General features: G+C 36.9%; 1 protein-coding gene across 1 annotated transcript; it reads right to left on the bottom strand.

Moving 5' to 3' along the window:
- Window positions 1–30,942: 30,942 nt before the first annotated feature.
- SLITRK3 (SLIT and NTRK like family member 3) lies at window positions 30,943–37,730 on the bottom strand. The gene has a single exon (XM_006054378.3). The coding sequence runs from the start codon at window positions 36,935–36,937 to the stop codon at window positions 33,995–33,997; it is 2,943 nt and encodes a 980-aa protein (XP_006054440.1). The 5' UTR covers window positions 36,938–37,730; the 3' UTR covers window positions 30,943–33,994.
- Between the last annotated feature and the right edge of the window lie 34,359 nt (window positions 37,731–72,089).

Raw genomic sequence — 72,089 nt, 5'->3', positions numbered from 1 at the left:
AATATACTTTGTTAATAAACTTAAATATAAATGTATGGCCCCAGCTGATGCAGCAAAGGCAATAAAAATATTTTACTATGCATTCCATTAATCCAATTAATTTATCATTGCTTTGATAAGATGATTACTCTGCTTTATTTGACCTCAGTAGTAAGTTTTATAACTGACAATATTTTGTACTTAAGATTTTACTATTTTCCAGCAACACCTGTTATTTTACCTTACTCCACATGTAGCCTCAAAAAAATGGAAGGGTTCTTTGTTCTGACAGTTCTTTTTATACTACTTAGTCTCCACAGTCAATTATTCCTGAAACTTTCAACAAATACCTAGATGTAACAGTTGAAAGTCAAGTGCTTTTCTTCTCTCTTTTCTCTTTCCTTTTTTAGTTGCCCACGATTATCTAAAGTCCTACTTAAAAATTACATTCCGCAGGCAAAACAATAGAAACATTGAACATATCAGTGATGGTGAGGGACTCAGGAGGAAGGAATGAGAGGTGACTAAGTGACACACAGGACATTTTTCAGCAGTGAAACTATTCTATATGTAATAGTGGATGTGTTAGATTCCTGGACCTGCCTAACAAATTAACAGAAACTGGGCAGCTTAGAACGGTCCTGGAGGCTAGAACTCTGAAATCAAGGTATTGACATGATTAGTTCCTTTGGAGGGCTATGAGGGAGAATCAGTTTCATGACTCTTTCCTAGTTTCTGGTGGTTTGCTGGAAGATTTTGCATCCTTTGGCTTGTAATGCATCTCTATGATCCCTACCCCTCACCTTAATGTGGCATCTCCCTGTGTCCCTGTATCTAAGTTTACTCTTTTTATAAGGATGCTAGCTTTATTGGGTAAGGGCTCACCTCAGTGACCTTATTTTACGTATCATCTGTGTAAGGCTCTTTCTCAAATAAGATCACATTTCGAGGAACTAGGTGGGGGGGTAGAACTCAAACATGTATTTTGGGAGTGTGACGCAATTAAATGAATAATGGGTGGATATGATATTACACATTTTCAAAAACCCATGAAACTTTACAACACAGAGTGAGACATAAGTATGCAATTTTAAATAATAATTTAGGAAATCAGCAGGTCCTAGGGAAGAATGAACACTGTGACAAGGGAATCTAATTGAATTATAAATGTATAAAACAATCTCACGGAGGGGTCGTAGGGTGGAGTTACTGACCTAAGTAACTTGGAAATGAATGGAATCTGTAAAATTAAATGCAAAAGGATCTGCCCATAAACACTGTACTCTGGTTGATGATTTATTTTTTTCCACAGGAGTACAGATTAATTATCTGAAACTGCTGTACATGATTCTAGAATCCAATAAGTAAGTGCATGGTGGTTGATGGGAGCAAGGTTTATCACTATTGAAGTGGGAATTTACAAATTATCAAGAGGAAAGACACTAAGATTATTCATAGGGTAAGAGTAATCAGCATTCAGAAAACTAAGATCATGGCATCTGGTCCCATCACTTCATGGCAAATAGATGGAGAAACAGTGGAAATAGTGGCTGACTTTATTTTTCTGGGCTCCAAAATCACTGCAGATGGTGATTGCAGCCATGAAATTAAAAGACTCTTACTCCTTGGAAGAAATGTTATGAACAACTTAGCATATTAAAAAGCAGAGACATTACTTTGCCAACCAAGGTCCATCTAGTCAAGGCTATGGTTTTTCCAGTGGTCATGTAGGGATGTGAGAGTTGGACTATAAAGAAAGCTGAGCGCTGACAAATTGATGCTTTTGAACTGTGGTATTGGAGAAGAGTCTTGGACTTCCCTTGTTGGAGAGTCCCTTGGAGTGCAAGGAGATCCAACCAGTCCATCCTAAAAGAGATCAGTCCTGGGTGTTCATTGGAAGGACTGATTTTGAAGCTGAAACTTCAGTACTTTGGCCACCTGATGTGAAGAGCTGACTCATTGGAAAAGGCCCTGATGCTGGGAAAGATTGAGGGCAGGAGAAGAAGGGGACCACAGAGGATGAGATGGTTGGATGGTATCACCGACACAATGGACATGGATTTGGATGGACTCCGGGAGTTGGAGATGGACAGGGAAGCCTGGCGTGCTGCAGTTCATGGGGTCACAAAGAGTTGGACACAACTGAGCGACAGAACTAAACTGCAGAGTAATCAGAACTCATGTTTAACTGAGTTCACTGATGGTTAAATACAGAAATATTCATAGGTGTGCATCTATACATTAGTGTATAAAGATAGATTTATTTTCTTTATCATTTGAGAGGGCTTTAAAGTAAAGTCATCCCAGTAGCGATGAGCATGACTGGAACCTAGATCTTGGTTTATAATATCATTCACCACTAAAAGGAACCAAGGTTTCTTTTAGAAATGATTGTGAGAGGAAATAATTAAGATGAGCCTCAAGCAGGAGCATCTTAGAAAGTTAAGGAAGTGCTAAAATATCACATTAATGGGGACACAAATGTATCAAAGGGGCAAAGGAGTTAAGTGAAAGATTTGAAAATGTTAGTATTGGATTATAACCAGAAGTATAAAATAAATACATATGATTCCATACTGAAATGATTGACTAAGTTAACACATGGAGGAAAAAGATAAATCCCTCATGCAGAAGAATTTCAAACAAATTATACAGAAATTTGCCCTAAAGGACTATGCTGCACAAAGTGTACAGTATGGAAAGGAAGAAATAAACAGTAATTTTACAGTAGAGAAACCTTACAGTACTTCAGCCAAGGGATCAAGTTCAACATCAACAGTCATAAATCATGTTGATTGTGTGTACATTTGATAAACATGGCACTTTATCTTTGTGATCTTTTTATGTATAACCCATTAAAAATTGCATTTCACCTTGCAAATTCAATTTTTACTATTTCTGTAATTAATGAAAATAGTTGGAGTGCAAATACTGTTTAGAATATGTTATTGACTATACCTCCTCTCCAAATTCATGTCTTGAAAGCTCTAACCCCTCCTGTGGTGTATTTAGAGGTAGAGGCTTTGAGAGAAAATGACATTTAGATGAGGTCATGAGGAAGGGACTCTCTTGATAGGATTAGTGTACTTGAAAGCAGAGGAAAAGATAAAATAACAAGGATATGCTATTAATTCAATCATAACATATATCCTTGTTATTTGTGGGTTCTGTTAGTGAATTCACCTTCTTACTGAAATTTGTTTGTAACCTCAAGGTTAATACTTGAGGCAGTTTCTAGGGTAATTGCTGGACATGCTTAGAGCACCTTCAAATGTACATATATTCAGCTGAGGTCAAACATGGCAGCACACTGCCTAGATTCAGTTTTTGTTCAGAGATGACCAGGAGATGGAGAGAGTAAGGGGCAGTGCAGTATATTGCAAGATGCTCTAGATTTGGGGCCAGTTGGGTGAGATTTGTATATGGACTCTGGCATGTATTAATGGGGCAGCCTCAGGAAAATCACTTTCCTGAGTGATTTCTCAACATCATTTTCTTTTTTGCAAAATAAAATAGAATTTACCAGAATGAGTTGTTTTTAGGATTTAGTATTATACTCTATACGTGATATGTGTGTGCATTGCGTGCATGTAGGTATACATATATATGTATTTCTCCTAGAAGCTAAAGTTCAATATTTACTAACTCAGTGTTCCTCTAACCTTTATAGAAAATTACTACTGGGAATAACAAGAACACACCTTTTTTCAGTGTGTTAAATACCAGAAACTCTGCTAGGTACAAAGATGTGCACAGCCTCTGACTAGGAAGAAGTTACAGTAAAGTGGGAAAAGGTATTATTTTAATAGAAGAATTTTTTTTTTAGCTCATTTGAAGGAGATAGAATGCAGGCCCTATTTGGGACATCTGAAGTACAAGGACTATTTCACTTCTGATTTTTCCCACTGATTCCTTCCTAGAATTTAGATCTGAGTTTAGAGGCATATCAATAATTCCAATTTTATACTCAATTTTTTAAAACAATTCGCAATCCACTTCTCTCTAAAACCTTTGGAATGTGTCCTTTCTTCCTGTTTTATGTCTTCCAAAATTATTCACAGCACATGTTTAGTGAAGGTGTGCTTGTACCTTTACTAACCTCAGGCACTGACTATAAGAGTCCATTTCTTTGTGACTGGGTGTTTATGATGTTTACATTCTAACCTAGAATGTAACCTACCTCCTTCTAACCTAGAACACTTATGCTTCTGTTTTTAGGTATTAAATAATATAAATCATCTATTATACCATCAAAGTTAATTTTCCTGTTATTATTTTTAACCTCAGTGAATGCTTGAAAAGTTAGAGTCCGATTAGTGAGTTTAAATGGCTTTTAGTAAGTTTTAGTGCTAAAAATTTTTATAATGAATTGACAGTAATATGTCAATTTCTACTCCCTGAAATTGAAAGAAGTGCATTAAATTCAAATAACGTATTTTCAAGTTAAGTATTTACCCTGTTGCATTCCAACACAAATTTATGATGTGACGTATGTTTACAGACTATTAAACTATCATGAATACAGATTTAAATTTTACAAGTTGAAACAGAAAGCATGGTATAGGTTAGCTCCAATCTTTCTCTTATCATCCCAATCACTAACATTTAAGCATCAGTTTATGGAAATAACCTACAAAAAGCAATAACTACCCAATTCTAAAGTCCTGTCTCATCTCAGTTCTCCTTTGAGACTGTCAGTTATCTCATCCCATTCAGGCACTATTTTAAACACTCTCAGTTCTGATTTTCACTTTAATCCTGCTAATATAACATCTTTTGTATGGTCTGGGAAAGCTCTTCCTGTCTCTGGTCTAACAAAAGCTTACTGTCATATCCCAGCACCTTCTAAACCTTAGTGTCATCTGTCCAAATCTGTGGAATCCTACCAAGCTGAAAAAAAACAAAGTTCACATGTGTCTTACCTTATATGCCACCCTGAAAAAAAAAAGAAAAACACTTTATAATCATACATTCTCATAATTTTGTGGTGGTAAAAGTAACATGAATTTTACAGCCAATGGAGATAAATTGTCCCACCAAAGTGGAAATTTCCCAGGAATATTCAAGTCTGTAATGTCTTCAGTTCAGTCCTCAGTCATGTCCGACTCTTTGCAACCCCATGGACTGTAGCACGCCAGGCTTCCCGGTCCATCACCAACTCCTGAAGCTTGCTCAAACTCATGTCCATCGAGGCAGTGATGTCTTATCCCTATCTGTGTAAGCTCTGAAAGTTGCAAGCAAACATTGACAAAACAGCAAGAAAGAGATAGAGACAGAAAGGGACATCCGGACTGTTTTGTTTGTTTGTTTGTTTTTTACTTTTAGGAAAACTTTAGTCTGTTAAGACTGGCACATACAACCCTATATAGCCTGATAATCTATTTTTGGTCTGTTCTTCTGGACTTGCTTCTCATTCCTGAAGCCTGGCTCAAGCAGAAATTATTAAGTCATTGTTTAATGGAATGATACAAAATATGCATATTTCATATCAATCCTAGTCATTCTGTTCTAGTCCATTTGGGTTACTATAAAAATATTATAGACAAAGTGGCCTATAAAAAATGGAAGTTTATTTCTTACAGTTCTGAAGGCTGGGAAGTCCAAAATCATGGCACTGACAGATTCGTGTCTGGTAAGATACCATTTTCTAACTCTTAGACCATAGTCTTTTCTCTGAGTTCTCAAAAGGTAGAAAGAGCAAGGGAGCTCTCTGGATTCCCTTTCTGAGGACACAAATCCCATTCGTGAGGGTTCTACCCTTATAATCTAATCACTCTCCAAAGGCCCCATCACCTAATACCATCACATTGGGCATTAAGATTTAATATATATGAGTTTGGAAAGGGTAATAGCATTCAATCTGTATAGCACATTTGTAAAAACAAGAACAGCCCACCTAGTTGGGATATATTCTGAGGCTTAACATAGCAACCCCATCAATATGAACCCTCAAAATCCAGCCTTCTACAGGATGTACTACCCTTTTCTTGAGTACAAATCCAGAGTGAATCACTTTTATAAATTTTGCTCTCTTTAGTTATGCTAGAGAATAGTAGTTCATATACTTTTCATTTAGTTTAGGAATAAAAATGTGCTGATGTAAATTTTCTTTTTTATATCCAGATAGTCCACTTTAGCAGATTTCCTGCATCTATATTAGGCACTTGTATAAAAATAGAAGTTTCCCCTTTAAACACATGGATAACATACTAACATGTTTAGTGATGAAGTATTAAAGACAAGTACAAATAAATATATTTTCCCACTACCTTTTCTACCCTTTAGGAGAAATTTCTTAGTTGGAGGAGAACAGTATTCATCTCTCTGTGCTTTAAAATTATATATAAAATGATCATACCATGTGTATTTCAATCTTAAAACAAGTAAAACACATGTTTTCAAAGAATTCATGATTTCATTTCTCCCTTTCTAACCCATAACATAATATTTCATAAATGGCTAAGATGATAAAACACAGTTTTAAGAAGCCATAGTATTGAAGCTGTTTCCTACTAAGGCTGAATAATTAAGGTCAGTTTCTTAAAAATCTTGACTTTAAGAAAAAAAATTATTTTTGAAAGTTTAGGACATTCCATATCATGTAAAAGTTTATTTGTATAAAAAGGTTTTGTCATAACAGCATTCTGTATTTTTTTTCCTTCAATGAAACATTGATGAACATATATCTTAAGGGGTAGATTTTGCTCTCCCATGAACTTCTGAAATCCCATTTTAAATAATAAGACCAGAATTCTGTGAAACTGATTGCTGACTATGACCTTCTGAAAATGGTATTAACATTTTTTTTTTTAGAAAGGCAAGATCTTTACTTTTTGGTGTCTTACTAGAATGGGTAAAGGACCTCAGTATGTTTTGGTCTTTGCTTTCATACACAGGGTATCTGTCTCTTCTCCAGCATCTAATTTTGCCATAGATTTTTCTGGTAAAAGAGACTTTATTCTACTTAGTGTTTGTTTGGGGTAAATGGAATTACTTTCTATTATTCATTTGAAATAAATGTTTAAAGGCAAGTTACATTAAAAACAAATAAAATGAAACTTTGTAGAGGTTTCAGTGCAACCTATAATAAACTAAAACATTGAAATTAAAAACATAATGAGTCAGTATTTAAAAATGTTTTAAACACATATGTCTATATAAAGCTTGGAAGATAGAACCTCAGCTGATAAAATGTACCATAATGATTCACAAGTTTAAAAGTATTAAGCAAAATAAATGCTTTTGACAAAAAGGCAAATATATTAAGGTAATCCCTTAGGCAAATTTAGAGCAGAATAATTATGTGGAATTCAAATGTAGTTTGGATTTGGTACCAGTATTCTTACACATACAAACACCCATCAGTCAAACAGATTTCATTATTACCATTAACTACTGCTCAGAATATAGAAAGGTGCTCAGAAGTAAGAGAATTTTACTTCTCAAGGACTCTACATATAGTTTAAGGGATTATGTTTTGAACTTATAACATCTTGCTCAAAACACCTGAATAACTGGTAATGCTTAGACATGGTTTGGCATTTCTTTAAACAGTAAATTTGCTTCTAGGTCTGTTTAGTTTTGCTAAATTGAAATTCATGCTATATTCTAAGTCTTGGAGCTTGGTAAATGAGATCCCTTGGTAAATGAGGTAAATAATCTATTATTTGTAGCAGGTTTGGGAAGTGGGAAACTTTTATCAGACTTGTAGTGTCACTTTATGTGGTCAAGGCCATGTTCCTTACATCATTTTTATTTTGGCTATCCTTGGTTTATTCTTATTAGACAGTTGAATTTTCAGTCATATATACTCTTTTATTTCTCACACACACACACACACACATACACTTTCCTAACATACAGGCATGTTCTTTTATACTTTATCATTCTTACTTTTCAGTCCCATTATTGAGTCATCAGTAGGTGGTTTCAACCAAAAACTGAAAACCAATGTTTGGCTTACTTATACATGCTTCTCACCATGCTGACTTACTGCATTGCTTGTTGCTGTTCAGTCGCGAAGTTGTGTCTGACTCCTTGCGACCCCATGGACTACAGCGCATCAGGATTCCTTATCTTTCACTGTCTCCCAAAGTTCTCTCAAACTCATGTCCATTGAGTCAGTGATGCCATCCAGCCATCTCATTCATGTCCACTGTTACCCGCTTCTCCTTCTGCCCTCAATCTTTTCCAGCATCAGAGTCTTTGCCAATGAGTTGGCTCTTCATATGAGATGGCCAAAGTATTGGAACTTCAGCTTCAGCATCAGACCTTCCAATGAATATTCAGGGTTAATTTCCTTTAGGACTGACTGGTTTGATTTCCTTGCTGTTCAAGAGACTCTCAAGAGTTTTCTCCAACACCATAGTTCAAAGCATCAGCTATTCAGCGCTCAGCCTTCTTTATGGTACAACTCTAACATCCATACATGACTACTGGAAAAACCATAGCTTTAACTATATGGAACTTTGTCAGCAAAGTAATATCTCTGCTTTTTAATATGCTGTCTAGGTTTTTCACAACTTTTCTTCCAAGGAGCATGAATCTTTTAATTTCATGGCTGCAGTCACCATCTGCAGTGATTTTGGAGCACAAAAAAATAAAATCTCTCACTGTTTCCATTGTTTCTCCATCTATTTGCCATGAAGAGATGGGACCAGATACCATAATCTTAGTTTTTTAATGTTGAGTTTTAAGCCAACTTTTTCACTCTCCTCCTTTACTCTCATCAAGAGGCTCTTTAGTTACTCTGCTTTCTGCCATAAGGGTGGTGTCATCTGCATATCGGAGTTTAATGATATTTTTCCTGGAAATTTTGATTCCAGCTTGTATTCATCCAGCCCAGCATTTCTCATGATGTATTCTGCATATAAGTTAAATAAGTAGGGTGACAATATACAGCCTTGACGTACTCCCTTCCCAATTTTAAGCCAGTCTGTTGTTCCACATCCGGTTCTAACCGTTGCTTCTTGACCTTCATACAGGTTCTGCAGGAGACAGCTAAGGTGATCTGGTATTCCCATGTCTTTTAGAATTTTCCATAGTTTGTTGTGATCCAAACATTCAAAGGCTTTAGTGTAATCAATAAAGCAGAAGTCAATGTCTTTATGGAACTTTCTTGCTTTTTCTATGATCCAGTGAATGTTGGCAATTTGATCTGATTCCTCTGCTTTTCTAAATCTAGCTTTGCCTTTAACACTTGCTATTTCAAAGTATTTTAAAGAGCTCAAGATTTCTTCCTATTATCAAGCCATTATTCTGTGATTTACTTGTAAAATACTAACTTGATAACTTTCCTCTTATGATTTACTGTTTCTGTAGGTACTGGTATAGTTTGTCCCAAATGGTCGACCACCTACCTAAAATATATGTGTAAGAGCATGTGAACCGAACAATTCTCTTATTTTCTTCACAGTGTTCCTTCTCTTTCCTCTGATGCTGTGTCTATTTTTTTGAAATCTTCAATTTCTCTATTACATAAAAGAAAGAGAAAGTGAAGCTGCTCAGTTGTGTCTGATTCTGCGGCCCCATGGACTGTAGCCCACCAGGCTCCTCCATCTATGGAATTTTCCAGGCAAGAGTACTGGAGTGGGTTGCCATTTTCTTCTCCAGGGGATCTTCCTGACCCTGGGATCGAACCTGGATCTCCAGCATTGCAGGCTGATGCTTTTACCATCTGAGCCACCAGGGAAGCCCCTATTACATAAACATCCCATAAATATTGCTCAGAATTTTTCAAAGGAGGTCAGCATCATTTTTATTTGTTAAATTGTGTAATTATACACATTAGTAAGTCAAAAAACACATTACTTTTATTTGAGTGAGCTTTTGCATCTAGGCTTAATTTTAGTATGAGATAGTATTTCTGTTTAGACAGAAATTTAACTTTTCATGTCCCTAGATGACTTTGCTAATTGTCTTCTACTAAGTGTTATTAATTCAGTTATACCAAAAGGTTAAATAAATCTAACAAGTTAATCTCTGTACTTCATCTTTTCTCCTTCTTGTATAACTAAGTCCATCTGCCAAAAGAATTTGTCCTGGTCAAACAGCGAGAGGGCGAGCTCTTGTTTCATTTTAACCAGATAGTCTCTCTTATTAAATTGTAAATATATGATAGGAGCCCAGTCTCATTTATCTACAAATTTATCTTCCTTCACCCTCCCTTACCTCCTCCTGTGAATGGTTATTACAGTGTTCTGAAGATAGTAGGTTATTTTATTTAGGGACCATTACAAACATTATTTTGTCCTATGAACCATGCTAAATAGCAGTGTATACATAAATTCCCATCAAATTTTCACAAGTTGACACTATCATTATTATTATTATCATTTTATAAAATAAGAAACTAATGTTTAACAATGCAAAGTCACTTGTTGAAGGTCACATAGCTGTTAGTGGAGGTCTGGGACTCAGTACTAAGCATTCTAACTCTAGATCCCATCTCTTACTCAAGCACTCTGTGACTCTACCTCCTGCCTCCCTAGAGAGATTGACCAGTTTTTAACTGGTATACTTTTAGATTTCTTGTGATCCTATCCTGTGATACTGTATTTGTGTTGCTTCATTTATGTCCAGTCTTAAGTGTCGCTCAAGTGTGCTGTGCTTTAAATGCAGATGACCAAGCAGCCACAACATAGTACTTCTGTTATTCTGCTATGAAGAACAGTGTTTTTGACATACAAATTTCCCAGACCACTCTAGTTGTACTCAACCTCCTCTCATTTTTATTGCTTTCACTGTTGAATTCTTAGCTCCATATCCTACATTTGTAACAGTTTCTATTCTATATATTTGAAGTCCCTTCTAGACATTTAACTTCTTTTTTTTTTTTTTTTATTGGAACAGATTGTGCTTATGCCTTTGATTTAAGGTCCACTTCAGCTGTGAGTGAGGCTGCTTTCTTCAAAATCCTGTCTTCTTAGTCCTTCTCCCTTCTGTCCACCAGGGGAGAGGTATTTGGATTTGTGAGACTGAGTCATATTAATTCAATTATAAGGAATTATATATAAATTAAATATTAATATCTTTTATTTACAGTGAGAACTGTGTCACAGAAATCAAGATAATTCCATGTCTCACAGTGGCATTTCTTTCTGAAAAAAATAGCAACATAAGAAAAAATTGAAAAGAGAGTGTTGGTTGATGGGCATAGGATCAAGCAAGAATAGTAGCTGGATAATCTTAATGGATAATTCATTCTTATCCACAGCAGGACACTTAACCTTGGTGTTTCCTCAGGAGGCACCTACATTTCTGACACAGTGTCAGTGAGGTAGTGGTAAATTCTTATTCACTGACTTGTTTTAGTTAGTATTTGGTTTTAGTAGTTATTCCTCTAACTTGATTAGGTTTTTGTTTTCATTTATTCATGGACTAATTCATTTAAAGATATTTATTCAACACAGACTATGTGCTAAGCACTGAGTAAATCATGAAGACACCATATTAACAAGGCAGACATAGTTTCTGTCCTCACTGAACTTACAGTTTACTGATGGAGTCAGTTACTAAAGAAGTAAGTACAAGAAAATGATTTACAGCTGCCTTCATTACTCTGAATAAAAAGTGAGTGGTGTTGTGAGGTTGCGAAACAGAGGACCCAGTTTTCTGTGGGAAGTCAGAGGAGACTTTACTGTGGAAGAGATTTTTAAGGTAGGCTTCCCTTGTGGCTCAGCTGGTAAAGAATCTGCCTGCAGTGCGGGAGACCTGGGTTTGATCCCTGGGTTGGGAAGATCCCCTGGAGAAGGGAAAGGTACCGACTCCAGTATTCTGGCCTGGAGAATCCATGAACACAGTCTGTGGTGTGACAAAAAGTTGGACACGACTGAGCAACTTTCACTTTAGGATTTATAGCATGGACATGACAGAGAAGTAGAGGAAGAGACTTTTAGGCAGTGGGGACACAGAGCAAGGTCCCCAGGTGGGAAATAACTTGGGTATTTTAAGTAATTAACAGAGAGTAGATATACGGAAGCTTAGTGAATGAAGGAAAGAGTGATTAATAATGAAGGGCAGAGGTGAGGATTTGGGAAGTAGAGACCAAGCAGGGCATTCCTGAATGTGTTACAGATTTTGGACTTTCTAATAAGTTGTTGAAGGGTTTTTAAGCAAGGAAGAAATTAGTTAGGATTCCATTTTAAAATTATCAGTTTGACTGCTAGGGCTATCAAGTATTTATCTGGGTAGGGTCAAGAGTGAAAACTGTTAGAAATAATTAGCTATTGCTTAGTTTAGGAATAAATTATGATGGCTTAAAGAATGGTTTTCTAGTGGTAGATAAAAACAATTCCAGAAATATTGAGGATATAAAAATCAATAGGCTGTTTTTTCCCTGCCATGGATTCCTGAGACTACACTTAAATCATTCTGACCAAATATGATTATATAAGAAACTCACAACAGAAATAACTGCCTGAGTTATTCTGCAGATGGATAACATTTTTTATTATGAATGATTGCATTATGCTTATGATTTTTACTTTAAGAGCCTCTTTTTAAAGTTCTAAGGAGTAGAATATTGCTGACTCCTATAGATTTGTTGCAGAGATCAATAATTATTTATTGAAATGTGCATAATGGTGAGTGCAGTCATAGGAATCTAAAAGATTTTGGAAAAACCTGACCTGATTCCCAACTGTACAACCACTATAACTTCAGCCATTCTTTCATAGCACTGTGAGTCCTTTTCTACCGTTCACAGAAGGCTGCATGGAAACAATGATTATGAATCAGTTCAGAGATAAAGATGGCAAGACAACCAAATTCAGGGAGCTGGAGTTTATTTCCATAAAATATGCTAAAATGAATATTTTAAAACATGATGATATGAGATTCTTTTTTTTTTCCCTTGCAAAAGGAGTGTAATGATTTCAGATGCAGTTGTTTGAACAAGTCAGCATTTTTCTAAATCTATTTACTTAGAACACTTTAATAATATACAGTAGTTTGAATAATTATAACTGTATCATTAAGTGACTTACATCTCAGGACTTATAAGCGTCAAGTCATGGTTAATCTTTTCCTTCAGATAATTTACAGACTTTGCATTTTATACACTTAATAGTTGTTTCAAGATAATACAAACTGAGACAAAAATGAGCTGTGAACAAGGAGCTAGTGCTGTGTTCTTTAAATTTCAAAAGGTTCTTGCCAAGGGCTGACCTTTGTGTTGGTCATTAGATTACATATCAAGGTATCAAAAAATATCAAATAGTAATTAACTCCTTCTTAATTCCTATACTGTTTTATCTATAGCAGTAGTTTTTAAACCTTTAAATAATTTTGCATGTATAGATGACATCTCCAAAAACTAGTCTGTCATTTCCTTGAGATAATACAGTTTTGTATTCATAGTGACTTGCCTTTCAGCAAATGTTCAGTAGCCCTCTGCAAAATAAGGATCTATATATCCTTGTCAGTACCTCACATACTTCTTGATAAGTAACTTTGCATCATTCCTAGGACACCTGAAAGTCACATTTTTAAACATCATTTAAGAAGCATCATGTTGTATCATTTTAGTCATAAAATCCCTGCCACTGTTGCCTGTTTTATGGCAGGTTTAAAATTTAAACTGATATAATTAAATTCTTCACTCAAAACAAGATACAAATGGGGTGAGGGAGAAGGATTACTGGTTCAGAAACTGGACTAAGTGAAACTGAGAAAGGTCAGGCACCAGTATCACAGACAGCAATGTTAAAGTCATTCAGAATTAAGCCTTTAAAAATGACATCTCTTACTTTAAGAAAGAAGCCTATAGAATATCATTCAGAGAACTTTCAAAGATATTTTTAAATAGTACACACGGTATTGAAGGCTCATCTCCTATTTTTATTCTAACAATACTTAAATTATGAAAACAGGTTCTCCGCTCAGCACTATGGTGGCTGTGTCTGCATAGGAAAAGCAAAGGAGAGAGTTGAGACCATTATTCCTGAAACACCAGTAAGATTAAATAACCCTTTGGATGAGGAAGAAGTGGGAATGTTTTTAAACATTCACACTCCCATCCTTCATGTATGTATGTGAAGTCAATCTTTATTGGCATTTTATCTATCCCCATGGGCTGCATTAAAGGACTAAATCAACTAATGGGATTCATGGCCTGGATTCTACCATGCTAACTCTAAGTAAAATATTCATTTTCTTAATAACATTCCCTTGTTTGTGAATGCTTTAAACCTTATTATTCTCTACTGTTTAGCACGTATGTGTGCTCAGAGAATAAAATATAAGCAGATAGAAAAGTACAAACATAAGCTATAAACAGAAGGATAAACAGAGCAGAAGGATAAGTAGAAGGATAAGTGAAGTTCAGCTCCAGTCCTTTCTGTACTGTTCACACTGAAGAATCTGAGTCTCAGGACCTATGTCAACACAATTAAATAATTCTAGGGAATGTGTCTGATGCCCAATAATACCAGCACAGGAGAAATATGACTAGAGTTTGAAAGATTATTAGTAGTTAAGAAGCAATCTTTGCTCCTTTGCTTTATATTCTACCAACTTACATGTACCCACCTTCCATCTAATGAATGGTAGAATAACTCTTAATTGTTTAGTATGTATACAACTCATTTCCTGTTTTCACATTCAGTAGTACTTTGAGGCTACCCTTTTGTCCCTCTTTAGTGTTCAAGTCACATGTATAATGAACCTGCCACAAGATTAAATATAACATACAATTCCAATCAGACTACCTTATGATTAGCATGGAGTCTAGATACATGATGATACTTTTAAAATCAGGTAGTCAGCAAATTCTGGGTATTTTGGTTATGCACAGCACAAAGGAAGTATCCTATAGCATCATGAAGACATGCTGCTCTTTCTTACCCTGGAGATGACTAATTTCTTGGCTCAGCCAGAATTTATTTCTTGGCACTGGATAAAACTTATGCCAGGATTTAAAATATTTTACCTTCCTTCAGAGAAGATTAAGAACAATCCCTCATTTTTGGCACGTTAGTCTTCTCACTCTCTGACTTTAGAATGGTTTCAGATGGACAGAGGAAAGGAACATGATAATTGAACATTTCCAGCAGCCCTGGGCCTTTTCCAATGTAGGAATCTACTAAATATTTCTATCAAAAGCAGATGTGACTCCTTTGGCTAAATTCACCATTCTCATCCTCAAAATATCCTTTCTTACTGCTCTAAAAAGCACTATATGATTAGTGATGGACTGAATACAGGAAATCATGTTCCTTACAAGGATTTTTTTTTCACTTTGAATTCCATTATTACATTGATGTAGTAGTTTTCCCACTGAGAAGTATATTGATATTAAAAAATTATATACTCTCCCCTATGAAATGAAAGTGTTAGTCACTCAGTCATATCTGACTCTTTGCAACCCCATGGACTGTAGCCCACCAGGCTCCTCTATTCATGGGATTTCCCAGGCAAAGAAGACTGGAGTGAGTTGCCACTTCCTTCTCCAGGGGATCTTCCTGACCCTGGGATCGGGTCTCCTGCACTGTAGGTGGATTCTTTACCATCTGAGGCACCATAAATTCCAAACTCCTTAGTATGCATTTAAGCCCTTCTTAGTATGACCCCAGTCTGCCTTAACAGTTTCATCTTTATTCCTTTCAACTCACCAAAACTCTTCAGTTGTCATAACACTTTGTTCCCTTTTATACCCCTGTGGCTTTGTTCAAGTCGTGCAGTTACTCTCAACCTGGGATTTTACAGTGGAGCCCTTGTATTATAGGGTCCTTAATTAGGGAATGTTAATATGCATATCCTTCTGTGGCCCCGAACAAGGCCTGGCATTTTGAGATTACACTTACCTTGGATAGGAATCTGAATACACTCTACAGACAAAAGTATAGAACCAAACAGGAATGTGTCTAACTGGCATCTGATAGACAATTTCTTTGCAATCTGAAGCAATATCAAAATTACTTTCTGATGACAATAATGATGATAATGATGATAGTGGTGATCATCATCATAATTGTGTAGTGGCCATCATTTATTGGACACATACTGTGGAACAGCCATTGATCTAAAAGTTTTATGTACATTATTCTTAATATATCTTAACAAGTCTAACATGAAACTCATGATTTTCATTCTAGACATGTTTTCAATCCCACCTTCCCTCTAGTCACCTGTCTCAGTAAAAGTCACCACCATCTACTCAGTTCTTCTAGCCAGAGGTATAAAACATCTTTGATTCTTTCCTTTGCTCATGATTTATATCTATTAGTAACTTCACCTATTGTTTCTATCTTCAGCATATATTTCACATCTACTTCCTTCAATCTTCACTGCTACCACCAAGTCTAGGCTGGTATGTGGAAGAAAATAAAATTTAAAAAGTAAAAGTAAAAGCAATGCTATTAAATTCAATATGATATCCTGAGTTTGATCTTAGATCAGGAAAAAAAAAAGACACTTATGAGAAAAAAACTGTTGAAATATAAAGTTGTAGTTGAACTAATAATGGTGTACCAATTTTTAATTTTGACAATCGCATCATCAGTATGTGAGATATTCTTAGGGGAGCCTGATTGAATGATACACATGAAACTCTCTTTACTATTTTTGCAGCTTTTCTGTACATCTTAAATTATTGCAAAGAAAAATTCTTTTATAAACCCTACTTTCTTAGCTGCTATCTAGTCCCCTTCAGTCCATTCTTCACAGTTGCTAGAGTGATCTTCTTATAATATAAATTTGACCATGTAACTTAGTTTAAGCATCTCAGAAAGATTAAAACAACCTGCCCAAGATTATATTGGTATTAATGGCTGAACAGGGAGTCTCATCCAGATCTGACAGAATTCACTGTATCTTAAGCATTTTACTCCTGGGTTCTCTATGTGAATCATGAATTCAACATCTATCAGAAAGAAATCAGTGTCTCCCAGCTTTGCATATGTCCTACTCATGGTATAATTCAGTCTGATTCAAAATCCTAAGAAATCCTCATCAATACCAACTAAACTGCTAGGTAAGAGATGTAAAATAGGTGTGTGTGTGGTGGGGGGGGGGGGGGGGGGGGGTTTAATGTTTTTCAGCTACAATGCAGTGTCTGAGATTTTTATCAAGGTATGAGAAAAGTCTTCCTGCAAGGTTATTACAGTAGTCACAATTGCCTTCACAATGATGCCTTACAGGGATGGACATTCAAAAGGATACACTATCAAATGGGTCATTAGCAGAGGTTCCACATCCTGAATACTGAGCTTCATTCTCCCCTTCCTTACAAAGCAGTACCTGAATCATGAAGACATCCTTTGTAGTTTAGGCCCATCCCACGTTCTTGAGTTTAATGGGGAACTAAAATTATGTTTAAAAAAAAGACAAGGATTTTCAATCTGTATTATTATAGGCTACTCAGCTCAGTATTAGGTCAAAGACCCCTAATATCCCAAGTTCCATTTTCACAGGGGGAAGGCATTTAGCAATGAGACCTATTATCTCTGGTTATCTACATGATCCTCATTAACCTTAGCTTTCTGTTGACCCATAGTAGCTTTAGTGCAGAAACTTGGACAAAGGATGAGATTCCAAGCTACAGTAGTCTTTTCTTGTCCAGTCATCACTTCAGTTGTTAATAGCAGAAGGCAGAGGAAAGCTATGACAAATCTAGACAGTGTGTTGAAAAGCAGAGACATTACTCTGCCAACCAAAGTTTGTATAGTCAAGGCTATGGTCATCTCAGTGGTCACATATGGTCATGAGAGCTGTACCATAAAGAAGGCAGAGTGCCAAAAAAATTGATGCCTTCAAACTGTGATGCTGGAGAAGATTCTTGAGAGTCCCTTGGACAAAAAGGAGATCAAACCAGTCGATCTTGAGGAAAATAAACCCTGAATACCCCTTGGAAGGACTGATGCTAAAGGTGAAACTCCAGTATTTTGGTTATCTGATGTGAACAGCTGACTCATTGGAAAAGTCCCTGATGCTGGGAAAGATCAAGGGCAGAAGAAGAGAATGTCAGAGGATGAGATGGCTGGATGGCATCACTGATGCAATGGACATGAACTTAGGCAAACTTCAGGAGATTGTAAGGGACAGGGAGGCCTGGCATGCTGCAGTCCATGGGGTCGCAAAGAGTTGGACACAACTGAGTGACAGGACAACAACAACAAAGAGCCCTAATATCCCAGGTTCGGTTTTCATGAGGTGGAAGATATTTAGCCCTGAGACCTATTATCTCTGTTTATCTGTGGGATCCTCATTAGACTAGCTTTCTGTTGAACCATAGTAACTTTAGTGGAGAAACTTGGACAAAAGGATGATATCACAAACTACAGGTTTCTTTGCTTCTAGTTGTCACTTCAGTTGTTAATTGTAGAAAGCAGAGGAAATATTAATGCCTATAATACTCATTTAACAAAGATTCATAGTTGTTGGGATTTGTGTTTTTATATTTTTCATTTGTTTTGACATTTTCATCTTTTAAGATAAAAGCATAATCCATAATATTACAAAAATAATAATGACTCAGAGTAGAATCTACATACCGCAGTGATATATTGGAAATCCTCAGCTCTTTAAAACAAATCTGATCATATTGCAATTTCATAACTATAAGCAATCAAAAAATACATTTTATTAGGAGATGCAAAAGGCCTTTTATGTTTCTTAGATTTCAGCATGCTGTAAAGCTCCAGTGAGATATATAGTTTATGACCATTTTCAAGGCATGGAAAAGTTTTCCCTGTGAGTTATTCATTATTACCATATCTGCCCTCCATACAACATCATGTTTTTACATAAGCTGGTTATTCAGAAAAATTCAGGTTGATATGCTTACTAACTTTTACACTGGGTCAAGATTTGATTCTCAATTTGAGTCTTATGTTCATAGCTTTTATAAGTTGTATGTTAACTTTTTTACCTATTTTTGTAGCATTTTTATTAATGGAAATAGTAATAAAAGTATGTGGAATATAGGTACCTATAGCTATATATTTGAAGATTTTACTTTAAAATCCCAATATAGTAGTCTTTAATATCATATTTTTATATTTTAATTTTATATAAGCTTACTTTACATTTGAAGAATTCATTATCTCTACATCCCTGATTCTGTTTAATAAGCAAGATACTCTTATGTTACATCTTCTAAAACACAGTGTACTATATATCATTTATTTGCTTTGACAACCATTTGAAATTCTGCAATTCTTTTGCACAATAACTTCTAAGATATGTGAATTAATTATACTCTAGATGTATTAAAATATACAAATGTACAATTTAGGATCATTTTTTTTTATAATAGAATTAGAATTGAAACACAGTATATTTCAATAACCCCATAAAATGCCAACAGGAATATGCAGTTTTAATGCAAAGTCAAGCATTCAAGACAGTTAAGGCGTAGCACCACAGTAGCAAGCTTCCTGATACCCAAAAAAGAATTCTGAATTTACATAAGCTGAAGATAAATGAAATAAATATCTGCAAATTATAAAAGTATGTCATTGTATTTGCGTTACATGTTTATTTTTGGTCTAATTTTACCATCAACTAAACTTTCCTTGATTGCCCTATTATTTCCTTTGGTAGGATAGAAAAGAGTGTGATCATAGTAGCATTTCAAAGTTCAAACATGAGTACAATGAAAGATCAGAAAGATAAATTCAAGAAACAATTCCACCTGCCATTGCATCAAAACAATAAAATACCTAGGAATAAACCTACTTAAGGAGACAAAAGTCCTGTACTCAGAAAACTGTAAGAAGCCTGTGAAGGAAAGAAAAGACAAAACCATATGGAAAGATATACCATGTTTGTGGATTGGAACAATCAGTATTGTCAAATGACTATACTACCTAAGGCAATCTACAGATTCAGTGCAATCCCTATGAAATTACCAATGACATTTTTCACAGAAGTGGAACAAAAAATTCTCAAAATTTGTAGAGACACAAAAACCTCAAATAGCCAAAGCAATCTTGAGAAAGGAAAACAGGGCTGGAGGAATCAGGCTCCCTGACTCCAGATTATATACAAAGCTGCAGTCATCAAAATAGTATGGTACTGGCATGAAAATGAAAATATAGATCAATGGAACAGGATAGAAAATCCAGAAATAAGCCCATGCACATATGGTTATGACAAAAGAGGCTAGACTACATAATATTGGAAAGACAGTCTCTTCAACAAATGGTGCTGGGAAAACTGGACAGCTACATGTGAAAAAATGAAATTAGATCATTCTTTAACTCCATACACAAAAAACAAGCTCAAATGGATTAAAGACCTAACTGTGACCCAGACACTGTAAAACTCCTAGAGGAAATCACAGCAATATTTATTTTGATTCACTTCCCAGAATAATGGAAATAAAACCAAAAATAAAGAAATGGGACCTGAATAAAGTAAAAGCTTTTACATAGCAAAGGAAACAATAACAAAATGGAAAAGCAATCCATAGGTTGGGAGAAAATACTTGCTAATGATGTAACTGATTAAGGATTAGTCTCCAAAGATGCTTAGCAACACCAAAGAAACAACCCACTCAAAAAATGGGCAGAAGACTTAAAGTAGACACTTCTCCAAAGAAGACATACAGATGACCAATAGGTACATTAAAAATGTTCAGCATCGCTGATTATTAGAGAAATGCACACCAAAACTACAATGAGGTATCACCTCACACCAGCCAGACTGGCTGTCATCAAAAAACCCCCAAAGGGTAAATGTCGGAGAGGGTGTGGCGAGAAGGAAAGCTCCCTACATTGTTGGTGGGAATGTAAATTGTAAATTGGTACAGCTGCTATGGAGACCAGTATGGAGGTTCCTTAAAAAAATAAAAATAGAGCTACCAAATGACCCTTTGTATATTCAGAGAAAAACGTTATCTGATAGGATACATGTATCCCAATGCCACTGCAGCACTGTTTATCATAGCCAAGACATGGAAGCAACCTAAATGTCCATTGACAGAGGAATGGATAAAAAAGAAGTGGTATATATACACAATGGAATATGACTCAGCCATTAAAAAAAATGAAATAATGCCATTTTCAGCAACATGGATGGACCTAGAGAGTGTCATCCTTAGTGAAGTAAGCCATACAGAGAAGGGAAAATATTGTAGGACATCTCTTAATTGTGGAATCTAAAAAGAAATGATCCACATGAACTTAGTTACAAAACAGAAACAGACTTACAGACTTAAGAGAAAGAGTTTATGGTTGCTGGGGGAAAGGACGTGGGGAAGGGATAGCTAGGAAGTTTGGGATGAATATGTGCACACTGCTATACTTAAAATGGACAACCAAAAGTGCTATATAGCTATATAGCTCAATGTTATGTGGCAACCTGGATGGCAGGGGATTTTGTGAGAGAATGGATACATGTGTATGTATGACTGAGTCCCTTCTTTGTTCACTTGAAACTATCACAACATTGTTTGTTAATCAGCTATATACCCCAATACAAAATAAAAACTTAAAAAAATAAATAACAAGAAAGATTCAAATGTTAGTAAAAACATAAATGACTTTTTTTCTCTTTTTAAAGTCTGGCATTACCTAAGTGAAAATGTGGTTAGCTATGCATTAATATTTGACTCTTATAAGATAGAAATATATTTTATATATTATTCATATGATGAGCCATGCACTTCTTCACTCATCAGCTAAATTTACCTCACCATTATCCACAACAGGATCAGAGACTGAAATATATGAATAGAGATAGTCATCATCTGTCACTAAGTGTGAAAGTTTGTAGTGATATATTTGGATGGTATAGAAAAATTAAAAATTTAAATTGCACATCTCTTTAAAGGAAGGTTGTGCATAAAATTCGTGTATATATGCCCTACTTTATTTACCACTCTTGGCTGGATTAATATTTCAATAAAATTTTCAGTAAAGCAGTAAAACTATCAGTTAAATAATGATGACAATGAAGACGTCAACAAAGCCTATTAAATTATTGCTCTTATTTATAAACATTTAAACAACTGAGCACAAGCTTCACTAATGCAACATCTGCACACTACTGGGTAAATTCCTTTGCTTTGGGTGCTGTTGAGGAAGATAAAACTAAGTTTTGTAGATCCTCTCTCTCCCTCCTTCCCTCTTTTCCTTCCTTCCTCCTTCTCATCTTTCCTGTCTTTCTTTTCACTATTTTCTCCCAGAGACAAACTCACACTATTCAGTTTCTTCAGTCTTATTTCCTTTAGGTCAGTGTGTATATTACTAGTACAGAAATGAAAGAAAAGTATAAGAGGTTATTAATTTCACATACTGTTATAGTTCTTACCACCTCTTCCATACTCCAGCCCCCTCTCTCTTTTCAGCTTTGCCCTGGGTTACATACCAAAAGGCTATAAACTTTTTGCAAGAATTCATAGGCCTTACATATTTTAAAACTCTGTTCATGTATTTAGTCAACAAATAGTTACATACTGTCTATTGTTATGAAGGCTGTGTATTTGAAATAATGGGGGAAAATCATAGTATTGTAGCTATTCTAGAAACAAGATAAGATCCATAAAGCTCAGAAATTTGATCAGAATGCATTTTCCATAGCTATGCAAAATATGGTCCTAGACAAGAGCTACAGAAGACTTGAAGAGACTGTGTATTCTCAAGTGCTTATAATATAATGGATAAGTCAATAATTCTTGGTTTAGACAGGCAAAGTGACTGAAGGACACTTAGGGTAAAATATTCCAACATATTTTATCTAAATCAGCATAGCATAAATTGCATACATGAGTATTTGAGAGAATTTCAAAATTTTGTTGTATCAGTAAAGGTCTACTGGATGATGGAAATTTGAAACTAAACTTAGATGTCCATGAGAGATGTGTATTTTCAGAAAATAAAAGGATAACCATGGTGATTTGTACAAACATGGAAATTAGCAAATTGCAAACACTGAAAGATAAAGCATTTACTTGGATGCAACTAAAGATACTTGCTGAGAACAGTAGTTCCCTAAGTTCAGGTTGATGAGTGAATATATCAGAACTACCTTAGGAGCTTTTTCCACCAACAACACACTATCTTCTCTCTTGTTTCATTTTCTGTGTGCAATATATATTTGTTTATTACCTTTTTGTGATGCCTCTTGTAGTGGAAATAAGTGTGGAACTCTGCATGTTGCAGTTAGTATAGGCAGAGAGTAGTTTGCAGAGAAATTTCACAGAATTGACATCTCTACCTGCCCTTCTTTAGACACAGTGATTTATAGAAATGCTAATTTAATTTTGAAATGGGGTAGAAGTAGTGCATTTATCATCTCAAAATGGGGTAGCCATGTTTAAGTTAATGAGAAGAGAAGTGATTTATTGTCAAACTTAAGCCTGGTTTGTTTAACAAAGAAAACATTAGTAACCAGACTTTATGTATTATTCAGCATTCTACAGTATATTTTAACCCTGTTTTAAACCTTAATTTAAATCTTCTTAAAATTTCATCTGTGTGCAGTGATGAATTATGTAAATTTATTTGATAAAGTTATTAGTAAATAAAATCCATATATGTGTGTATATATTTATATGTACAAATCAGTCATTCAGTCGTGTCCAACTCTTTGCGACCCCATGAATCGCAGCACGCCAGGCCTCCCTGTCCATCACCAACTCCAGGAGTTCACTGAGACTCACGTCCATCAAGTCAGTGATGCCATCCAGCCATCTCATCCTCTGTCGTCCCCTTCTCCCCTTGCCCCCAATCCCTCCCAGCATCAGAGTCTTTTCCAATGAGTTAACTCTTCGCGTGAGGTGGCCAAAGTACTGGAGTTTCAGCTTTAGCATCATTCCTTATATATATCAAAGTTATTTAAGCAGTACTCAGATATCAGTTATCTACATTTATAAAGAGATAAGAGTTTATGATCCAAATTAAGGAGTAATTTCAGTATGACTTGATAAAATTAAATTAAAAATACCAATAGAGAAGAACAATATTATAGCTAATGAAAACTGTTTAAATTACATATTTAAACAAGAATAATCATAGATCTAGGATATATTGCATGACAAATTGCAAACATCTGTTGGATCATAGAAAAAGCAAGAGAATTCCAGAAAAACATCTATTTATCCTTCATTGATTATGCTAAAACCTCTGTGTGCATCACAACAAACTGTAGAAAATTTCTTAAAGAGACCAAGTTACCTGCCTCCTGCAAAACCTGTATGCAGGCCAAGATTTAAATTGCCAACATCTGTTGGATCATACAAAAAGCAAGAGAGTTACAGAAAAACATCTACTTCTGGTTTATTGACTATGCCAAAGCCTTTGACTGTGTGGATCACAACAAACTGTGGAAAATTCTTTAAGAGATGGGAATACCAGACCACCTTACCTGCCTCTTGAGAAATCTGTATGCAGGTCAGGAAGCAACAGTTAGAACTGGACATGGAACAACAGACTGGTTCCAAATCGAGAAAGGAGTATGTCAAGGCTATATATTGTCACCCTGCTTATTTAACTTATATCCAGAATACATCATGCGAAATGGTGGACTGGATGAAGCACAAACTGGAATCAAGATTGCTGGGAGAAATATCAAATAACTTCATATATGCAGATGATACCACCATTATGGGAGAAAGTGAAAAGGAACTAAAGAGCTTCTTAATGAAAGGAAAGAGCAGAGTGAAAAAGCTGGCTTAAAACTCAACATTCAAAAAAAATGAAGATCCTGGCATCTGGTCCAATCACTTCATGGCAAATGGATGGGGGAACAATGGACACAGTGACAGATTTTATTTTCTTGGGCTCCAAAATCACTGCAGGTGGTGACTGCAGCCATGAAATTAAAAGATGCTTGCTCCTTGGAATAAAAGCTATGCCAAATGTAGACAGCATAGTAAAAAGCAAATAGTTTGCCAACAAAGTTCCATATAGTCAAAGCTATGGTTTTTCCAGTAGTCATGTATGGATGTGAGATGTGGACCAAAGAAGGCTGAGTGCCAAAGAATTGATGCTTTAACTGTGGTGCTGGAGAAATCTCTTGAGAGTCCATTGGCCTGCAAGAAGATCAATCTAGTCAATTCTAAAAGAAATCAATTGTGAATATTCATTGGAAGGACTGATGCTGAAGCTGAAGCTCCAATACTTTAGCCGACTGATGCAAAGAGCCAACTCATTAGAAAAGATCCTGGTGCTGGGAAAGATTGAAGGCAGGAGGAGAAGGGGACAACAAAGGATAAGGTGGTTGGATGGCATGACCAACTCAATGGACATGAGTTTGAGTAAGCTCTTGGAGATGGTGAAGGACAGAGAAGCCTCGCGTGTGGTAATCCATGGGGTCACAAAGATTCAGACATGACTGAGCGACTGAACAAGAACAATAATGAAAACTGTTTTAAAGTCATAGATCTAGGATATATTATATGACAAATCACAGTAAATTTTTAATAATTATTTTCCTTAAATATTCATAACTGGTTTATGTTCCTTAAATAAACTCTGATATGGGGCAAAGGAAAAAAGTATATTAACACAGCCCTCAAATTAACTGTGTTGTAATGATTTATGTATTATTTGGAAAAACCACTAATTAAAAGAGAGGACTTCATTTTACACATCAATAACATGAATTAAGTTAATTGTCTTAGTTTGCATCATTACCTTCCTTTATCCTTATAATTTTTTTGCATTAAAATTTATTTTTTATGCTCCCTGACATCATACACAAAAATAAATTCAAAATGGATTAGAAACCTAAACGGAAGTTTATATACTATGAAACTCTTGTGCCTGCTAAGTCGCTTTCAGTCATGTTTGACTCTTTGCAACTCCCTCGACTGTAGCTCTGCATGCTCCTCTGTCCATGTGATTCTCCAGGCAAGAATACTGGAGTGGGTTGCCATGCCTTCCTTCAGGAGATCTTTCTAACCCAGGGATGGAACCCATGTCTCTTATGTCTACTGCATTGGCAGACAGGTTCTTTACTGCTAGAGCCAAGAGGAAAAAACAGGCAGAACACTCTTTGACATAAATTGCAGCAGTATCTTTTTTGATCCACCTCCTAGAGTAAAAAAAAAAATTAAAAACATAATAACCAAATAAGACCTAATTAATCTTAAATGTTTTTGCACAGTAAAGAAAACCATAAACAAAAGAGAAAACATTTACCAAAATGAAAGAAAATACTTGCAAATGAAGCAACCCACAAGGGATCAATATCTGAAATATACAAACAGCTCATGTAGCTCAGTATCAAAAAAAAAAAAAAAAAGCAATAAAAAAATGGACAGAAGATCTAATATTTCTCCAAAGACATACAGATGGTTTTAAAAAGCACATGAACAGATGCTCAATGTCACTAAGTATTAGAGAAATACAAATTAAGACTACAATGTGGTATCACCTCACACCAGTGAGACTGTCCATTATCAAAAAATTTACAAACAATAAATGCTGGAAAGGGTGTGAAGAAAAGGAACTCTCCTACCATGTGGTTGGGAATGTAAATTGGTACAGCCATTATGGAGAACAGTCTGGAGATTCCTTAAACAACTAAAAATAGAACTCTCATATGATGGAGCAATCCCACTCCTGAGTATATATCCAGAGAAAATTATAATTTGGAAAGATACATGCACCCCAATGTTCATTACAGAACTATTTACAATAGTGAAGGCATGGAAGCAACCTTAATGTCCATCGACAGATGAATGGATAAAGAAAATGTGGTGCATATATTCATTGAAATATTACTCAGCAATAAAAAAAAGAGCAAAGTAATGCCATTTGCAGCAACATGTATGGACCTAGAGATTGTCCAACTGAGTGAGATTAAGTCAGATACAAGAAGACATATATCATACAGTATCACTTACACATGGAATCTTAAAAAAGGGTACAAATGAACTTATTTACAAAACAGAAATTGAGTTACAGATTTAAAAATCAAAATTATGGTGTAAGGAAGGGAGGGATAAATTGGGAGACTGAGATTGATATATACACACAAAATATTTACTTTTAATTATGATTGGTTTAATTATTGTTAAGGGTTAATTTCATGTGAATGACTATGTCAAATAATGGAGATTGAAATGGCTTAGAATCATGTTGGAAGATACAGTGAACCAACTGTATCTTGTATAGATTTAACTCTTCCAAAGGTAGAACATCAAAAAATTATTATGAAAGTCTAGTTCAAACTTTCTCCACTAAGCCTTTATCAGATGGTCTTCAAAAAGAGAAAGCATATTTATTTTTTTCTCTTCTCTTTCATTGTCCTTCATGTTGAGGAAGTTTTACTAAAGGAAAAAGGAGAGGTCATGGACTTAATTATTCCACAAACAGATTATTTTTACCCATTAATATTTTCTTTGCCCACCTTCCTCTTATTACCTGCTGGAAATATAAAGCATCTAATAAATTGTTAATTAGAAATAAAGGACTAGATTTCACTTTTGAATACAAATTTTGTGAAGAAGAGCATAAGTAAGCAAAAAAAAAAAAAAAAAAAAAATCCCAGTTCAATTCAGTACATATAAGATGACCAATTTTAGGTAGATTTTAGAGTTGTTGGCTTTTTTTCCCTGCAAATTACTGTATATGGTTAATAGTTTACATATTGACAGACTTGTTTTATTATAAAGCTAGTTATGAAAGGCAAAAAAAGAGACATTTTAAGATAAATTGCCATAATTCTGGTGGGGAAAGAAACCTTTAGAATTCTAATGAACAATGTAACAGCTAAATGGAAAGTTTAAATTGCAAATAAGGGAAATCTGCTGAAAATGTGTGGATTCCAGTAGGAAGAGTGGGTCTTAATACAGGTATTTTACATTATTGTTTTAATTTTGATTAAACCAATATTTTGAATGCATGGCAAAGACAAAGGCATTTTAGAGTAGGAAAATCAGGGCATTGAGATTTTAAAGATAAGGTCCACATTTTTAAAGCATTTGGAGGTTCTCTCTTGATCTTTAGAAGTGGTTCTGAGTTTATTATTTTAGGTTCTGACTTTTTTCACTGGACTTAAAAATGATTTCACAGTGAAATGAGATATGTTGAATTATTTTCTCAGCTTCAGGTGCAAGATAAGTGACTTGAACATTTTGTTATCGGGTGAGGGGTTTCTCATCATTCCCTCATTTTGCCTTAGCACCTAATTTGAGCTCAGTGATTGTGCCCTTAGTCACAAGAATATCTTGGTACTGAGTCAAAAACAGAGGTAGAAGCAGAACTGTCAGGAATAGTGAAAGGAATAAGATCAGGAGCCAGAAGAGAACTTTCCATTCCTTCACATAATCAGATGACATCCTTGTTTCAGCATCCTTTTTCAGAGCTAACTTTGCCACCTCAGGTTAGGCAAGATATGCTCTTGTTTTAAATTCTACCAAAAATCATTATGTAGTATTTCATCATGCAAATAAACTCTAAACCCCAAAAGTTCCCAGTAAAGTAGGTCAAAAGCACAAAAACCCTGCATTCAGATATAATACGATATCAGTAACATGGTACTTTTCCTCTTCACGAGAATGGTCTGCTAATTCCTCTTCAAGAGAATGGTCTGCTAATTATTACAATTGAATTAAAATCAAGTACTCAGGTTTGTTTTTAATTGGTTATTAGCACATTCTTTTCGATGAAACTTTTTTGATACAATTGAATACACTGTAAATTCTACCAGTTCACTATACTCATAAACATGTGGATGAACTGATACACTAAAGAAATATTTAATTATGTATGCTGGGCCTTTTTATACTGGGTGTTAATGAATAAAGCCTTCTTTTTACTAGTGTTCATCTATGTTTTAATGTTTGAAGGTATTGGGTCACCCATAAATTTATGATAAAGTCTTCCTGGCTATATATCTTTGAAGTTCATCACAAGTATCAGTTTCTATTAAAATTTTAAAGTCATATGAAAAATTATCTATATCTATGCAATACAGAAGAAACAATACATATTCTCAAAAAATGTATATTATTTTCAGAAGCAAATAGTATCAGAATTAAAGAGGATAGTCAAGCCATTACCTCTTCACAACTAGCAGACCTGGTGTACCCCTGCCTTCTTGATTGAAAAATCTTTGCCTTCAATTTATATTTTGTAAAAGCATACTAGAAATGATCACCTCTGCTTATTATTATTACTAGTATTATATATTATATATCAAGGATATTATTTTAAAAAGTAAAATAGGATGCTGAATGTCTTAAATAAGTCCTTTACTTATATTTACCTTTAAGATTTCATTTTTCTATATATCTAAATAAATTACAAAGATCTTATCAAATTAATAAAGCTGCTGAAATTGTTTTTACCTGTAAAATTTATTTTGGAAATATAAAAATGAAAGAAGCACTTGCTTTTCATTTGACTTGTGTTGCATATTTATAAGAGATTAGTTTCTTTTCCGTGAGGACTTGACTTAAATCACAGTTTGACTGAGATTTGTCCCCTATGACTTAAATAATAAAATGAAACAAATTGGAAGATAAAAGACTTTTAAATTCAAAGATACTAATTACAGAGTTACTTTTTACATGTGAATATTCCCAGAGTGAAGACTCATAATTTCATCCAGCTTTACTTGGATGGTAGCTAAACAGAAGCAAGGAAAATAAATGCATAAAACTGAAATTATTATACATGAAAGAAAAAGATCCATAATTTACATGTATGTATAATCCATATATATAAACTCTATACATGTATATACAATGTATATACATATATAATAGTACTATATTTATATACACACACACGACTGCCCAATTAAACATGTGTTATTGCTCCTATTTAAAAAGGCATATAGTATATTTGTTAAGCAGAATACTTATATAATAAAATTCGTGATAGTTATTTATGTTCTGTTTACCTGAATTTTCACAGTTGAGAATTTTGAGCTAAATATGTTAGAAATGCCTAAGCTCAAACTTCCCTGGAGATCTAGTGGTTAAGACTGCAGGGGGTACAGGTTCCATCCCTGGTCAGGGAAGTTCCACATGCCACATGGTGCGGCAAAAAGGAAAAAAAGAAAAAAAAAAAAAAATGTCTAAGCTCAAATTCAACTTGCACAAGTCACTTAAGATGAAGTCTTCTTTTAGTCATTTCCTCTCATATTATCTTAACTCATTACAGTCATATGTCTTACGTTTTGTGGAGCATCGTGTTAATGATTCCTTTGTCATAGCCATTTTACAAAAAAATACAACATTTATTGGCTTAGACAACATAATTGCAAAAGGTTAGGACTGTGTGAGCAATGAATTTATACTAAATGGATCAAAATAATGTGTTACAGTAGTCAAAGTTATGTTCTGTGATTGCATTATCAAGTTTCATAATTCTAAACACAAGTATTCTTTGTAGATAGCAAGAATTTAAAACTAGGATTCCTAGATGAGGGGGGAAAAAAAAAAACTTTTCAAGCTCAGTAAGCTTTTTCCTTGTGATCTCTCTCTCTAAACTTTTATTTAAAATATGGTGTTCATTATCCTTATATTTTTTAGTATTTTGCAATTAGATGAAATAATACTTTTTAAATTAAAACCTAAAAGTAGTCACATAATAATACTGTATAGAAAAATAATGTGTTAAAACTAGCAGTGAGTCAAACTAACATTTCACTTTCGAGTATTTTCTACTCACCATCTCATAGTTAAAGGGATAAAACAATACATGTTATTATTGTCAAGTATTGTTATTCTAATTTGTACTAAAACAGCAAAGAATATAAGAAGATATGAGTCAGATCTGGGACTGCTTCAGTCTAACTGACCATCACTATGAAGTGAATTAATAGTCTATCTTTTAAAAAAAATTATCATTTTACTGCAGCAAAAACATAGAACAAATCTTAATCATAGGACCTATGTTAATGCCCATGGTACTTGAAGAAAACGTATCTGGTATCATAAATTGAAGCTAACTTAACTATTTTTAATGCACAGCTAAAATAAGTGGCCTTGCCCAGGGGATAGAAAACTCCATGGAAGCAAAATATTATCTCTTTAGATACAAAATTTCATCCTCATATAAATTTATTTTCATTAAATAAATTTATTCCTAATTCAAGGATAAAATTCATACCTATGTAAGAAGAGACAGTCTTACTTTCTGTATTTAATGAATAAAATATAAACATTACAATTATCAAGTTATAATTTGATATGGTTTATGGATACTTTTCAAATGTTGAAAGATCTGGTTTTACTAGGGATTGTACTATAGTCTGATTTGTATAATATGTCATGTTATGATTGTATGCATAGTTGTTAAGGAAATGATAATAATGTTAGAAGTATCTTGCTTTGCACTTTGAGTTTTATTATGCACATGCTTTCTGCTAATCATCAAAACATTTGATTAGGAGGAATAGGAACATGATAAATACCTAGTCTAAAGGGACTTCATAAATCTGATAGTAAGCCACTTAAAGGTTAATACTAACTTTCTGTGCCTTAAAAAATAAAATCGTCAGGTAAAGGATGAAGAGATGATTAGAAAGAGCAAGGAAGGTGAGATAACTTTGAAAAAGGTAACTTCTGGGAAAATGAAAAGAAAAGAAGAAAGAAAGAACAACAGCTATGTAATACTGGATCTGATCCTCTTGCAAAAGAGCTGTATTTCAATATTGTATATAGAGAAATAGTGAATTATGCCCATGGGCTTTTCTTCATCTGAACTAATTCCAAAATATACTTCAAATAATGGAGGAGGAAAGTTTTAGATATAAGGTACCAAATACAAGGTAGTCCTGAAAAGTTGCGTTTTACATCGATATACTTGTGTTTTTTATTTTATGCATATCTATGTTATTACTCATATATAATTAATCAAGAAATACAAATATGTTATTCTAGACATTCATGGGGCTTTTTTAAGTACCGTGCCTTAGTTTTGTATCAGTTAAGGAGCTTTAGAAGCTACTAGTCTTCTTTTTTATGGAAAAAAAATGTGATGTAAGGCATCAGGGCCTGCAGTGAATTACATTCAAAGCATAATGATAATTCCTACTAAGGGCAACTGGAGGAAACAAGCAGAGAACGCTGGTCTCACTGCACAGCTCTGCAACTACAGGGTCTATGAATCTCTGGAGCTCTGCTGTCCTCTACTGGCCTGATGAGATAAATGCCTGTCTCAAAGCTCTGGTTTCTTTGTATTAGTTCAGTTTCCTTCACAAACAAGATACTGGCACCTTAAAAATACGATTTTCTTTGGTTTCGCTCACATGTAAATGGATAATAACTCAAATTATTGTCAGATTAATTTTGCAACATCATTTTGGTGTCATACAGAAAGATAAACTCATTCAGCATCCTGTCTTAGTTCAAGCATGTTTAGGGTTGGTTGCAGTAAGTGGTTGGTAAAAGCAAGAGCTAAAATATAACAATGACAGCTTTCAGAAATAACAGAATGCTGACGGTCAAATTGGCTCCCAGGCCTTATACTTTGATTGGTTGGTGTGTGTGTGTAAGTAATTTTAGTGTATATTTTTGAAAAACTATAGCATTCCTTTAAGCCTTTAACTATCATACGATTCATGGATTCTTGATCAGTGTCTCCTAATTAATCCTGTACTTCTTAGCAATATATTTACAGTTTCTCCCAACTGCATCCTGCCTAGGAAAAATGATACATCATTGGAGTACTAAGTTTGAAACTCATAATTCAAGAGAAAGAAGTGAACTATATATTGATAAATCATATTTTTTTATGTCCCATTTTTATCCTAGTGTGTGGAATGGGTGTCGTGAGTTACAAGATTTATTAACATCACAGTGCATCAAACTTGTTAATAAACTAGCTTTCTGTGTAAGAAGTAAAAGAAAGATTTAAAAAAATGGGAGCACAAAAGGCATGGCATAGCTGGAGTTTAAAGTTCAAGCTTTGTATCCTCTATATATAATGTATTATGTTTTTCAAAAACTTTTTATTAGGAAAGCTATACCAGACGCATAATCACTATACAATGATTAAACATTACCTTTACAATTTATAATCACTGAAATTACAGAATAAATATATGCACATTTCTTTTGAATCTTTGTGTGTGAGAGAGAAAACATTAAAAGTGCTTCCTACAAAGCTGTTAGTGATATATACCCAGTTGCTTTTTTATGTTTTTTTATATATTATATATATATAAGAAAGTGCAGATGTTCTCCAAAAAATCTTGGCATCGGGCTGAAGTGTCACAAAGAAGGTGCTCATCCCTAGGTGAGTGCCTCCAGCTGTTAAACCACCAGGCCTCCACTTCAGTAGGCTCCAGCCTAGAAGATGACTTTTCCAGGGTGGTAGGAAAGATGTTTTGAGCTGTACACTAGAGGAGAAAGGAAGGTGAAGCTATGGAGAGGATAGGAATGGATCAAACCCGAACTAATTAGATTGGGTTGAATGGACGAGGGGTGTGTGTGTGTGTGTGTGTGTGTACCTACACCAGAAGGAAGGAACTGCAGGTTTAGGGACCTAACTATGTGCAGGGATTTGTGATGTGCATGTGGGTATGTGTGTGACAGAAAAAACGAGTGGGTGAGAACATTCCAGCAAAGCCCGCCCCCTCCCTCCCCGTCTTGCAGTTTCCAGGCATGCAGCAAACTGCATTGTTAATACATGTACAGAATCTGTGCCATGATGGGAAGAGGAACGAAAACCACAAATGGCAATCTGTTTTCCCCCCTCCCTGTCAAAACAAAACTACAACTAAAAAAAAAAAAAGTTACTGAAAATAAAAAGACACATTGAATTTTACTTAATTAGGATCAATACAATGATCCCCAATATACCTTATACATGGCACAGTCAAAGTCTCAAGTTTCAGTATAAAAAAATAATGATAACATTTGCTGGCAAAAGTCTGCGAAGGCACTTCATTGATTAATGATCTGTGTATGGCCCTTCCTCCAAATCACATCTGAGTGGGGAGAGCATACATCTGTATTTTCTAGTTATCATGCGGTTTCCGTTCTTTTCAGGGCAGGGAAGTTTGTGAGGATGGAGTTATTGGGACAAGTGTAAAGGGAGCAAGGGATATATTTCTTTTATTTTTCTTTTCTTTTGAAAAAAAGCACTAATGTATTTTTCTTTTTCTGTTAGAACCTATATGTTGTCTTCTCCAGGACTTCGAGGTAATCCGGCTTGGTTTGAAGTTTGGCCCTTAACTCGAGGTAATCACTTTTTTGGGTTTGGTGGTCTGTGAAGCCCTTTCCAGCCGAGAAGAGAAGGGTTTCTTTGAGCCTGGCGTCCTGCTGTAAGTCTGGGTATTGCATGCCAGGAGGATGGACATGCAGTTCCTTTAATTTGGGCACTGTGCCGTAGAGACAGTCCACAAACCCCACCGTACAGGGGGCTGGTTGTGGCCTTTCTCGGTCTAGTAGCATACTGCTGCCACCACAACCTCCCCCTGGAGGAAAGAGCACCACCCCGCCATTCTTCTCGTGGTGGCGGAACCCAACCAAGTCTCCCCCAGTTCCCGCAACTACCCCGGAAACCCCACCAACTGCTGAGTGGTGAGGGTGAGGGTGATGATGATTCATGGTCACTATGGTATTGAGCTGGGAGCTGGACACTGCCAGCGCCCACTCCTTTTCTTTTTCTAGCAAGGTCCGGTAGTTGCTGTGGTTCTCCTTGGGTGTCTCAGCAAACTGCTCACTTCCTAGGAGAACCTCCCCCATTCCCGGAGGTTGTGTCACAGGAGCCCCACGTTCTGCACCCCCTGCCTCTGGCCCTGATGAAACAACCACCTCCTCCTCCTCACGAGGCTTGTAGATGGGGTTGTTGCACATCTGAGTAACGGGATGAGGAATGTACTCGTATACATGACCCACAGGAGGGGCCTTCTCTGGGGAGGAAATAGTTGGTCGGCCCCCACCTCCATTTCCACCTCCACCACCTCCACCATCCTCAAAAAGTCGATGGCATTGCATCTGGATGCCAGTGAGGTCCACGCCTTCCTGCCTCTTGCTTCTAAAGGGCAGCTTCTTCCGGCGCCGTCGGAGGACATAGGCAAAGAGGCCTGCAGCAACAAAGACTGCTGAAAAAAACAGAACCAGCAGGCTGAGAATCAACACAGAAAGTGGCACAGGGCCCCCAGGGGGAGAGAACTCATAAGGTGATGCACTCGTCGGCCCCCCAGCAAGGTGAGCATCTCCAGGCTGAGCTGGGGATGCTCCAGCTGGTGCGATGTGTAGCATCTCTGGGCAGAGAACTTCCAGTTCAATAGTGCGCACGTCACGGTGGGTGAGGTTCTCAGGGCTCCTGCATAGGACATCACCCACCACACTGACTGAGCTGATGGTTTCAATCCACTGTTTGAAGGGAACCAGGTCACAGGTACAGTCCCAAGGATTCTCGTTGAGGTCTATCTGGACAATGGCATTCAAGTGTTCTAGGACACCAGCCACAGGAAGATAGAGGAAGTAGTTCTTTCTCAAGTTGAGCCGAGCCAGGGATGTGCCTGCAAAGGCATCTGTTGGCAGGGTCCTCAGCAAGTTATTGTTGAGGAATAGCAGCTTCAAGTTGGGCATGAGGCTGAAGGCTGCAGGCTGGATTTCCCGGATGACGTTGAACTCAAAGTACAAGTAGTGCAAACTCTGTAGGCCTCGAAACATGCCTGGAGTCAGCTTCTCGATATCGTTGCCATTGAGAAAGAGGCTCTTTAGGTTAGGCAGGTTGATGAAGGCCCCATCCTGGACATAAGAAATACGATTGTTCCCCAGATGTAAGAGATCCAAGGAAGAGAAATTCCAAAAATCAGAACGGTATATTTTCTGAATCAGATTGCTACTCAGGTACAATTTCTTGGCATTCAGAGGCCTTGGAAGAAGTTCAGAAATGTTATTAAATCCTCGCTCTTTGCAGTTGACAGTCAAACCAAGGTCATTGATATGCAAATTACAGGTACACCCAGTAGGGCATATAATGGGAATGGGTGGTCTGGTCTGATAAGGAGCAATGGGAGGTTGGTTTGGACCAGGGTATAAAGCTTGAGATGTGGACGGTGGCCTTGGTGTTCGAGGCTGTTTGGTGGGTTTGGGCTGTTTATTTGAGGACTTGTATTCAACAGAAGAAGCAGTAAAATGGACAGAGGACAGCATTGAGGAAGGCTTAGTTGGCCATGCATTCTCCTTGTTTGATGACAAGTGGGGAATCCCCAAACTAGCCTCCACCTCAGAGTCAGACAACAAGGGACAGAGTTCTGTTTTCCTGATTTCTCGCAGGTCCTTTCCATGAAAATGGAAAGGAGTCTCACAGGTGATATCTCCCACCAGGGCAGTGTAAGGAATGCGTTCCAGCCAACTCTTCAGTTGCACGATTTCACATGTACAGTTCCAGGGATTTTCTTCCAGCTGGAGCTCCATCAGGCTTCTGCCAATGTGGTCTAGCATTCCTCGGTAAAAAAGAACTTTTAACCTGTTTCCACGCAGGTCCAAGTGGGTTAAGGAGACAGCCTTAAATAAATTTGTTGGAAGCATGGGAATGAGATTATCATTTAAAATCAGAACTCTCAATTTACTTAGATTCCGAAATGCCCCACTCTCAATACGTTTAATTACATTGTAGTCTGCCTGAAGATATTCCAGACTTTCCAAGCCAAGGAAGGTGTCATTTCTGAAGACGTCTAGCTTGTTCTCGTGAAGATACAGTCTCTTTAAAATCTTAAGACCGTTGAAAGCTCCTGTTTGAATGTCCTGCAATGCATTGTTCCCAAGGTTAATGGACACAGCATTATTCAAATGAAGAAAACTGTTGGTGTACAATTTCCTCATTGAATTTCTCTGCAGATACAGTTTAAAAGGTCTTGACCAGAACTCAGTAATCTGACTAATATTTGTAAATCCTTTGCTGTCACAATGTATATGAAAGAGGCTTTCTTTAACTTCACAGTAGCATGGATCAAAACAGGGCTCATCTATTTCCTCTGAGTCCTCTATCAGGGGAATCGGGGTAGTCCATCCTAAAGCAATTGTGCTTAGAAGAATTATCCACAACATCCTCCCTCTGTGAAGCATCTCAGCTATAGAAGGTTTCATCATTCGCGGTTGATTACAAAACTGCAACAGAAATAAAGATGCAGATTTTTAGCTTTTCATCATATACACTACTCTAATTGACTCCTATATGTGGACCTTTTTAAGAGTGATATAAAAACTTAAGTAATTGTTGAACTGACACTCAAAATGACCTATCAACATGCTTAATATGTCCTATATCTTAAAATTAGGAGACTGAAGTATTGTGCCATGTGATGACATTTTCCTGAATCAAGCCATATCTGGTGAAGGGCGTATCATTAAATCAAAAGCATCCTTTGTTGTCTCTTGTAGCAAGCAAGGAAACTGGCACACAGTGATTCCTCTTAGGGATAGGCAGATTCAGTAATAATGGCAATTATTTGGCTATTACACTTGTTTGCCTGTTAAAACTCACATTGTTATCAGAGGTGCCTATTATGGATCTGATTGAAACTCTGATAGAAGAAAATGTTCTTTAAACTATGGGTTTCTGTTCATAAAAAGATATGGCATGCCCCAAAGTTATTAGATTAAAGAGTATGATAGATTATGAGCCCTTGGACCAACATCAGATGTTAAGCTGTGTAAGATGATTGGTATCTCAGGAAAACCCAAGATTTCTCTTAAGAAATGAGCACAATATGCTTAATTTTAGTGCATGCCCAGTAACTCACTGTACTCCAACCCCTTTTGCCCAAGCACAGATTATTAACATCTCTAATTAAATGATTTCTACATATGTGTATCATTTGGCTGTTTAAATCCTTTAGGTGTGATTAGCCTTTCTAAAGAACAAGCCCATGCAGTTGTCAGAGCTAAAGATAGTGACAGCTAAAGGGTGCTGAGCCTAGGAGTGTCTGTATTAAAACACTTGCAGAGCTTAGTTTGGAATGTATATCTGTTCCTTCATGATCAACTGAGGAATCCTGCAAAAAGATGGAATGGCAGGTGGTTTGTAGAGGAGGTTTGGGTAAAGGCAAGAAATAGTGGAAACCTGGATTCTTACCTCCTGATAAATGATCACATGAAATACATTTCAGAAAGATATTGCTCTTTTCCAATGAGATGGAACAAATACAGTGCACTAATCTAATAATTCGGAGCTTTCCTCCATGGCTCTCTTGGAGCCTAATATCCATATATGAAAATGCATATATAAATAAATAATAATAATGCAGTTATATTAGATTGCCCTTCTAAGTCACTGAAATATCAATCAAAATTGAATTGTTTTTGATCAATAAAAATAAACCGGAGTTTTTAGTATGTCTTTTCTTTCCACACAGATGCATCCATTAAGGAAATATTTTGTCAACCTAACTTAAAACACAATGATATAACTTATAGGGAGAGTGAAAAGAATAAATCTCCACATTCAGCTTGCATATGATGTACACAACTGTACGGAGAGGAGAACCCTTAAGAAAGCAAAGAGAAATTTGCCTCAGGCATGCAGTACTCAATTTTTGGAAACAATTAAATGAAAAAAGAAGGCAGATGAGGCTACACTGCAGTATAAGTCTTCCTTGTACCCCTTTTAAAATATTAAAACCTACTTAAGTTCTTTCTTTTTCACCATTCTTTTTTTTTTTTTTCTATGTTTTTCCTTGTTTTTGAGGTCCCTGATATTTAGACAAGAAAATCTCCATATGGCTTTGACTTACCTATTTTGCAGGATTTTTATTTTTTTAAGCATTGATCATCGGGGGAGGGGGGAAGGAAAAAAAAAAAGAAGAAGAAGCTTGAGTTTAAGGATTCTTTCTTTCCCTCCCCCTTCCTTCCTTTTGCTGAAGCTGAAGCAAAGGGGGATAGTGGGGGGTTGGGGAAGAGACCACAGGAAAAAAAAAAAAATAAAAGCAAGCTTGAGACGTGCTGGGAATGCAAGGGGCCTTTCAATGGGTTTCTTTAGAATGCAGAACTGCCGCTTGGCACACTCAATAGAGGAGAGAGAAGGGGCTGCTGCAGGCTTCCAGCTTCGCTGCCGCCGCCGCCGCCGCTGCCGCCGCCGTAGCGGCTCTCCCTGGGTACCGGCAGCACATCATTGGGCACTTGGAGGAAGGGCGGGAGGAAGGCAGGGAGGAGGGCAGGCTCAATCACAGTGCAGAATCGCGGACTTCTCTTGCGCTGGCTTTTTTTTTTTTTTTTTTTTTTTTTAATATGTGCTGTAACCCTGGATCCGGCTTTCCACGTCACGAAAATGAGCCCCGAGAAGGGGAACGCGCTTACCATGGGGTCGGGCGCGAGCACTAGGAAGCCGTGACTATACAGTTGTGTGGGTGTGAGTGTGTGTGTGTTTAAGGGGAGAGAAAAGAAGTGGAGGGGTCAAGATGACAAACTGTCAAAATTTTTTTAAAAAGGAAGACGAGATCAACCAAAGGGAAACATTCCTTTGGTCGGGACGGGGGAAGGGGTAGTTGGCTTTTTTTTTTTTTTTTTTTTTTGATTTCTTAATTTAACTCTGAAGGAAACCATTGCCTGACTAGTTTGCTCCTCTAGTTTCCAAATCTCCGCTCTCTAGTGTAGACAGTTTGAAAAGTAAGACTGTTCTTTAGAATTATCGTTTTCACAGCCCACACTTACTCTCAAAGACGGGGATAAAGGGAAATTCAGGTCTCCAAAGCAGAAGAGCTGAATATAGCTGATTCTGCTTGGGTGTCCTGAGTAAGAGCTCAGGCAGCCTGAGCGACTTGGACCGAGTTTCTCCTGCATTTTGCTTCGATTTCTTTGCACCAGGAATCCTTTTGTTGTGCAGCAGTTCGGAGCCTTCGATTTCCCCTGGATTCAACAGCTCTGGCTGCTTCCACCTTCTAAAAACCAGAGACAAGCCAGTGCTCTGGAAGGATACGCAGACCACTTGGGTAACAATGACACATTTCACTTCTTCCACCAGGAAAGACCTCGCAGGGATAGGGGGCAGCATTTCAGGGTTTAGATTCTTTTCTTTTTTTTCCTTTCATTTCTTTGCCCCGCCCCTCCCCCCCAACCCCCTCATATTTCTCCGTGGTATTTTCGGGAAGAGGATGGTAGAGAGTCCTGAGGGTGGGGTTGATTGAGGGAAGACATTTCAGTGAAGAGGAGCCACCAGATTAGAGCTCACAAGGATTCTCTAAGAAGAGTTTTTAAAGCCTCATCTGATGGTTTTACAGCCCTACCTGCTGGGACGAAAATGCACCTTAGTAGGGAAACTGGAGAGAGGCAAGTGTGCAGCAAAGGAGTCTAGTTAGCGACAACTGTGCCTCGGGGATGTCGCCCTCGCCCCCACAACACACATGAATCCTGTCATCATCTCACGGGGAAGGGAAAGGCTTTGTGGTGGCTAAAGAACTGGACTTGCCCAAGGGCTCAAAGTTAGCTAGCCCGTAGAGGTGAGTTTTTCTTAAAGCACTTTTTCACGAGACCAAATGTATATGTCATTACCATTCTAAATATATATAAATAATCTAACAGAAAAAAAAACGTTACTTAAAAATCAGTCATAGGATATTTGCATATTTTGCATTAGAAGTGACCGCACCTGTGTCCGACACTCCACAGTGGCTGTCAGAGACTAAGTAAGCAGGAGGGCAGGATTCTCTTAACGTTCCCCAACCTTAACATTCCAGACCCACCCTATCTATCGGTCTCAGCCAAGAAGCTGAGCTCAGAACAGAGCAATCCCGTGTCTTTCACCAGCTGCCTCCCGCCCCAGCCCCCAACACCACCTTCTGTACCCAACGTGCAGAGATGGTGACTATTTCAGGAATCTTATCGGAACCCAAGATGCGATGGAATCGATGGGTAACCGGGAGGCTTCCCTGCGCTCCAGTGACAGTAAATGGCCCTCTCTGCAATCATTCTCTGTTCTGTCTTGAACTACAACCACCACCACCACCCCCCACCCCCACCCCCACATCCCGCTCCAAGTTCTTGATCTGGGACATGTCCTAAAGGGCATTTCACCATTTTCCTTCCCTTTTTCTCGATGCAGGGTATCTAAGCGATAGGAAGAGCTCCAAAAGTTAGGAGATGAAGGGCCCTGGAGTCCGGATTTCGACCGCTTCCTGCTGCGAGCGCCCAGCATCATTTGTTTGTCCACAGGGAGGACAAGAAGCCCTTTCTCCCCACAGTGCCCCCTCCCACCTCCCCCTCCCCTTTGCTCGATCTCCGAGCCACTAATCTCTCCATATCTAAGATTAAATATTCCAATATGGAAGCAAAATGATCTTCCCTAGAACAAATAATTAAAATGCTGCATCATTCATTTTCTGAAAAGCCCTGATCCATCCAGAGGTCCTTTTCTAATCTGTCGCCAGGCGAAACGCACAATGGGTCTGTTTAGAAATGGAAAATGATTAAAAAGCTCAAGCCATTTTCCTTCTATCCTTTACAACACGAGCGATCCGCTGGGGGAGGGGCCCTTCGCTCTGCCACCTGGCCTATTTGTTGGAGTTACTTACGATTTACACCCCCAAGAAAAGGGGTCCGAGGATATTTTAGTCTCCAGTACCACTCTTTCTATCATCGTCCTTACAGCTAAATGATCCGGTTCAAAGATATAACCCTCTAGCACCTGTGAGCGTACAGAAGCCACCGCGGCCAAACTATATGCTCTACAAAGAACATCCTTACACGCGAAAACACTGGTTTCAATTAGGCAAAGTAGGAAAGGATGGCGGCGAGTACCTATCAGTGCAGAGCGCTCTCGATCTCCGAGGTTTACTCCAAGAGGCTTCCCAGCGAGAGGTGCAAACTCTCTGGGAGGCAGAATTATATCCATCATGCCGTAGCCTGCAGTTTCTCCTCCCCAGGCCGCCAACTTTCAGAAAGGCCACCAAATCACGCTTGTAATCCTTTCAAGTGTTTCCACCTTTGAGACTCGCAGGGAAATGGTCGCTGCATACCAATGGGAGAGCCGGGCGCACACCTAGCGCGGCAATGCCGGTGACAGACACTCAGGACCACAGCTCTATATACCCTCGATGGCAGGCAGGCAGCGTGAGTGTCCCAGGACTGAGCTCTTTGATTTCAGATCTCGGTGATCTCGATTCAGCTGTGAGCTCCACGGTCCCCGAGAACCCTGGCTCGGTCTCCGGGTTTTTCTCTCTAGCTTCCTGAAAGGTTGTCACTCAAAGCGCAATCCCTTCCCGAGGCCTCCTTCCCTAAAGGGAGCTGGGATTAGACCTTGCCTTCTCCCGGTGTCTTTGCTCTTGACCCTTTGGGTAGGTGGAAGTGGGGGTGGGTGCTGTGTAGATGAGAGAAGAAGAGGTGGGGTGGAGTGGGAAGCAGGCTGGAAGGGGGTGTCCAGATCCCAGATCCCAGCATTGGCCAGACAGCGAAGGTGGGGGCGGGGGGAGGAGGAGAGAAAAAGAGAGACGGGATACAAATACAACAGTATGGCTGTACACTCCAAATTCGACTTGAATTTGGGGGATCTCGGGTAAAACACCAAGGTGAAGCGATCCGGTTGGCAGAAAGTGAGCCCCCTGACAGCTCACCATTCAAGCGTCCTCACTTCTGGAGCAGGAGAGGGTGGGGGGCGGGGAAGGGGACCGCGGAATGCTTCAGGCCAAGGAGACGCTCTCGGCGGCAGCCTCATTTAAGACTGACCTGCTTTAAAAGTGCCACTTTAATGGCCTAGGAAATAACTAAAATCGGATTACACGTTACTTACCAACGTCTGCACCCAAACTGGGAGCGCCAGGTCGGGTGTTAGGAGACAATATACCGAACGCCAGGCTGGAACCCGAATACAAATCCATCAGCCGCCCCCAAATCGCTCATGGAGGGAGCGGCGCTCGGGAGCCCCCAGATCAGCCCATCACCGGAGCCTCCGCCAGCTTGTCCCCCCAGCACCCCCGGCCCCTCCTCCGCTCCAACTGTGTAAATCAGCCGCCGCAGTCCTCTCGCCGCGCATCGCAGGCAAATCCCTGCTTAGGAAGCAAGGAAGCAAGTGATATTCATATTCTCTCTCTCTCTCTCCTCTTTTGATCGGTCACAATCTGGCAGCTCTACAAAGAAAAACCCTGTAAATTTGACTAACAAGAAGTTAGCATTCTGTATCTCTGGATTGATTTTAACTTTTATTTGCAAATGAGAGATGGCTGTTTGGAAAATTACAGCCCAGGCCTGAGGGGGTGGGGGTGATCAAATTAAGCGCGTCTGACCTGTCTCGGTGGGCGGTATCGCTAAACGCCTCCTAGAAGCAGTTTTCAAGTTATTTGCAGTAGACCTCCACCTTCATGATACATAAGTGACAATTTGAGAGTACGTGTTTTTTCTCATCTGTTTACACCTGCTAAAAAGGAAGAAAATAAGATTGTAGACTGAAGGAAGGTGGGGGAATTTAATGGAGATATGCTGGATAGAGACAAATTAAGGACACTTGAACAATTGTTGCACCTATGTGAAAGTATTATTGCAACATTATATACCCACTGAAGGCGACCATTACCCCCACTGCAGTCATACTAACGCAGTCACTTAATGCTCCATTCAATCTGCAGTGTAAACCAACGCACTTCTTCTTAATAGATCCCGTTCATCAGAGACTTGTGTTGGTAGAGAGGACAGTCTTCCACTAGCTACCAAACTGAATAGGACAGAGTCTGCAGAATCATCTCTGTATCTCTTACCATTCCTTCATGAAGTGAATGCAATAAATTGTCCAAGACAAGAGAAGTTGTGTAGCTATTACAATTGTAGATGTAACATGAACTCACCCTATTTTCAAAAGCTTTCAAAGGAACTCTAACTCAACCCTTGCTAAGAGACAGTGCTTTTATATATGAAAATCTCTGAGGAGCAGGTCTCAAGATACGATTTTAGCCTTTATTTAATGGATTCTATTTTCTGTGTTATATCATTGTTACTCTTTATTATATGCACATGAGAAGTCTAGTGTCCATATTACCTTCATTAAAAAATGACAAGGATGGAACTGGTTATATTGAAAAACTAGAGGCCTGTGAATTTTTTTTGATCAAATATATGCCAAAGTCAGTATACTAACTGTATCAGTTATGTATAAAGTGTGAATACATATTGTTTTTTTTTTTTTTAAATGATTGCAGTGTTCCAATTTGTTCTCCAAAATACCGTTTCCTTTAAAACTCTTTAGATTAACAAGATATCTATAGGAACCAAGAAAGTGATAAAAGAGTACCATGATATCAAAACTTATTCCTGTAAATGTAGCTTTGCATATCTACTGGCATGAATTCCAAACGTTTCCTCAGTATTTTCTTAGGTAATAAATACTTCCATATGAATTTTACATAAGTGAAAACATGAATACGAAAAGAACATTTATCTCAGGTTTCACAATCATTAAGTCTTTAAGTTCAGTTTTGAAGAGCTATATCCAGGAAAGGTTGCAAAAAAGATCCATGCCTATAACAAATCAGTCTGATTTAGAGGAAACCAAGCTTCATCAGTAAGCTGATGAGTCATAGACATGTTTCTGGCCTTTTCAGGTGGTTGCTCAATTTGAGGAGAATCACTCCTGAGTACACCATATTCTATGTGGGCAGGTGTGAAATCACATACACACCCCTGAGCTTTAGGACTGGAGGATATTAGAGTAACCCTGAAAGCCGTCAGGCAACATCATTTCTAAAACAGCTGAATCTCTTTAACTTTTGAAAAAAAATTTTTTCATTTTATTTGATTTGCAAAGTTATTTGTTGATGAGAGGACCCTGAACATGTTAATACTGAGCAGATTTTGGTATGGCTTGATGGTACTGGGGAGCTACATAAGACTGAATAGAGAAGGCAGACTGTTAGTGTTGAGTACTTCCAACACAAATATTTCAGGCTATAAAAATGTTGTGGAGAAGGCAATGGCAACCTACTCCAGTATTCTTGCCTGGAGAATACCCGTGGATGGAGGAGCCTGGTGGGCTGCCGTCTATGGGGTCACACAGACTCAGACACGACTGAAGCAACTTAGCAGCAGCAGCAGGGTAGGTAAATTTCATGGACCTTGGAGTGATTCTGTATTGTGAGTTTTAGTGGATTCTGTGAAGGCAATTATATGTCCATGCTTGTGTGTGCTTAATTGCCCAGTTATGTCAGACTCTTTGCCACCCATTGGGCTCTAGCCTTCCAGGCTCGTCCGTCCATGGGGTTTTTCAGGCAAGAATACTAGAGTGGGTTGTCATTTCCTTCTCCAGGGGATCTTCTCAACTCAGAGATCAAATCCGTGTCTCCTGTTTCACCTACACTGCAGATTCTTTACCTGCTGAGCCATTGGGAAAACCCTTTATATGTCCATAGTTTTATTTTGTGTGCTAAGTCTCTTCAGTCGTGTCTAGCTCTTTGCAACCCTATAGACTGTAGCCCACCAGACACCTCTGTCCATGGGATTCTCCAGGTGAGAATACTGGAGTGGGTTGCCATTCCTGTCTTCAGGAAGGTCTCCCTGACCCAGGGATCCAAACCTCATCTCTTACATCTCCTGCATTGGCAGGTGGATTCTTTACCACTAGCGCCACCTGAGAAGTCCTTAGTTTTGTTTTAATTACATATAAATTTACATTGTGAAAGGGAGAACTCTTATGAAAAAAACTGTTCTTTATTAAAAATGCATAATGGATAAAGGGAAAATGTAGCCATAACATACAAAATATAGTTTTCAGTTCAGTAAAAATTAAATGTTTATAATGCTGATTGACATATATTTTTAGTTATAAAGACTTTATAATACTTCACAAGGTTCCTTTTTACTACCGTGCCATTTTCCAGAGAAAGACAAGGGTATTAAACTGCATAAAGGAGGCATATTTCTTTTGTCTAATATATATTTTACTTACTCTGATTTAAATGATATAAATACATCTTTTGAAAGATTTAAAACTAATTGAAGTATCACTAGAGAGTTTGTTGTATAATGGAACATTCACCCAAGAAAGTTCCAAACTGTAGCAATTTATGATTTTATATAGCATATCTAAATTATCTAAATATTGTATTCATTTGTTTTCAACTATTGCATAAGCATTGTGAACCCTACTTCTTTCTTTTATTTATTTGTGCATTCCAAATAATTTTCAGGCCAACAAGCCACATATTTAATAATTATAGAAATGTTACTTGTAGCCTCATTTCATCAACTTTTTAGACCATTGTTGAAACAATTGAAAATACAATTACTTACACAAGTTTTACAATGAAAATTTAGCCTGCCAAAAATAAATAGGCAAATAAAAGTATGAGGAAACAGAAATTAAATATTTTTAGTTTTGTTTTGTTTTAGAGCTTATTGGTATTTATTGAGAGAATTTAAAGGCTTGATTAATTGATACTGAGATTATGTTCTTACATAAATATTTATTAGAAAGATATAGATCTTTCTAAACCTCCATAAGAAACATGCTTGTACCATTTTATATCATGTAGAAAAAGCTCAAGAGCACTCATAACTTTGTTCAAAAGCATCTTGTAAAATTTAGTTAATCAACTTAGATTTGTAATGTTAGCTGCACTTTCATTATAACTAACAAGCCGTAAGTATGGGGTAGGTCCAAGATATTCAATTAGACAGTGATCTTTTCTATCCTGTTTCACTGAAACATTTAGATACATTTTATAGGCATCTGTCAAATGAAATCTCAGTTTATTTTTGAAGTAAACACATCTTTCTTAAAGGTAAACTATTTTAGGATTCCTAGAGTTAATCTTTCAATATGAACAAATTTCCAGATTTTTATTTGTAATTTGGATCAAGCTTAGAAAGTTGTTTCTTTTATAAGAGATTTTCTAAATTTATTTGGAATTAACAGATTATAGGTGTTAAGATTAAATTTACTAAGAGACAAAAAAAAATCCTTAAGAGATCAAATTAGGAGCAAATATATTTTTTGAAATGAATTAAACTGTTGAATAATACACCAGGAAGTAAGTAATCTGTGTTATATGTAATGGAAAAATGTAAACCATGTAAGTTTTATCAGTGAAAGAAGTGTTTTCAAAAAATATATGATGAGAGAAGAGCATAAGAGTAATTGTATAACATAATAGAACCTCAGAATTAAGTGGGACTTGAAAGTTTATCTTGTCTGATCAACTATGTGATAGTCAAACTCCTACTTCACCATCCCTTGCCAAGTTTTTATCCAGCCTATGCTCTTTAGTATTGCCTAGGATGTGGAGCATAGTACATTCCAGGGAAGCCCATTTAATTTTTCGACAAATGTAATCAATAGAAAAATGTTTAAGCAAACTGAAAATAAAACGTTTTCTTCTACTTCCTATTAATTTGTATTAGTTACCTCTTAAGAATTTGTTGAAAAATCTGAGGTAATAAACTATCTATTTCTTTATTTACTCAGAGAAACTCACCTGGCAGGTAGAAATGCAGAACCAGATCTTCAAGAGATGAGTTAGAGCTAAAGGAGTCATTTAAATTGATGTGAAGTCATGAAACTATAGAATTTGTAATAATTACTACAGGGAGAAAATTTTAGAGGACTTTAGAGGACTTAAAAATTATTTCTGAAATATTCAAAATATTTAAGCTAATTTTCATGGAAATCTCCAAGGGACCACATTTGAAGTTCTATATGTGTCCTCAATGTAATTTCAGATCAACTGCAGCATCATAAAGGAATATCATTTGGCATCAGAGAAAGAAGCTGGAAAGCCAAAACAATACATTTAGATGCTTATAAGTCAAATCAAATTTCCCATGGTCTTTGAATTTTTGATCTATAAATGATAACATGAATATGGAGTGAATATTGTTATATCAGACTGGTTTCAATATAAACCTGATGAAAAATGATTTCCCCAAAAACTATGGGACAAGATAAAAGGCTTTAAACATGATCATGTTCTCACAATCACAGATAGTGAAAATCTTATATAGAACTTTGCATTTTAGGGATAGAACAAGAATGTTATAAAACACTGAATATAAATAAATGTTAGTAATTCCTAAATTGACTTATATAAAAAAATTATTTTCCTGAATTTGGCTACCTCCCCTATATTACTCTGCTTAGTTACTTAGCCACACAGCTCCTTTTAGCTTTTATGTTGTTTTCTTTAGTCACTAAGTTGCGTCCAACTTTTTGCAACCCCAAGAACTGCAGCATGCTAGGTTTCCCTTTCCTTCACTATCTCCCAGAATTTGCTCAAACTCATCTTCACTGAGTCCAGATGTCATTCAATCATCTCATCCTCTGTCACCCCTTCTTCTCCTGCCCTCAGTTTTTCCCAGCATAAGACTTTTCCAGTGAGTTGGCTATTTGCATCATGTAGCCAAAATATTGGAGCTTCAGCTCCAGCATCAGGCCTTCCAATGAATATTCAGTGTTGGTTTCCTTTAGGATTGACTGGTTTGATCTCCTTGCCCTCCAAGGGAATCTCAAGAGTCTTCTCCAGCACCACAGTTTGAAAGCATCAATTCTTCAGCACTCAGCCTTCTTTACGGTCCAACGCTCATAACATACATGACCACTGGAAAAACCATAGCTTTGATTAGATGGACCTTTGGTGGCAAAGTGATGTCTCTGCTTTTTAATATGCTATGTTTGCCATAGCTTTTTTTCCAAGGATCAAGTGTCTTTTAATTTTGTGGCTGTAGTTACCATCTGTAAGGATTTTGAAGCCTAAGAAATAAAATCTGTCACTGTTTACACTTTTTCCCCATCTATTTTCCTTGAAGTGATGGGACCAGATGCCATGATCTTGGCTTTTGTATGTTGAGTTTTAGCCAGCTTTTTCTCTCTCCTCTTTCACCTTCATCAAGAGGCTGTTTAGTTCCTCTTCACTTTCTGCCATTAAAGTGTTATTATCTGCATAACTGAGGTTTTTTATATTTCTCCCATCAGTCTTGATTCCAGCTTGTGATTCATCCAGTCTGGCATTTTGTATAATGTACTCTGAATATAAATTAAATAATCAGGATGACAATATACAGCCCTGACTTACTCCTCTCCCAATACTGAACCAGTCCTTTGTTCCATGTCCATTTCTAACTGTTGCTTCTTGTCCTGCATACAGGTTTCTCAGGAGACAGGTAAGTTGGTCTGATGATATTCATATCTCTTTAAGAATTTCCCAGTTTGCTGGGATCCACACAGTCAAAGACTTTAGTGTAATCAATGAAGCAGAAGTAGATTTTTTTGTTTGGAATTTTCTTGCTTTTTCTATGATCCAGCAAATGTTGGCAATTTAATCTCTGGTTCCTCCACCTTTTCTAAATCCAACTTGTGCATCTGGAATTTCTCAGTTCATGTGCTGCTGAAGCCTAGTTTGAAGGATTTTGAGCATTATCATGCTAGCATGTGAAGTGAGTGAAATTTTATGGTAATTTGAACCTTCTTTGGCATTGCCTTTCTTTGGGATTGGAATGAAAACTGACATTTTCTAGTCCTGTGGCCACTGCTGAGTTTTCCAAATTTCCTGGCATATTGAGTGTAGCACTTTCATAGCATCATCTTTTAGGATTTGAAATAGCTCAACTGGAATTCCATCACCTCCCCTAGCTTTGTTCGTAGTGATGTTTCCTAAGGCCCACTTGACTTCACATTCCAGGATGTCTGGCTCTAGGTGAGTGATCACACCAAGGTGATTATCTGGGTCATGAAGATCTTTTTTTGTATAGTTCTGTGTTTTCTTGCCACCTCTTTTCAATGTCTTCTGCTTCTGTTAGGTCCATACCATATCTGTCCTTTATTGTGCCTATCTTTCATGAAATGTTCCCTTGGTATCTCTAATTTTCTTGAAGAGAAAGTCTTTCCCATTCTATTATTTTCCTCTATTTCTTTGCATTGATCACTAAGGAAGGCTTTCTTATCTCTCCTTGCTATTCTTTGGAACTCTTCATTCAGATACTTATATCTTTCCTTTTCTTTTTTTCTTAGCTACTTGTAAGGCCTCCTCAGACAACCATTTTGCCTTTTTGCATTTCTTTTTCTTGGGGATGGTTTTGATTACTGCCTCCTGTACAATGTTATGAAACTTTATCCATGGTTCTTCAGGCACTCTGTCTACCAGATCTAATCCCTTGAATCTATTTATCATCTCCACTGTATAATCAGTGGAGTTTGATTTAGACCATACCTGAATGGCTTAGTGGTTTTCCCTACATTCTTCAATTTAAGTCTGAATTTTGCAATAAGGAGCTAATGATCTGAGCCACAGTCAGCTCCCGGTCTTGTTTTTGCTGACTGTATAGAGCTTCTCCATTTGTGGCTGCAAAGAATATAATCAGTCTGATTTCAGTATTGGCCATCTGCTGATATCCATGTGTAGAGTTGTCTCTTGTGCTGTTGGAAGAGAGCGTTTGCTATGACATTCTCTTGGCAAAACTCTATTAGCCTTTGCCCTGCTTCATTTTGTACCCTAAGGCCAAACTTGTTTGTTACTCCAGGTGTCTCTTGACTTTGTACTTTTGCATTTTAGTCCCCTATAATGATAAGGACATCTTTTTTTTGTCCTATTAATATATCTACTTTTATGTTATATCTACTGATAAGTCTCTCTTCACATTTCTGTTGTCAGTCAGTGTTTTTTGTGTGTGCTGTGTGCTCAGTCATGTCTGACTCTTTGTGAGATCATAGCCCATTAGGGTCCTCTGAACATGGAAGTTTCAAGGCTAGAACACTGGAGTAGCTTGCCATTTCCTACCCCAGGGCATCTTCATGACCCAGAGATCTTGCATCTCTTCCACTGGCAGGCCAATTCCTTAAAACAGTGTCACCTGGAAGGCGCCGCTCAGTGTTTAGTTGATTACTATATCTATAAATCTGTCCTTTTTAATGTTAAAATTGATGTTTTTTTGTGTGCTTCTACATTTGTAAATCTCAGCATAGATATATGATTGCATGGGTGCTAATTTTTTACCTTGATACCAACGAAATTCTCTTCTCTCACAGATAGTGATCTGAATTTTATTTATTCTAATGGTTGGTATTTTTAAGAACTTGGTGAGTGGGAAATGTTTATTATAAATGTTATTTTAGCAAATGTTTTAAATAAGAATAAAAATTAGATAAACATTTGTGGCAGAGCTAAGATACAATTCACTGTTTTTAATGATGACAAGATTATCAAACAATGTGGAACTGATGATGCTATAAATTTATTCCCCTCTAAAAAATATAATTAAATACCTTCTAGAAATCTTGACCAAAAATATAAATAAAAGATAAGGATTTTGTATATTTAAGCATGTATTTTAATGTGATGTGCACTTAATATTTTCAAAGGATAATTTGAACAAACACTAATTTTCTTATTTCTTGATTTGATTGGATATTTTTATTGAAAGGGTAGTGATGAGATGTCTCTTATGGTTAACACAGTGACAGAGTGTTTGCTAACTGTCCCAACTCCCTCTCATTTTGAAATACTTTATGACTGATTTTGTAAAATTTCATTTGAAATGCCATGAAAAGTACCCAAAATATGTCTACACATTTACAAATGACCCACATCTGTATGTGTTTCTGTATTTGTGTGAATTAGGATATAAAATTGGAAATTAATGGATTCTTTATAAAATATTTGAATTGTTTTGTCTCTAAAATTATCTTGTTTATAAAAGGGAAGGTATACCTAGTTTTAAAACTATAATATAACAAGGGCTTCCCAGGTGGCAGTACTGGTAAAGAACCCACTTGCCAATGCAGGAGACATAAAAGATATGGGTTCAATCCCTGGATTGGGAAGACCCCCTAGAGGAGGGCATGGAAACCTATTCCAGTATTCTTGCCTGGAGAATCCCATGGACAGAGGGGCTTGGTGCACTACAGTCCATAGGGTCACAAAGAGTCAAACACAATTGAAGCAACTTAGCATACACATAGTATAACAAACAAAATAGTTATCCATAAAATATTAAAATTCAGACATATATCTTAAATTCTCTTTTATTCATATTGGATGATAATATTCATGGTTTTGAAAACTCTTGAAACACTCATGCCACAAAGGATCAGAAGATAATTTTTAGAAACTGACCTTTCTCTGGCTTAAGCCAATGCCCTGGAAAAATAACTCTGTTCAACAATAGGTTGACATCACCTGCCCATGTGCAAGCACTTTCTATCATTTATAAAACAAACAAACAAAAAAAAGGTATCATGATTTTAAAATACTAGTATCTTTTAGCTCTTATGCCAAAACATATAAAAATTCAAAATATCCAAGTCTTGAATACTTTTAACATTCCTTAGAGTCTTTAGCAATGTAGTTTAAGAAAAGGGTTTTTCTTATTTTTCTGGAAGAAAAGGATATAGTGTTGGCTCATGGAAATTCAAAGACTCAAACAAATATATAGACCTCATGGGAAACATAATTGGAAATTAGGCCAGACTTCATCTGTCTCAGGGTCCAAATGGCCTTCCAGTCACCTACCTCACTTCCCATCTGTTCTGTACAATAGCCAGAATAATTCTTAAAAATGTAAGCCTGATATCATCTTCTGGTAAGCCTCACCTCTCTAGGTAAAAGCTAGCATTCTGACACAAGTTCACAAGCCCTGTGTCATCTTCTCGCTCACTCCATATCTGACTTCAGATCCTATTGCCAGCTCTCTTGCTTTCACTATACAAGGCAGTTTTCCCCTTTTGCTGTTGCTTTGATTCATCAAGCACACATTCGTTTCAGAGCTTTTGTACCTGCTGTGCACTCTGTCCAATATCCCTTTTCCACAAATATCAGCATGGCTGGCACCATTATTGGAATACAAGTTTCCATTCAAAAGGCACATGATCAAATATCCCTGCCCATTTCCCCAGGTAGCATCTTCCCCATTACTTTTAAACTTCATTCCCTGCTTTGTTTTTGTTTCTACAGTTTTTTCAACTAATGAAATATGATTTATATGCTGGTACGTATTTACCATCTCCCACTACAAGAATAAGCTTCACAAGAACAGGGACTTTGTTTTAGTCATTGTGGTATTCCTAGCACCTAGAACAGTGCCTAGTACACACTGGGAACTCCATATATGTATTAGAGGAATTCAGAGAACGAATGATTTCTCTAATCTCTACTTGTTTTTGAGTCTGCACCGTGTTTTTTTCCCTTATGCTAAGCTTCTTTCTCTACATCAGCTAACACATGGTTCTTAATTGCTGTGTGGCCTTTCAGCTGCAGTGTTCTCTACCAACTGGCAGCTTCTCCCTTTTACTTCAGTTCAAATTCCTCAAAATCTAATTGGACAGTTTTCTATTTTTCCCATAAGTTTCTGGCCCATGTCTGGATGTCTTCTTTCTTCAGGCATATATTCCTGGTCTAATAAGGCTGAGTATGGATGACTAGATGTGAGGAGATGTGGGCAGGCAACCAGGCAACACAAATATGTCTAGTACAAATAACCATTACAACTACATCAGCAACAGTGCTCTTCCCTGTCCCAAGTCTTGCTCATGTGTCTGATATCACTCTTCAGTTCAAGGCTCCTACGTTCTGCTCCATGTCCTTGATCAAATGACTGCTCTAGGTATTTTTGTTGTTGTTGCTGTAATATTTTTTTGTTAGATATAACCATGCATCTATAATATGTTTATTATAGATGATATGTTTCTGCCCTGATCCTAAAGGCAACAAAATGCACTCCTATTCCTATCAGGCTGTTCCACTCATGTTTTTGGACAATAAGCAATAAAACTCAAGTGTGTCTACATAGGACCTATCGTAGACACATCCTAAGGTGACCCTCAGTGTGTAAATACCCTTACATAACTCCCTCTTCTTTAGTATGACTAGAACCTATGACTTGCTTCTACCCAATAAAAAAAAAAAGAAAGATATTTGTATATGTAATTAAAGTCACAAATTAGTTGATCTTGAATTCATTGAAAGGGAGATTATTCTGAGTCAGTCAGACTTACTCAGGTGAAAGTCTAAAAAAGAGAGACTGCTGCTTCCCTGAAATGAAGACGTGTTTTCCTGGTGGCCTTGAAGAAGTCAAGGAAATGAATTCTGCCAGTAACCTGATTTAATTTAGAAACATTCTTCCCCAATCAAGTCTCTAGACAAGAATATGGCCCAATTGATACCTGCAATGCAGCCTGTGAGACTCTGAGCTGGGTACTCATCAAAGTTTTGTCTGTGGATGGCTGCCCTACAAAAACTGACAGGTAATACATTTAATTTGTTGTTGTTGTTACATAGAACACTAACACAGACCTTTTATCTTAATTCATTGTAAAAGACAGATGTTTAGATTCCACATGTTGCTTTCATTTTTAGACTCCAGTGTGTGACTTTGACTTGGACCTTTTTGCTTTCTATAAGTTTTACATGCTAAATTGAAATAATTGACTTCCTTAGTATACTTCTATCTGGGGACTTAGTCTTTCCTTATATTTTTCTCTTGTCTCAGTGTCTTGAGATTAATTTTAGACCTTCTTTCAGGGAACAGCACATGATTATAATACTTTTCTTCTCCTTCTAGCCACATAATCTTCTCTTTTGCATGCAGCATCCATTTTCTATCATTTTTAGCTTTTGGTGATGATGTGGATAGGCAGAGTAACTCTGGCTATGAAATTCACACATCCTCTCTTCTCATTAATATCTCTTTTTTTTTCTATTTATGCATGTAAATTTATATTTTAATGAAGTCATTCTTGAGATTCTGGGGATTTTTTACATAAAGAATGATTTTGTAAGTTCAAAATATTTAAAATAAAGGGGAAACTTTATCCTCTAATTTATCTCTTTCTTACATTTACATTTTCATGTATAAAATTTTACTTGGTAAAAGTTAGGCATATCTGTGTTTTGTCAGTGCTTATTACTTTATTATTTGTAAATTTCCAAGCCTTATTTTTCTGCTTGTTGTCTTAAACTATATATTTCAGTGTCTTGTCATCTAAGAAGTTCTGTGCGACACTAACCATAGTGCAATATGTAAGTCATGTAATTTAGGAATCAGTTAACTAATATGTTTTCATATTCCACAATAGTAGGAGTTGAGGATATACAGACATGAAGAGTTAACATTCTTTTTTAATCTCATCAGCACATAAACTTTTAGAGACTTTACAAACCCACAGAAATTATGGCTTGATTATTTGGTACATGCTCTATTTAAAAGAAAAAAAAAGTCTCATTTTTCTTAAGAGTATGTTTAATGGCATGCCTTTGAAAAGCCAGTACATTCATTTATCATACATACATAAATAAAAATTAAGATGAACTATTGATGAAACAAATTTATTCTGTTTACCCTGACAGAAATTCTCAAACACTGATTTGAAATGGAAGTGTTAAGAATTTCTATTTCCCACAGGGGTCTCACAGAGTATATAATCAAGCTCTAGTCCACATTTGCTTGGAAAACTATAAATCACTGTAGATGTGTCTATTACTAAATAGTTTAAAAAGTCAAATTTTAATTTTAAAGGAAAAGTGAAATACCTAATCATGATGCTTAGTGGAGGTAGGACTAGCGGTTGGATGGGGATTGTGGATGGTGATGCATATTCATTTTGATCTGTAGGGAGTAATGAAACATCCAATAATCACATTTCTAAATGCATATCACAGTAGATAAGACTTTAAGTGCTCCATTCAATTAATTAATTAAGCTTATATCTCATTCAGGTATACAAATTATCCTCTTTAAGGGAAAGAAGCTTAGGGAGATATTTAGAGGGAAATTAATTTAAAGAGCTTTTGTTGAAATATTAAAGTCATATGAACACCTTATCACATGCGCTTGAACTGAAACTGGTTTTCCTTGTTATCATTCTCAAGTCAGTATATTGCATTGATAAGGAACACACTAAACATTTCCAGAGCTAAGTTTTGTAATTTTTAAAGTAGCACAGCGTGTTTAACATGCTTACATTATGTTAGTTCAGAGGCATATATTTCTCTTTTGAAAAGCTGCCTTTAAGTTAGCTACTAAAATATTGAAAATTTCTGATAGTAGCCAGTGTTGATTATTTTTTTTTTTTGAGATGAGACAAGAAGAAGCAATTAATTTGGCATCTCTTAATATTTGAACCTAAATGAAATAGAAGTTTTCACTTTATAGTGATGTGTAAAAGAAAGAGAATGCTCATAGGGAACAGAATGAGACTCTCCTACATTTTTCTGTCTTTTAAAAAAATGTTTGCAGGAAAGTGTATAGAACGGTATGCTTATTTAACAAAGAATTTGCTGACATTTTTGTTACACCTAGTTGTTTTAAGCTTGCTGTGGCTGCCTAAAGACGCCTCCAGATGGCGCCCTAGTGCTCGCTCTCTCCGCCCAGTGGCCGACGGAATACCACCAGCTGCCAGGGAGAACGAGGTTGGAGCTAGCGGCAGGGCTTAACCCGGCGAAGCTCTGAGATGGGTTGCTGAAAGATCCCGGGAGGCAGCTGCAACAGGGCATCACTCACTGTCCAGGCATATCCGTTTCTGAGTGCAAAAGGAAGAACTTGAGTGAGCGGCAATTGGAGTGAAAATTGCTTTGTAGTATCTAAAAGCAGCATGGATCGTGGGCAGCTGAGCTGGTACGTGCAAGAGAAACTACTGAATGGAATTGTGCTGGGTAGGAACCCATCTGATTATTCTTTGTGTACCAAACGTTCTCTGTCCTAAATTGTACCTATGTGTATACACTCATTTCATTTTCACCTGGATCATGGGGGCTTGGGATAACAATCTTTAATTTTTCCAACATGATATAATAAAAGCTTTACAGAACATTGTTTATTGATAAAATATGACCCGAATCATGGTCTCAAGAAACACATGACAGTGGCACCAAAATACTTTTATGTTTCTTTGTTAGAGGGGAAAAAGAAGAAGGAAGTAAACCTAAACCATATTACCATGTAATTTTACCAGATTGACTTCTAAAAACCAAAAAATATTTATATTTAACTACCAGGGATTACATATTAAATCACTTTTACCTGTAGGTGTGGGCATAAACACACCTGTAAAATATGAGTGATTTTCACATCTGTGTGCCAGAAAGAATGTTGTGTAACTATGAAAACAATGAAGATGGAAAATATGTGTTTTGTGTGTAATTTTGTGTAGTCTAATATGCCATGTAAATGTGTGTTGTGTATGTGTAGTCAGTGGCATGCATATGTGACTCTGTTGCAGAAATATTGCACAGTTATAAAAAAGAATATGTTGGATATTAGATGGATTTTTGCACCTTCACATACATATACCAATTTCTAGCTAGTTAACTTAGTATGAAGATTATCTATTGAAAAATATTAAATTTAAAGAATGTACTTGTTTCACTGTTTCATTCAGTTGTGTGCTTAGTTTTTTGTGCTTTTAAACTTTGGGGAAATGTTTTTTTTTTATATTTTGAACAGGAAATATTGGCTGACATGATTATATGAAAAGAGGATACATAGATATATAAATTCAGGTTCCCTAGAGTTGAGATGGCCAAAATGCACAAACACTCTGAAAACTTGAGAGTTCTAACTAAGAGTTCATATTAGAAACTAGCCAGAAAATGAATGATTCAAAAGTTCAGAATTAAATTGGAAATATCAGATGCTGAGTTGCTGAGGTTTTACTGTTAGTATTAATACTCTAAAACTAATGTTAGACCACTTATAAACTTGTATGTATTCCCTTGTAACAGATGTGTAAAGTGAATCAGATACTGAATTTTATGTGCTGCCATTGCAAATATAACACAATTCAACATAAAAAAATGAATTGAGAATTAACTATGTAAGATAATACGCTAAAAAAGAAAAGCCTGAGATGCCAAGAAAAGTTAGAGGCAGTTCCTGCCCTCAAAAAGTGGTCAGTCAAATGACTAGGATGGGCATATATATGAATATGAGTACCCAGTAAATTACAAATCAAAATAAACACTACTAGAGAACAGTATGCACAAGGTGTATAGCATTTAAGTGGAAGGAAAAATTGGACTTAGGGGTTTAGTAGAGACCACATTGGAAGGCTCTCCTCTCAAGGCATGGACAGAAAGAGCAATTTTGGTGGGTGAAAATGATAATGTCCTACCACACATTTCATTTGTGTTGGGCTCTGCCTTCTCCATTGGTCTTAGATGTGAGCAGTAAGAGATCATATCATACAGATGGGTGAGGCAGTATTGGAGATGGCCTTGAACACTGGGCTGAAAATTTTGGATTTTATCACTAGTTTGTGCCCAGCGCCACTAACAATATAGGCATTCAGTACTCTTTTAGAAACACTGAGGGCTGTGCCTAACAGTGAGAGCCAATATGAGATTTTTACAGTAATTTTGTAATTAATTTATTGTGTATCTACCATATTGGAATATAAGTTCCAAAACACAAAGTCTTTCAATATTATATCCAGAGAACCTAGAAATTTCTTGAAAAGTGTTTACCTACCATAATAGATGAATGGTAGAATGAAGACAAAGTCAGGTTTATTTATTATTTACATGTAGATTTCCTAACACTCAACAATCATTAACAACCTCAAAATTTACCAAGCTCTTTGGAGCTGTTGTTCTAGTTTATTGCTTTTATGGCTCAAGTAAGGCAGAGCAAGTTAGAAAGAACAGTGGCTGGGATAGCCACTGTTGATGTTTAATCTTACTCTGTCTTTAACCTCTTACATGAATAGTCTTGCCTTTACGGTTTTAAAAGTGCCATTAAGACAGTTATAAACTGTGTAATTATTCAGGCAGAATTCATCAACTCATCTTTATATCTCTTCAGTAGAGATAGAGTAGATATATAACACATGTTAAAGCAATAAATTTAAGGAAACAGTTGAAGAGTTTGAGGACTGTTTTTGCATCCTATAATAAAAGCTTCTCTCCTTACACGAAGGTCAAGTATTTGGTTGTCCATAACATAGTTTAGGTCATACTCTCTACAGCTCTTTTACAATTGTAGGAGTCCAAAGTAATTTCTTGGGAGATCCTTAGGTATTTGCTTGCATAGTTTTGGGGAGCACTGAGGTAACATTCTTGAGGTCCCAGCCTCCACACACAGGCTGTCCTTTTCTTTGTGTAATGATATCTATACCTTGTATGGAGAGTGATAGGCATATGTAAAGAAAAACTTGTGTCATTTGAAAAGATGACACTAAATGAAAATAAACATTTTAAAGAAACTTATAAATGTTATCTACTTAAATTATAGATAGATGTATAGTGTCTTACAAATAAAGAGGCTAAAAAACAATGTCATTGAATCCACAGCATTAAAAATTACACAAAGACCTGGAATTTCCCTTTTTGTCCAAGACAGACCTCTCTTCTGTGATGATGATATTTTTGCTTTAATTTGATTTTATATAATGTCTCCAAAATTATACAAGAGTGTAATTCTTCAATTAAAAAATTGTTGGAATTTTTTAAGTGTCAGTTGAAGTGAGGAAGCAGAATTTCTCTGTGAGCTAATCTGCACAGAGTCAGGCGCCTTCTCTCTTCAGTGTCAGAAAGACACATTTCCACACCATTCCTTGCAGTTGGATCCGCTGTTACTGTTTTATTTTTAATCCATATGAGAAGAAGTAGTAAGATATAGTGACCCAAGGCTTTCACCTTATTTTAAGCCTTGGAGCTTGGCTCGGCTAGAGACTAACGGCTTAGAGGAAGCATACCTTGTTCAAATAAAGCTAAAAATTCAGCTTCAGAGAAATATACTGCAGTGAGTACTGCAGGATTTCCCCCCTAGTGGTTGAATTAAAGCTGCTGTTTCTTGTAACAATTGAAATATATTTTTCTTGGCATGTTGGAAATAGTTTGGTGAAGATTCTCTAACATACATTTTTAAAAACTTATTTCAGGAGAGCACATTTTTTAAAATTTATTTAAGTGATCATTTTGAAAGATACATTGCCTTGAAAAATATACTAGACACTTTCCTTTATTTGGAAAACTAGGGATTCAAAAAACACAGATACAAAATATATATAAATAATAGAAAACTGTGCTACTGGATCCCATGTTATGCTCCTCTTTCTTAGTGTAGAGAAAAGTTTTCTTCCTCTGGTGTCCTGATATTACTCTTTTCTGTGGTCAGTGCCCCAAATCATTTTAAGATGATTTTTAGCTTTTCCAACCATAATGCAAACTCCTTAAAGAAAGGAAATAAATCCTGTGTTTCCTTTGAATCTTCCTATTTCACACTACCAGCCACAAACAGCACTGAAGTTTGTTTACTGATGATTAAGTAAAGACGAAATTCTTTTTTTTCATACAAATTCAAATAAGTGGTTGTAGTCATATAGAAGTGACTTCTAAAAGGCAAAATGGAAATCTTTCTAGACTCTGTATACTGGGGCTATATCTGGTACATCACAGCAGAAAAAGAAAGTTCCTTCTCCTCAAATAAAACTTTGAAATGAGACATCTTTTTAAAAAATAATATTTGAAATATGAAGATATCTATAAAGGCCCCAAACTTACCTTGACTCAGTAAAGTTATTTACATCTGGAATAGATACCTTCTGGCATGCCTGTGTCTCTGGGGTGTTGTGTAACTACAAGTAGTCAGAATTGCTAAAAGTTCAAGCAAATCAGAAGAGTTCCTAACAGCAGGAATTAACCTTATGGAACCTTAGAAGTTTTGACATGCTTTAGAACCATTCCTGGGGGTGGGGAGGGAATCATGTGCTTTTATAATCAGTATATTTATGAGCATACAGCAACCTGCCACCAAGATGTATAAAAATGAGAGTTAGTAGCATCAAACTTCTATTTTAGAAAGTGCTAAAGCAAAGTAACAAAGGATCTGTGGCTGTTTCATTAACAGAAGTGAAGAACTTCTCTTCTGTCTCTGGAACAAAGACTAACAGAAGAGCCCTTAGTTACTAAGATGTATTCTTTTCTGGTCTCAGGCTCATTAACGATGGAAGTAGGAGGGATAGGGTATAAAGCGGCAGCTGCAGCTGTGGGCACTCAGATCATTTTTCACCTGGCATGAAGTTAACGCTGGCATCTCCGGAGTTCCAGCACAGAACTCCAGGGAGCAAATGCCAGCTGATTGTTGTTCCTCACCAGCTTGCTGGCTAACTCTAGCTCATCCTTCAGATCTCTACTGAAGGGCTGCTTCCTCCAGTTTGCTTTGTCTGACCTCTCTAGAATACACTTAGCACCGTTCTCGCTGTTATTATGGGCTCATATCCTCATGGTTGCCATCCCACTTCATGCTCAAAGACCTGATAGCCCTTCTTATTAGACTAAAGGCAAGAGCTGAGCCTTGAGCAGTATTGCTCAGTGTCTGTGTCTGGCTTACAATAGGCTGGTTAATATTTATGAATATTGTCTGTTGCCTGATGGTTTAATGACCATGTGTAGGCTTCGATGTCAGTAAATGTTGCATTTGACTCTCAGTGTCATGTGTAAGGTGAGAAGTAACTCAGCTTCTTAGTCTCCAAATCCTCATGTACTATCTAGGGCAGTGGTATACCTGCCTCTTAAAGGTGGTTGTTAAGGTTAAAAATAGTATCTGGTATTATTATTATTATCATTATTATGTTATGATCATTTTCTTCTGGGCTTCCTAAACATTAACTGATTTAATCCTCAAATGAAAAGGCTTATCAAGTTGATACTATTATCATTCTATTCTATATAAGAAATAGAGACACAGAAAGGTTAAATTACTTGCCTAAAGTCACAGAGAGGATAATTAAAAAAAAAAAAAAAAAAGGAAAAGAACAGTGCCCAGAAGAGAGCGAATACTGCCATTTTATTTTGGGAAGGCTGATTCTCATGTAAATGAAAAATTATCCCACACAGTTAAGAACAGTTTGTTCCCTGATTTCAGAACCTTCTGTTGCAGATATTTTATTTGTAGAATTCTCATGGAAGCCAAATATGGTCAGAGGAAAATTAATGTGTATAATCTGAGAGAAGATCCTTATCTTTTATTAAGTATTTTACAGTATTGGGTATAACAGAAACTAAAGAAACCCTTGTAAGAAATGTATTTTTGTTGTGGATGCCAGGATAAAAAGAAGCAAGTGATTTCATGGCCTATTCTAATATTTTGAAGCATTTTTTGTTCTATGTATAAATAAATAAAGTTGTTATTGGACCGGGAAGCCCGGCATGCTTCAGTCCATGGGTCACGAAGAATCAGACATGACTGAGTGACTGAACTGAACTTACTTATAAATTTTATTTTAATAATGTTTACTTTTTCTCTCTGTAAAATGTACACATAATTTTATAGAAAATGTGTAAAATCAGAAAAGCTACAAAGAAGAAAACAAAAGTAATACATAATTACTAAACCCAAAGATAACTACTATTACTACATTGATATATTTCCTATCTTTTGAGAAAATTGCCAATATATATGTTTATGTATGCACATGCATGTGTACATACAGTTTAAAATGAAATAATGTAATATAATTCACATCTTATTTTATGCCTATTATTTTGACAGCAGTTCTCTAAAAATTATAATATTTAGTGCTTGTATATTATTAAACTGTGTGGCTCACCTTATAATTTTAATTAATAATTTCTCTTTCTTTAATAGTCTCCTAATTTTGGAAATTCTATTGTTTCCAATTTTAGCCTATTTAAACAGGCTTGTTATGGTGGTTTACATAACAGATGTACCTCCCAAATAATCATATTTAGATGACTCATTAACATAAGGTTGTTAAAAAGTGGTAATGCATTTCTACTCAAAAGTAAAGAAGCTAAAAGAAGACTTTTAAAATGGGCTCATGCTTAAGGAGATTGAAAAAGGAAAAAAATGGAATTGTAGATGGAAATGGATTAACGTTTCTAAAGTGATCTTGGTATGCTATAAGTTATAAAGGTCAGTATTGTAATCACCACTTTCCTGTGATTTACCTGGGCTCAACAAGGTCGAATGACAAGATCAGGCTGCTGTAGTATCATTATGCGTGTGCGTGCTAAGTCGCTCAGTCACGTCCAGCTCTTGGCGGCCCCGTGGACTGTAGTTCTCCAGTCTTCTCTGTCCATGGTATTCTCCAGGCAAGGATACTGGAATGGGTTGCCATGCTCCTCTCCAGGAGATCTTTCCCACCCAGGGATTGAACCCATGTCTCTTTAGTTTCCTGCGCTGGCAAGTGGGTTCTTTAACACTAGTGCCACCAGGGAAGCCCCCTGGGTAGTATCATTGCCAAGATTCAAATATAAGGCTCACTTTTCAGCACTTTATCTTTTTCACCCTACCACACAGTCTACACAGCATGCTGGCAGTGTTCATAGCTCCACATAATACTTAATTTCTTTGAGCCTCTGTTTCATTTTGTGTAACATAGAAGCAATGATTCTCACTGCATAGAATTATTGTGATGATTAGTTTGAAAATTATATGGAACTGAGATCTTAAAATATATGTCCTAGGGCTCAGTGTTAGCAATGAGACTGATATGTCATAAAGTACTCTTTCACACTGATAGAACTTGGTAATCCCCCTGGGAATTGAGGGGCTGGCAAAAGGCTTGTTAATTGAAATTCCCACGCATGAATCCAGGAGATTCAGTCTGTTATGGGTCACTATTTTTGTTTTTAACAAGTTCCCTTGGTGATTTTGATGATATTTTATTAAGTGGCAAGCAGAGATATAGGCAACTAGAAAAATGAGGCTGAAGGGAGGATGAAAAGTTTAAAATGAGACACAGAAATTTGACAGTTGTCAGATATTAGTTGAAAATAGATGGAGCCTTCTCCTGAGATCTCTCAGCCCCCAGGGAGAGCATAGCATGTCTGGAAACTGTCAGGATATAAAACCAGCTCAGGGCTTGAAGGCCTCATTTTCCTAGGTAGGTCATTTGAAATACAAAACACATTAAAGGAGCCTGAAATCAAAAGCAAAAATAAAACTCAGTTTGACTAACAGAAATGGTAGACAGTAAAGTTTTACTGAGGTTGGTGGGATATGCTTTAAAGAATGTTGATTTTTAAAGTAAATGCATTGGATCTTTCATGTCTATGTATCATAATCAGACATACACTACCTAAACTGAAAAATCTAATTTGAGTTTTTGATTTGACTTAAAGAAAATGTGGTATTTTAAGATTAGGTTTTACCTTCTCTGCATATCCATTGGAGTTTTTCCAGCCTTTCATATTGAGTAGTAATTGATAAAATTGGTCTTGCCTGCCACATGAGGGGAAAAGGCAATGGCACCCCACTCCAGTACTCTTGCCTGCAAAAGCCCATGGATGGAGGAGCCTGGTAGGCTGCAGTCCATGTGTCGCTAAGAGTCGGACACGACTGAGAGACTGCACTTTCACTTTTTACTTTCATGCATTGGAGAAGGAAATGGCAACCCTCTCCAATGTTCTCTCCTGGAGAATCCCAGGGACGAGGGAGCCTGGTGGGCTGCCGTCTATGGGGTCGCACTGAGTCGTACTCGACTGAAGTGACTTAGCAGCAGCTACATGAGGAGCTCCTGGAAGACAGGGTTCTCTGTTCATTCAATGAGGTTTTGTAAGAAAAAGTTCTTGAATGAGTTACTTTTTAACCCATATTGTCATTATCTTTAATACCAGATTGAAATATTTTTTAACTTTTAAAAAGTATTTTTATGGGACACATATATTACTAACTCTTTGAAATGATACCAAAGATTTTAGGACATTTGTTTTTTTCTATTTTGTGTATTGATGTCATATGTAACACCAGTGTTCTTTAAAATTGTGGGTTTTTTCCTCAGGAATTAGTAAACTGCCTGACAGTTTCTTTAAAAATTGTCATTGAAAGTATTAAATTCTTTGTTGTACCTTCAGCTAAAGAAAAATTTTCAGTTGTTCCAAGCAATTTTATTGGTATATTACCAAATAAAAACCTGAATGAAGGCTAGATATTTGACTCATAAGAAGTGATATTCTTAGTTTACCAATAGACTTTTTCTGGTTTAAAATAACCAGTTCTCTATAGTTGTGTTTTTGAATTGGCCCTTAACATATAATCTTAAAATCTTAGAGGGCTAAAGAAGAGCTTAAGAAGTGATTTTCAGGATGATATCAGAATCTCTTCAATTTCAAAACACTTTCAAAGAAGCTATGCTATAACTTCCCTTGCTTATTCATCACCATGTATAGCTACTTGCATTGTTGTGAAATTCTTACCTAAACTCTTTCTGAAATCTCTCTTGCTGCTACACAGGCCCACATCCTTTTGCTTGATCTTAGAAGAGACTTAGAATATCACTAGAATCACATGGTTCTTTTAATATGTGTCATTTAAATATTAGAAAGTTATTATCAAAATCTGCCTTAGCAAGTAATTCAGACAAATGATCTACATCACCTGTGCTCTTCTGACTATTTCCTTCTGCAGAGAATCCAGAGCAGGGTGCTGCATGTTTCACAAGGTAACTACAAGAGGGGCTTTTCCAGGCCTCCTTGTTCTTATTTCTAAGTTTTAAAAATGAGTTTCCCTGGTTTAGCTTTATCTAAACTCTTTATTAGTTGTCACTTCTTGCCTTTCCACGCTTGCCCAGCCACAATCAAAAACAAAAAAATGGCAGCTGAATCTTTTAAAAAAGAATCACTTTGAGTATGATTTCATATACTCATGATTTTATATGTAAATTTCAGAGACACCTATCATCATTGTCCTTTAGGCATACAGTATTCATATGCAGAGCATTATCCCAAACATTAAAGGGGTTATAAATAATGCAAAAGAGTAAACCTTGCCCTTGAGGTGTATATGTGACAGTAGCAATAACATTACCATTCACTTGCTGTATATTGAATCTTGATAACGATATTGGTGATAGGTAATATTATGAATACACTGGGGAAAAAACGAACAAAACGAAAATTGTCTGCCTAAATGATTGTCAGGGCAGAAAAATTTTCTTTCTGCCCTTCTAGGTTCTTTAACTGATCTAATAAGTAAGTTGACATAATTTAGATGAGTAAGAACAGAATAAATTTATTTTCATATGAGAGTCCCATAAAAATATGGGACCCAAGAGGAATCAGACAGATAAAGCTTATATGCTGTCCTGAGCTAAAAAAAGAAATAGGGTCCCAGGGCTTCAAAGAGGAAGAGGACAATTCACAGCAAAATGAGAAAAACAGGTATTTGGTATCAGAAGTTTAAAAAGTTATCTTTTGTAATAGCTCTCTTTCTGGCCCAATCCCTCTATTTAAATTCTTTTAGGCAGTTACTGCTGCTGCTGCTGCTGCTAAGTCGCTTCAGTCGTGTCCGACTCTGTGCGACTCCACAGACTGCAGCCCACCAGGCTCTGCCGTCCCTGGGATTCTCCAGGCAAGAACATTGGAGTGGGTTGCCATTTCCTTCTCCAATGCATGAAAGTGAAAAGTCAAAATGAAGTCGCTCAGTCGTGCTCGACTCTTAGCGACCCATGGACTGCAGCCTACCAGGCTCCTCTGTCCATGGATTTTCCAGGCAAGAGTACTGGAGTGGGGTGCCATTGCCTTCTCCGTTAGCAGTTAAGGGAGAGGCAAAAGATTTTCCTGGGTCTGCTGGATCTTGTTTGCCTTCAGCTCAAAATAATCCAATGCTAAAATGGCACATTTTGGGGTGCCATAATCTGCTCCCCATCATGGTCATCCTGATCATTTCATCTGCTTCCTGAGTAATAACTTTTTGTAGAAGTAAAGACCTATCTTTCAGCTTAGAAATTTGACCTGATGTTTCTGTTCCTTTAGAGTGTACTCATCAGTTATTGCACCCTAGTTTTGTCCTACCCAGTTCTAGTTACCAAAATGTCCATGATTTTTCTCATTCTTCTCATTTTGTAAGGTACCTTCTATTCTGACATGTGCACAGATTTTTCAGTTTGGTAAAGTTGTTAAGGTTTCATTAACACTTTCTACACTGAATCTTCTAGTCAATGTCAAATGGAGCTTATTATATAGATATGTCACATATGGGAAATTAGATTCATTATAGATTAGCTTTGTCAAATTTATGCCTGTTTATTAAAATTGGGTCTAGTTCACTGCAATCAGTTATTCTGAACTATCTGCATGATTTCATAAGTTAGTTTCAGAGGCACTTTACATATGTATTGTTCCATTTTTTGGAATAAATATTTTTCAGCTTTGCAGATTGATTTTTTTTTCACTGTTCTGTGTTGGAATATTCCTGGAAAATAAAAGTAGTCACCCTAGCCTTAGCCAGTACTATGAAAATGGGCAAATTACAAATGGCCAAAGAGATACAGTACTGAGTTTGTGAGCAAGAAAATCCTCATCAATAAGGTAAGGGTATTTTTTGGTCTGATTTGATGATACATATCACATTGAGAGGGGCTTCACTGATAGCTTAGCTGGTAAAGAAACCACCTGCAATGCAGGAGACCCCGGTTTGATTCCTGGGTCGGGAAGATCCGCTGGAGAAGGGATAGGCTACCTACTTCAGTATTCTTGAGCTTATATGCTAAAGAATCCACCTGCAATGAGGGAGACCTGGGTTCAGTCCCTGGTTAGGGAAGATCTCCTGGAGAAGTGAAAGGCTACCCACTCCAATATTCTGGCCTGGAGAAATTCATGGACTATATAGTCCATGACGTTGCAAAGAGTCAGACACAAATGAGTGACTTTCATTTCACTTCACTTCATCACACTGAGTAAAACAAGAAAAACTAGGTTTGTATAATTATTAGGCTAAATATCAGAATATGATGCTTTGTGGATTGCTTTCTTTATTTTTAACTTTTATTTACCTCTAATAAGCAAACTGTAGAGCTTGAGAAATTGCTGTGTTTAATTTTGTCTAAAATTCTACTTAACCAGATTAAATTGCTATTTGTGTTTTTTTATTAAGAAGCATTGTTGAGGAGGAAGTTTTTTGTATGCCAGGTAGGGAATGAAGTGTTCCAAAATTGTTATTTTCAGTAGTTTCCTAGGATCTGATTAAAAAATTAAATGATATCAAAACTAATTTATTACAAAGATGAATGTGAAGTGGAGATTAATATGAATAAAATAATTTTATCTAATAAAATACCAGGAAATATGCTTTCTTTAAAAAATGGCAGTGATGATGCAGGTATCTTACTTGACATCTGGGGCTTCATTTTGATAGGGTAGTCTATTGATTTACTACTTTCAAATGCCAGCAAAGTGTGCATGAAGGCCTGTTTTTATGTATTAAAACTGAATAGAATACTTCAAATTATATTGCATAAAGGTTAGGATAAGGCTTGGGAAATAGCAGAAAGGTCTTTACCCCCACCCCATTCTTAATTTATTTTGCTTTTCTTTCTGTACATCACCTTCCTTTGTCTTCACTGCTTTCCTTCTCCATCCCACACCTTGAACAGTTTTGAGTAAAGAAATCCTTATGTGAAGAACTGCAGTAATTTTAGAACACTGTGTAAATAAGGTAGTGCTGGTGGAATAGGGCTTCCCCCATGGCTCAGCAGATAAACAATCCACTTGCCATGCAGGAGATATAGGACACCTGAGTTTGATCCCTGGGTCCAAAAGATCCCCTGGAGGAGGAATTGGTAACCCACTCCAGTATTCTTGACTGGAGAATCCCATGGATAGAGGAGCCTGGCAGGCTACAGTCTATGAGGTCTCAAAAGAGTCAGACACAACTGAGCTCCTCAGCATGCTTGCACAGGTGGGATAGGAGAAGCAACTGAAAGAGTTAACCTACATTTCAAAATACATACATCTGCACCTGCAAGAAGCCTTTTGCCATCAGAGTCAACTCTTTATTATTTAGATAACTCTCTACTTTACAGAGGTTTGGCTGTAACCCCAGACTTGCTTCTCTGGAACACCTAACTGTTCTTGGCCGCCAGTCGTATAGGGTCTCCTTAGGAAGGATTCAGCTTCAACACAGAGGAAGAGGCTGTTTGAGTACATGTGTGTGAAAGTGTAAATGAATCCAGATTCCAAAGGCAAATATAGAGGGTTTGGGTGCACTGATTTGTGCTTCCCCAAACATGCCTCTTTTTTTACCTTTTAAAAAGACATTTTGAGATGGGTGTACCTTTAAGGTATTTCAATGTAGTACATACTCAAATATATTTCACAAGGTCTTTTTTAGCTTCATGCAAAACATTTATCCATCTGTATGTTCAGTCACTTCACCCTGGTTACACACATTAGATAATAAAATATTTGTTTTCCTTTCAGGGCTACCCTCAAAGGACTGTTACATTTTTAACCTTCCCTGAAGAAATTTTAGCACTTCATAAAAAGAAAATGTACCATACATAGTGATCCTCTCAATCTTCCAGTGGGAGAAGATAATATGTGCTGGCATTATGGATCCCTGATCTTTGGAAGTATGTATTTGTAAAATCTAAATATTTAAGAATATGACAAAGCAAAACATAAATATCTGCTAGCATCTTACTTTTGACTGTTGTTGTTCAGTTGTGTCCAACTCTTTGCAACCCTATAGACTGCAGCATGCCAGGCTTCCCTGTCCTTCATTTTCCAGAGTTTGCTTAAACTCATGTCCGTTGAGTCAGTGATGCCATCCAACCATTTCATCCTCTTTTGACTACCAAACATATAAAAGAGTTATAATCACTATAGTAGGGAAGAGACCATTGTACATTTCCTGTTCTTGATGTCTTTCTTTCTGGAAATATCTACTCAAAATTGAAACCTCACCAGAAACAAGATAATGGATTCTCATATAAAGATAGTGTAGTGGGGCATATTTAACATGAAGTCTGCTATCTTTCTCATCCATAGGTGAAAAATATTAGAGCTATGGAACCTTTGTATTTAAAAGGACATTAAAAGTATTATAGTCTAGCATCTAGGGAAAGAGGTAGTATTACGGGATGAAAAGAGAACTTGGGACCAGATTATTTAGCACCTCTCATGTCGATTCAAAGTTTGAGCTTTTATTCATTGGACACTGAAGGCTTACCTGTGGTTTCTGCATGATTTAATAGTGTTACTGCTTTTGTGTTTCAGAAAGATAATCCTGGAAACAATGTGAAGGATGAATTGGAAAAAAATAGTCTTATTGGAAGAAAATGAGAAACCAAGCTAAGTCAGTGGCAGTAATGATGGAAAGAAGGGAAAATATTTAGAAATACATATGAGAAGTAGGTTAACAGACAAGGGAAAATAAGGAGTTAAGGATGACTCTGAAATTTCTAGCTCATGTGACTGGGTAGCTAATGATGCTGTTAATCATAATAGGGAATGGCAACTAAGATTGTTTCAGAGGAGACTTCAGATTTTCCTCGGCCTTCCCTGTGGTTCAGATGGTAAAGAATGTGCCTCCAATGTGAGAGACCTGGTTCAGTCCCTGGGTCAGCAAGATCCCCTGGAGAAGGAAATAGCAACCAACTCCAGTATTCTTGCCTGAAGAATTCTATGGACAGAGAGGCCTGGCAGGCTACAGTCCATGGGGTTGCAAAGAGTCAGACACAACTGAACGACTAACACTTTGAGATTTTAAGGTGAAGATGGGATAATAGGATGGAGATAATGAGTTTTGAATTGGTCATTGTGAGTTTGTTACCTGTGGAAATACTTGTAAAGCAGTGTTTCTTAGCCATGGGTACTGTAAACATTTTGGGTAGGATAATTCTTTATTGTGGGGAGCTGCCTTGTGCATTGTAGAATGTTTAGCAAAATCCTTGGCCTCTACCAAATAGTTACAAGTGACACTCCTCTCACTAGTCCACCCTAAAATGGCTCTAGACTTTTCCAAGAATTCTCTGCAGCACGGACAAAATTGTCCTCAGTTGAGAGCCACTGAAATAGAGACAACAGGAGCTTGGTGCAATTGTGAATGGGATTTAGAATACAGATGAAACTTGAAATCAATATTTAGAATCATCAATAATAGCAATTTAAGCAATGTGAGAAGATGAGACTGTGCAGGGGAAGAATATAGATGACTATATTGTTATCTGTTTTTTGCTTGAACAACTCCAGAGACTGAAAATTCCTAAATTCATGAGATAGACTGAGGCAGCCCATTCTATTTCTAGATACTTCAAATGCTTTCTATTATTACTGTTATGTATTTTTACATACTGAACCATGTTGAGCCAAAACTATTCTTTTTATACCTTTCATCCTTTGGTCCTGAGATACTGTGATTTACATATATATGGTAATTCAGATGATGAAAATATATTTCTCATGCATATTTGGTCTTTGTCCAGAGTTCTTGGCTTACAAATCCCCAAAATCCTTGGAATTTCCTGAGCAGTAGAGCACTAAGATCATTTTTTATTATATTTGGTTTTTAGTCCTCAGTTCCTGAAAAGACTTCAGAGTCATAAGGGTGAGATGAGTGTCTTGTTATATGTAACAAGCCCTTTCACCAACAATGGGTTTATGTTAATGAAAAGAGGTTTTGGAGGGCACTTAGAGATAAGGGCTGGTTACCAGGGGAACCAGCCATGGAGTAAAGGGCTGGAACTTTCATTGTCCCTTCTTGATTTCCAGGAAGGGCAAGGGGCTAAAGGTAGAATCAACCATCAGTGGCCAGTGAGTTAATCAATTATGCCTACATGATAAAGTTTCCATAAAAACCCAAAAGGGAAGGTGTTTGTGAGAGCTTCCAGGTTGGGGAACCAGAACACTTTGACATGCCACAGTGCCAGGCCCCAAGCTCCACAAGGAAACAAGATCCTTTGCACCTCTTCATCTGATTGTTGATTCCTATTCTTTAATATCTTTGGTGATTAATTGGTAATTTAGGGAGCTTCCCAGGTGGCATTAGTGGTAAAGAACCCACCTCCCAATGCAGGAGACATAAGAGATGTGGGTTCCATTCCTGGGTTGGGAAGATCCACTGGAGGAGGGCATGACAACCCACTCCAGTATGCTTGCCTGGGGAATCCCTTGGATGGAGGAGCCTGGCATTCTACAGTCCATGGGGTCACAAAGACTTGGACATGACTGAGTGACTAACACTTTAACTTTCACTTTCTTAGTCAGTAAATAGATTTCCTAAGTTCTTTGAGTCACTCTAGCAAATTAATCAAATCCAGGATGGGAGTCCTAAAAACCTCTGATTTATAACCAGTCTGTCGGAAGTACAGATAAGAGCCTGGACTTGCAGTTGGCATCCTGATTTGGAGTGGTCATTGGAAGCTACAGTTTGTATCTGGCAGGGTCAGAAGTACAGACAACCTGTACTTGCAGTTGGTCTCTGAAGTGGAGGGTGGCCTAGTGGGACTGAGCCCTTAACCTATAGAATATGATCTCCAGGGAGATAATGTCAAATTGAGTTGAATTGTAAGGTACCCAGTTGGTATCCTGAGAATCGTTTGTTGGTGTAAAGAATCTCCCTGTTCCCCCATACATTGGAAATGGTATCAGAACCTGTTTAGGTA

This window comes from Bubalus bubalis, chromosome 1 (genome assembly GCF_019923935.1).
Source record: "Bubalus bubalis isolate 160015118507 breed Murrah chromosome 1, NDDB_SH_1, whole genome shotgun sequence".
NCBI lineage: Eukaryota > Metazoa > Chordata > Mammalia > Artiodactyla > Bovidae > Bubalus > Bubalus bubalis.
Note: the sequence above shows the minus strand (reverse complement) of the source record. Positions and strands in the feature narration are given on the sequence as shown.

Coding starts and splice junctions, on each gene's coding strand:
- SLITRK3 (XM_006054378.3), bottom strand. CDS start 36,937: ATGATGAAACCTTCTATAGCTGAGATGCTTCACAGAGGGAGGATGTTG.